The 68,401-nt window shown below is 50.6% G+C and overlaps 5 protein-coding genes and 1 long non-coding RNA gene across 12 annotated transcripts; 1 reads left to right on the forward strand and 5 right to left on the reverse strand.

Annotated features, from left to right (window-relative positions):
- Window positions 1–7,932: 7,932 nt before the first annotated feature.
- On the reverse strand, window positions 7,933–12,953 carry LOC112876047 (auxin response factor 22-like). The gene is made up of 4 exons (XM_025940083.1): window positions 12,633–12,953; window positions 11,382–12,509; window positions 8,560–9,443; window positions 7,933–8,418 (listed from the first exon to the last, which is right to left on the reverse strand). Exons 2-4 carry the CDS (start codon window positions 12,450–12,452, stop codon window positions 8,322–8,324), a joined length of 2,052 nt encoding a protein of 683 aa, XP_025795868.1. The 5' UTR covers window positions 12,453–12,509; window positions 12,633–12,953; the 3' UTR covers window positions 7,933–8,321.
- Window positions 12,954–18,916: 5,963 nt separating this feature from the next.
- LOC112874711 (protein ENHANCED DISEASE RESISTANCE 2-like) lies at window positions 18,917–28,748 on the reverse strand. Of its 3 annotated transcripts, none has more exons than XM_025938197.1 (22): window positions 28,345–28,748; window positions 27,179–27,253; window positions 27,036–27,089; window positions 26,867–26,932; window positions 26,724–26,782; window positions 25,317–25,351; window positions 25,081–25,170; window positions 24,965–25,011; window positions 24,784–24,884; window positions 22,996–23,091; window positions 22,851–22,915; window positions 22,704–22,775; window positions 22,461–22,607; window positions 22,046–22,362; window positions 21,273–21,336; window positions 21,001–21,176; window positions 20,629–20,730; window positions 20,505–20,555; window positions 20,266–20,409; window positions 20,075–20,170; window positions 19,536–19,637; window positions 18,917–19,382 (listed from the first exon to the last, which is right to left on the reverse strand). In XM_025938197.1, exons 1-22 carry the CDS (start codon window positions 28,588–28,590, stop codon window positions 19,287–19,289), a joined length of 2,301 nt encoding a protein of 766 aa, XP_025793982.1. In that variant the 5' UTR covers window positions 28,591–28,748; the 3' UTR covers window positions 18,917–19,286. The 3 variants fall into 3 exon arrangements, with proteins under 3 accessions (XP_025793982.1, XP_025793983.1, XP_025793984.1); XM_025938198.1 differs by having other exon boundaries at window positions 27,179–27,334; window positions 28,345–28,460; XM_025938199.1 differs by lacking the exons at window positions 26,724–26,782; window positions 26,867–26,932; window positions 27,036–27,089; window positions 27,179–27,253; window positions 28,345–28,748 and adding an exon at window positions 25,914–26,100.
- An 8,117-nt stretch (window positions 28,749–36,865) lies between these two features.
- LOC112877334 lies at window positions 36,866–40,363 on the forward strand. Of its 3 annotated transcripts, XR_003225470.1 has the most exons (7): window positions 36,866–37,030; window positions 37,108–37,167; window positions 37,247–37,289; window positions 37,387–37,432; window positions 37,536–37,598; window positions 38,534–38,630; window positions 39,419–40,363. It is a non-coding gene; the product is annotated as an uncharacterized LOC112877334 (long non-coding RNA). The 3 variants fall into 3 exon arrangements; XR_003225469.1 differs by having other exon boundaries at window positions 36,868–37,030; window positions 37,108–37,289; window positions 39,416–40,363; XR_003225468.1 differs by having other exon boundaries at window positions 36,871–37,030; window positions 37,108–37,289.
- A 1,010-nt stretch (window positions 40,364–41,373) lies between these two features.
- LOC112877114 (UDP-xylose transporter 1-like) lies at window positions 41,374–46,111 on the reverse strand. 3 transcript variants are annotated; one of them, XM_025941324.1, is made up of 9 exons: window positions 45,780–46,111; window positions 43,351–43,506; window positions 43,068–43,252; window positions 42,910–42,977; window positions 42,657–42,789; window positions 42,346–42,507; window positions 41,946–42,224; window positions 41,704–41,828; window positions 41,374–41,577 (listed from the first exon to the last, which is right to left on the reverse strand). In XM_025941324.1, exons 2-8 carry the CDS (start codon window positions 43,469–43,471, stop codon window positions 41,706–41,708), a joined length of 1,071 nt encoding a protein of 356 aa, XP_025797109.1. In that variant the 5' UTR covers window positions 43,472–43,506; window positions 45,780–46,111; the 3' UTR covers window positions 41,374–41,577; window positions 41,704–41,705. The 3 variants fall into 3 exon arrangements, with proteins under 3 accessions (XP_025797109.1, XP_025797108.1, XP_025797107.1); XM_025941323.1 differs by having other exon boundaries at window positions 41,374–41,828; window positions 43,351–43,509; window positions 45,780–46,108; XM_025941322.1 differs by having other exon boundaries at window positions 41,374–41,828; window positions 45,780–46,107.
- A 2,063-nt stretch (window positions 46,112–48,174) lies between these two features.
- On the reverse strand, window positions 48,175–51,287 carry LOC112877117 (mitochondrial import inner membrane translocase subunit PAM16 like 2-like). The gene is made up of 4 exons (XM_025941326.1): window positions 51,131–51,287; window positions 50,245–50,332; window positions 48,656–48,786; window positions 48,175–48,567 (listed from the first exon to the last, which is right to left on the reverse strand). The coding sequence occupies exons 1-4, from the start codon at window positions 51,131–51,133 to the stop codon at window positions 48,439–48,441; spliced, it is 351 nt and encodes a 116-aa protein (XP_025797111.1). The 5' UTR covers window positions 51,134–51,287; the 3' UTR covers window positions 48,175–48,438.
- Window positions 51,288–51,837: 550 nt separating this feature from the next.
- Window positions 51,838–55,935, reverse strand: LOC112877116 (probable cytokinin riboside 5'-monophosphate phosphoribohydrolase LOGL10). The gene is made up of 7 exons (XM_025941325.1): window positions 55,526–55,935; window positions 54,511–54,608; window positions 54,343–54,373; window positions 53,183–53,282; window positions 52,644–52,714; window positions 52,401–52,544; window positions 51,838–52,296 (listed from the first exon to the last, which is right to left on the reverse strand). The coding sequence occupies exons 1-7, from the start codon at window positions 55,631–55,633 to the stop codon at window positions 52,228–52,230; spliced, it is 621 nt and encodes a 206-aa protein (XP_025797110.1). The 5' UTR covers window positions 55,634–55,935; the 3' UTR covers window positions 51,838–52,227.
- Between the last annotated feature and the right edge of the window lie 12,466 nt (window positions 55,936–68,401).

The following is a 68,401-nucleotide window of genomic DNA, read 5'->3' on the forward strand; positions in this document are numbered from 1 at the left end:
CAGGTTCAGTAGTCAGGGCCAGCAGAGATCGATCAAGAACGTGATCGATCTTAGAGGACGCCGACGCCGAAGCATTCACCGCCAGTAGAAACCCGCGAGGCCGGCCGTGCGCGCAATGCAAAACCCCGCAGGAAACCGTTGGCGGATCCAGGAGCGCGCGCGCGCGCGTCGTCTCCTCCGCCCCGATCGCGCCCGTGCAGGACGCCGCCGAGGAGGAGTAACTCGCAATCGCAAGGGAACAAAAGGGGCGGTGCGGGCCTGATGCTGCAGGCGCGTAGAGTTTTCGGACAGGAGGCAAAAGATCGACCGGCCGGTCCTGCCAGGTGCGTGCGTGGCGCCCGGCCGCGGACGTCGTCGATGGATCGGTCGTCGCGGACACCCGCACGCCGCGGTCGGTGGGCGTGGTCCATGCATGCCCCGTGCGCGCCCGTACGTACGTGACAAAACGGTGGTGCGTGGTGGCTGGCCCTTGGAGCTGGATGTGTGAGCGTGACGCGCGTTCCTTGAACCTGAAATTTTGGCTGCGCCCACAGTGCTGTAGCTAGCTGGGGACCTCTTGGATCCTTGTTCTCCGGCTCCGGTTTGGCCTCGACCTCTCGCCGGTTTTGGTTACCCAGAGCAATGCAATCTAGCTAGGGACCCCCTGCAGCATGCCTTTCGTCTTGGACTGGAGCCTGGAGGTTGTGTTTGATCTCCGTCCAGGTCCATCGACCTGGCTCCCCTTTGCTTGGCCACCCCACTGCACTCGCCTTTGATTGCTCCACACGCCTGCCTGCCAACGCGGCCGGCGCGGCGAACAAAAGAATCGCAAGGCCCATCCGATCGATCCAAGGGCAAGCAAGTAGTGTATACGCGTGCAGGCGTGCGTACGCCTTGCCTGGTGAGGTGCTCCACATTGGATGGAGCCTTGGAAGGCAAGAATGGCCGAACGGGGTGCCAGGGCTCTCGCATGCTAAAGCATGGGCCATCGTCTGTTCCTCTGCACACACTTCTGTATAGATTTACAGTTGCACATAGACTCCATTATGTCGGTGTAACTAACATGGGGCCAACAACTGACTTGGCCACGCGGAATAACCAACTAGCTAATCACCTTCTTTTAATAATTTGTATAATCAAGTAGGCAGTAGACTCTACTCGTACTCGACTAGAGGGTATACAGATTGGTGATAGGTAAACACTTTAGCAGAAAGACAGACAGGATGCTGAAACAGATCGAGCTGGCCGGGGACTGACGGAGATGACAACTGCCTGTCATCTTTGATCCAGCCCTGCAGTGCGCCGGCATGCACCTAGCGGTAGAACAAGTACTAGCTCGTAAAAAATTATACCTAGAACTGTAGGAGGTTACTAGGTTAGCTAGCATGTCTGAAGGCAATAGCCGATCGTGTAAAGAATGCGTACTCCTGTGCAGTTGTGTAACAGAGCGGCGGACAGTATGATGCGCGAGGAACATGCGGCTGAAATGCCGGCGGAGACGACGAGTAACGAACAGTGTGCGCGCGCGCTGAGAGCGAGCCATCATGGCCTGCGCGCGTCTGCCGATTCGTCGTCATGTATCTCTGAATCTCTCGCTCCGACAGATTCGAGAAGGAAGGAGTTCGATCGATGTACATGGTCTTATCTGCAAGCATGAGCTTGCCTGAGCTGTTGTGAAAATCTTAGCGAGACTACTCGAGCACGAGCAGGCAGCGCAGTCATAAAAAGTTTCCGAATTCATAGATCGGGGAATATGGTACGTTGCTGGTAGTTTGATACGTTGTTTAGAGTGATTTTAACACTATTAAAATAAAAATATAGCCGCGTTCTCAACATGTTCCCCGACGATGAACGTGGTACGTACCACATTTTCGGTGACTGTGGCGGGGAGACGAGAAGAGCGTCGTCGGCTGTCGCCATCGGTGCGCAAGCAGAGACGTGGCACACGCCTGTAGAGGAGAGGATCGGAGAAGGTTTCGGCCGCCATGCGGCCGTTCGGTGCAACAGCGCCAGGCCACCGGACGACGGACCTCTGGCCGCGGCGAGCTAGCGGCGCTCCTGCTGGTCAGCAGGCCTCAATAAACTCGCACTGCTCGCAGCGCAGGGCAGCTAGTGGACAAGTCAACGGGGGTGCGGACGCGACGGCGACACCGGGGCAGCGAGCTCCAACCTTTTATTTACCTGCGGCAAGCTAGCTAGCACCCTTCCAGATGCCGAACGGGACGGGCTTGGGTGCGCGTCACGCAGTGCAACAGGCACCGTACCGTACCGTGCTGTAATAGTTCTTCTTGGCCTTCTCAGGCTGTCTCCAGCGGTACACTGTAAATGGATCTGTTCCCTATTATAGAGTACACTGTAGCGACTCTATTGTTCCAGCGGTATCCTCCATAGCATGCGGTAAAATGGAGGACGCGCGCTCCGTCCCGCACAGAGGGAGGCCACGAGCGCGTCCTCCATCCCGGTCGCGGTCCAGGATCTCCACCAGCCGCTTCCGCGCGGGCGCGGGAGGAAACAGCCGGGGAGGGGCGACGCGCTGCGGGGCGGGGCGCGAGGCGCGGAGGCGCGCGGGCCGGGGGGGCGCGGGAGGGGCGGCGGGCACGGGCGGAGGGGCAGAGGGCGGCGGAGGCGCGGAGGGTGCGGAGGGCGGCGGGGCGCGGAGGGCGGCGGGGCGCGGCGGGGCGCGGAGGGCGGCGGAGGCGCGGACGGGCGGGAGGAGGCGCGGCGGGCGGGCGGGAGGGCAGACGGGCGGCGGGCGCGGGAGGGACGGCCGCGGGAGGGACGGCCGCGGGCGGGACGGCGTGCGGGCGGAGGAGGAGCGGCGACGCGGAGGAGCGGCCGGAGGAGGAGGAGGAGGGGCGGGGCGGAGGAGGGGGGGCGGAGGAGGAGGGGGGCGGAGGAGGCGGCGGGGCAGGAGCACGGGTGGAGGAGGAGGGGGGCGGAGGAGGCGGCGGGGCAGGAACACGGGAGGCGGGGCGGAGGAGGTGGGGGGCGGAGGAGGCGGCGGGGCAGGAGCACGGGCGGCGGGGCGGAGGAGGAGGGGCGGAGGAGGAGGGGGGCGGGGCGGAGGAGGAGGGGGGCGGAGGAGGCGGCGGGGCAGGAGCACGGGCGGCGGGGCGGAGGAGGAGGGGCGGAGGAGGAGGGGGCGGGGCGGAGGAGGGGGGGCGGAGGAGGCGGCGGGGCAGGAGCACGGGCGGCGGGGCGGAGGAGGAGGGGGGCGGGGCGGAGGAGGAGGGGGGGCGGAGGAGGCGGCGGGGCAGGAGCACGGGCGGCGGAGCGGAGGAGGAGGGGCGGAGGAGGAGGGGCGGGGCGGAGGAGGAGGGGGGCGGAGGAGGCGGCGGGGCAGGAGCACGGGCGGCGGGGTGGAGGAGGAGGGGGGCGGAGGAGGCGGCGGGGCAGGAGCACGGGCGGAAGAGGAGGGGGGGCGGTGGAGGCGGCCGTTGGAAGAAAGTAAAGAAAAATAAGATTGTGGGGGTATAGAGGATGCAAATAGAGGATATCGTTGGAGCTAGGTTTGGTATAGGGAATGAAGTTGATATGGAGGATGGAAATAGAGGATGGAATTTGGAGGATACCGCTGAAGATAGCCTCACTCTCTGTGTTTTTTTTTTCTGGTGCGAGGCGACAGGTGGAGGGGTTGAAGCCCATGCGGGTTGAAACTCGAAACCCGTTTGGCGCAACAACCTCGTAGTAGGTGAATCCGCCGAAATTCCATTCTACATTGTTTAATATAAAATTTTAGTTTTATTAACTTTATTAAATAGTAGTGCCCAACAGTTGGGCCTCGTACAGCTCCCCCGGCGGCTCTGCCCAGTTTTCCCGCTGGCCGAGCCTGCCATCACGCGAGTTTTATTCAAAGAGGCCATCATGTTACTGGGCCGGCCGGAGGAAAAAAACGGTGCGGCCTGCTGCCCCGCAAGCTCCTCCAGTCCCCGACCTCACCTCGACACGTCAGCAGCCTGCGGCCCTGCACACCGCGTCACTGCTCGCCGGCGCGCGCGTTCTGTCCCGTCGTGATCATTGGCCGCCGGAAAAAAAAAAGGATGCTGCTGCATCTCGATTTGTCGTCGCTTACGACTGTGTGCTGCCCTGCGCTGTTCCACGAGCGATCCCATCACGGGCTGCCGGCCGGCGGCGCCAGAAGCGGAGACGACGGAGCAACAGAAGAGTGTCGTCCTCGATCGGTGTCGTCTCACGCGGCGGCGCTCGCTAGCGTCTGAGCGTTTCGGATGACCTCGCCCGATGCTTGCTGGCCTTTTTGTCGAGCGAACGATCCAACCGACGACGACGGACGAGCAAGTCGCCAAAGAGCTACGTACGACGTGGTCCTCGGGTTGTTCGTGCTGCACTGAGGGGAAAAAAGAAGAAGATTGAAGCATCTCGCAAAGCTATGCAAAAACTCGCACACAGCGAGACAAGGAGAAAGCTGTGCTACCAGTACGCTCGCTCCCGGTGGTACTGCTAGCTAGCTCGAATAGGAATGGCAATGTACGTGAGAGGAGCACCTGGTGGCAGTAGTGACTCGTGTGCGGTGTGGTATTCGTAGGCTTGTAGCTCGCGGGGAGACAACGCGCAGGCTGGCATGCATGCAAACCGGCCGCCTCTGTTTCGCGTACGGTTGTCGTACTCGTTCCAACGGCACACGGCTGTGGTGGCACTGGCCCACGGTAACGCGTTATCATGTTAGTTATCTCTTCACAATCTAATATAATTTTTATATATTTTTTAGCTAAAAATTATATTAGATAAGAGCTCGATCCTTTTTAGATCCGGCTCTTAGATTATCCAGCCTAAATTTTAAGACCCTTTGCTACCTCTACGTGCATTCTCCGGCCCCCGCAGTCATGCGTATGCATGCGTACATGTGCAAGGTCGTATAAGAATTTTGGCATGATCGTCAACACGGTAGAGTTTTCAGGAGCGTGTGACTGCGAGGTGAGTTGTTACTAAAGGACGCTCACTCCAGCTCAGATCCACCGTCCGGCACTCGCCAACCATCCTATTCCCGCGCTCCGCTTCGGTCCCTGACCCACCGGTTATCAAGCCGCCGCCGACTGCCATCGTCCCGCAACCCGCCAACACCGTCGGCCTTCCCTATCATCACCAACTCCCTTTCTAATCCCGGCGGACATCACATCCCCGATAGCCCCTTTCCTTCAATTTTGGCAGCCAATCACCGCTGCGAGCTCGTAGGAGAAAGAAGAATAGTGCGCACGGACCCACCTATCCCCACTCGCGTGCGCGCGATAAATAGACTCTGCCGAGTTTTCCCCTTCCCTTCGTGCGTCGTAGGGCAGCCCAACCGGCCACGCGCGTTTCGACGGCTTTTGGGGGCGATATGGGCCCAATGCGGCCCATACCACCAGCTGCTGTCACCCAGCTTGGTCGAAGCTAAAAAAAAAAACATCCCACCAAAACGTTATTGGCGTCGCATGTGCTGACGTTAGCAGGTGCAGAACTGCATCCATGAGGCACAAATGCCAAACCATGTTTGAAAATTTAAAATTTATTCTAAAATAAATATAAAATAAATATAGTTCTCATTTTCTAGTATAACTATATTTCTATATCTTTCTTACTTCACCCCTCCTCGTTTTAGATGCACTCTTTATTTTTTTACTTTTCCTTAATTACCGTGCTTAACTCTTAAAACTGCAAATATTTTGAAACCGCTGGAGTATATGCTAGGGATAGATCATTGCCAACCATTCAACTAACGGTGCATTTGTTTCTTAAGAGTCTAAAGTTTAGAGATGTCACATCAAAAAAAATCTTGTCATTTAGAAGTATTAAATAAAGTCTAATTACAAAACTAATTGCAGAACCACAGGGCTAATTCGCGAGATGAATCTAATGAGCTATATTAGTCCATAATTAGCGGATGATTACTGTAGCATTAATGTGGCAAATTATGGATTAATTAGGCTCATTAAATTTATCTCGCAGATTAGCACCCATCTGTGCAAAATAGATTTTATTTAATATTTCTAAATAGTAAGATTCTCTTTAACGTGGCGGATCTAAATTTTAGAGAGAAGAAAACGAACACACGGTAAACGCTGGAGCTCCTGCAAGGCGGTGAGGACTCAGGAGCCCATACGCCTAATCACGAGCAGGGCTGGCAATAGTCTCCTGACACTGTCAATCTGTCACACAGCAGGTCGCAGGCCTAGAGATCACGCACGACGCCTAACCGCTAGCGTACGTACGCGTAGCACGAGCACCACGACTCACCGCTGCATCGCTGCCCGTACGTACGATCACGATCAGTCGGGGCTACGGAAGCCTGCACGCACGCGTGTAGCTAATAGGCACGTGCGATTCACTTTCTGTTCAAGGAGTGGTCGTGGGCCAGCTTGACCCGGCGGCTGGCTGGCCCGTCCCGTCCCGTGTGAGGGTGCTTGGGGGTGTCAATTCCTCGCTCGTGCGAGTGCGAGCTGAGCCATAGCTGAAGAAGGCTCGTGCCGCTCGCTCTCTCCGCCGGCCATCTTCTCGATCTTTGATGGCTTCCGCCGCCAGATCTTCCGCCCGGTGCCGTTTCCGTATGAGAGAACGTCACCTTCCATCTGGTTCCTAACTTATCGGTTGTCAAGGCGTCTCTGCCGCCCCGCAAACCCGCCACTCTTGCCGGTCATCCCTACCAATCCCTCACCCCTCTTCTTAAGTCCGGCGAACACCACAATCCCCGGAAACCCCTTCCCTAGCCAGCGCCAACCACCATCGTGAGCTTAAAGTTGAAGAAGAACTGTGCGCGGATCTACCTGCAACGAGGGAACCTCCCTCCTCCGATAGCTCGCGCGCGTGAGGAATAGATTTCTCGGTCCCGTCCTCCCGTTGTTCTCCCGCAGACCGACGTCCTCGTCCGCACAGGAGTACTGCTGCTAGTCGAGGACCGGCACGAGCCCAAGCTTCGGCTTGGCCCGCTGCTTGTTTCGCCTCCCGCTTCCCCGACGGCGCGGTTTGGTTGTTGCAGTCAGAGACCGCGGGCCCATGGCTCGAACGCGGAGGCCTCGGCTGGTGGACTCGAGCGTGGGCTTCCGTCCGGACGGTTGCGTTCCGCGGAGGCCCCGTGGGGAATCTCGACACGTGCAGGGGCGCAGCCATTGCTACAATACCAGGCGCATCGAGCAGGAACCTATGACCGTAGACTCTGTAGCATCGTGCAGGGGCGCAACTCGGTAGCAAGATCCGAACGCCATTGCCAGAGCAGGACCAGCGCACGGCTCTGGCTCATGCTGCAAAACACGAGGAGGGGATCATTCTAGCCATAGATCACGCGTCGGATCTACGTCTGGACGCCATGATATGTCCATTTTTTTTTCGAACAAATACGCCAAGAAATGTCTGCGGCCACCAAGAAGCCTGCAGCAATGTTCTTTTCAAAAACAAAAACAAAAAGAAGCCTGCAGCAACGTGGAGGAACCCATGCGCCTACAAGCACTTGGAGCGACGCGGAGTCTGATGCCGTTGCAGAGCCATAGGTCACGCAGTCACGAATGCAGAGTCGACCGTGCAGCCTGATCTAACGAGGGCACCGTGCAGGTGCAGCTACTACGGCTGCAACGCCGCGTGCCCGTACGATCGATTCAGGCTGTGTGCCGTAGTAGTAGGACTCCGCAGTTTACGACACGTGAAGGATCCGCTCCTCCAGACGACAAGCGCGTGGTACAAGTACAATGCACCGGCGCATCCTCTGCCACCGCCAGGCGTGCTTGAGAATTCAGACCAGCTCCTCCGTTCATGTACCACACTTGTGCGACACCTGCGTTGGTTTTCCAGGAGAAAGTCGGGAGGAAAGCTCAAAACCATGTGAGTCCATGCATCCAGTGTTGGCTAACTACGTATTGCTTCAATCAATGGCTAGGATCCTGCAACTGGAATTCACCTGTACATTGGATGGTTGCAGGATTCAGATAACCACCGACCAACGGTTTCGTGGCATTCATGCTGATGAAATGAAAACATAGCAGCTGCAAGAGTTTGACATAGAAAAGGCCGTGCGCCGTCAAACCGCATCGACAAATACAAGCATCTCAAGTCTCACAACTAAATCGACAACTGGATTTCGTGATTCGAGAACCACCATGACGCTGCAGCTAGCTCCCATGGCACTAGCCCTTCCTTAACACAACTCAAACTTTATTCCAAGCTAATCCATCGAAGAGGTTAGTCATCGACTTCGACTCGAGCACATCACGACCGATCACGACAGAGTTCTAACGACCAAGTCACGACAGATGAAAGCCCTTACACGGAGAGTCTCCACGAGACCCGACAAACATCGCGATTGCGCTTCACAGCAGACAACACCCTTCCACAAGCTTCAGATTGGCTTATTCATGCAATCAAGCCCGCTCCACCATGTATTCGATGATAGGTTTCTGCAGCCTCCCCACGCCGCCCTCTGTTATGGTGAGCCTCCGTGCTACTTTCATGAAGTCGCTGTCATGCAAAAAGAATGACTTAGATACATCGTGCATGCCCGTTTTATGTAACACAAAGATATCATATACTAGTAGAGACTATAGACTAGACATGGCTAAAATGGTGAATAAAAGCTGAAGATATTAATGGCTGGTTCACCTGAATGGTTCTTCACCGGTATGCTTGACAGCACCAGCAGCGTCGCGGTAACGGAGGTGGCTCATTATTTCTGCTTTCTCGATCCCGAACATGTCAGCTAACTGACCATACAGCTCTTCATAAGATCCAAAGACAGACAAATCGATGGTCCGACCAACATCCTCTGATTCCATAAATACCTTGCAATGCCCGACTTCTAACCCAAGGTCTAAAGCCTCGCGACCTTGGGATGGGAAACCGATACAGATAGATGAACCAGAACCGTCAGATACATTTTCTGTCTTCTGTACATTGCCATCAGATGAACTGTTTCCAGTAACCTCAGGGGAGAATGTTTCCCTTGAACCTCCAGAATTCATCTGCTGCTCGGTAAGGATAGGCTTTCCAAACAGCATTATATGGGGTTTCTTTCTGTCATCAGATTTCTCTGTGCCCTGTGGTGTGCCAATTGTCAACAAGCAAGAGACACTCTCTTTGACTGGTGCACTGGTGATCACAAAACCCTTGGATATGCGCGATTGCGGAGTGATCGCATCAAGTCGGTTAAAACCACCGCCTTGGAACAGACCGAGGTGCAGCTTGTTAAGCTGGTGGTCCGTTAGGGGTAAACCAAATTGACCATGCCTGGCTACCTGTATGCCTGCAGGAGCGTTGTCCGGGAAACAGCAAATGGGGCTGTTGCTTGGACCAAGTGGGTTGCCGTGGAAAATTGGATTCAACAGCTGACTGTCAAACGGAAAGTCAGGATGTTGGGGCACCCGCAACTTCTTTCTAGGTGGAGAAAATGGTCCCAGGTGAATCGGTGGAATGCTTGATACAAGCTCCACTAGCCATGGGTTGACACATTTCACATTCTGCAGCAAGTCTGGTTCATCCCATGTCACCTGCAACAAATTTGCAACTCTGTGAATGAGCAAAAGACACAGTGCAGAAACTGAAAATAAATGCTGGTACTTGCAGAGCTTATATGGACAAAACAAACACCAAACAATAAATAGTTACAACAATTTCACAAGTAAACTCTTTTACAGTTGAAAAGTAAATTCTTTCTACATATGTTATAATTGATGACATCAGAGACAATAGGAATAAGCTGGTGAGCTTCCAATGTCTCACTTAACACTTCTAGCAGACACTTCATTTCGTATTCCTACATTGCATGTAAATCTATTTATCAAGGCAATTCCAAGAAAACAAAACAGACTACGGTAAAAAGAGACAGAGAACAAGCATGTAGCATTTTCAAGTTAAACTAATGCTAGATCAATGTTATTGCTAGTACATCAACATCTCTTTCTCAAGGTACAAATGTACAGTGCTAGGCTGCAATTAAGGATCAACTAGCAATCTTTTAAGGCACTGATCATATAGCCAAATGTAAGGTATGACCATTAACTCGGAAAAAGGACCAATTGATTCAGGAGCCCAGGACTGAGATTCTACTAATGTATAAATGGATGCTTGTTGGAAGTACGTGATTGTATATTAGTTCACTCCCCACATTTTGATTTCAGCTAGACACATGTAAATCAGATCATGATTGCAAGAGAGGATCCATAAACGTATAAAACAAAACCTCCAAAGTCTCCTAATTCCTCTGGAATCCGGATGCTAACAACATGACGCTTATCAGCTTTTAAAGTGTGCGGAGACAGACACAGAAAGCTTAGTAGCTAAAAGATGCTGCAAACTGAATCTGTCATCTATGATGATAGGATACATGAGGAGATGAGAAATAAAGAAGGTAGAAGATAATGGCACCGATCTCAGTTCTCACTTCTCAATGGCCAGAAGAGACTGTTGAAAAATACTAACAATTTGAAGACAATACGTTCCAGATGAGAACCAACTGGATCAAACAGATGGTATAGTTCATCATAGGTAAAGCGGGTTTTACGTTTTTCGAAAGGGTGGCAAAAGCCTTGCCGTATATATTATTAGAAGTAGACGAAGAAATATGACCAAGTTTATAGGGAAAACCAGGCCCAAAAACCATACAATTAATGTGGATGGCAACACACTACACCACAACAGATAGCCCAACTCCTGCAACTCAACACTAGAAAAACACTACAGAGCACCCCTAGCCACTGAAACAAAAAGCTAGAGCAAACCAAAAAAGGCTGAGAAGCAACAAAACCAAAAAGGGGCTACAGACTGCAAACTAATACTAGGGTACTAGAAACAAATTAGAACTAGGGTTTTATGATTAGAACTGTGCCCAACTTGTTCCCATCCTAGTCTAACACAACTGGACAAGTAGCTTTTGCCCGCCTATGTATCTCTCCCATGCCTCAGACTTCCAGTTTCATGATTAAACTTTTGTCCAGTAATCTAAAGGCCTATGTATCACCGATACGCGATACGGTTTCGGCGATACGGCGATACGTGGGTTTGAAAAATGACACAGTGGTAGTATAGAGAGAGTATCGGAGTATCGGATACGCAAGTATCAGATACGGGTACGGCTGGGTTAGTGAAGTATCGGTGATTCATAGCTAAAGGCTTTTGGATGCTTCATGTGGCATGTGGGCTACATACGTGTGAGCACCATACCCTGTGTACTGGTCATATTTCAGATGCACCTAGTGCCAATCAGAGCGCCTCAGGCAAAGATTACCTTTGAGCGAGCTAAGCATATTCCATATTTACACTGTCTTAATAGTTCCACAAGAGCCATTAATTTTCACAGGGCATGAAACATTCATAGATACCAGAACAAAACACTAGTAACCCAATCAAGAAGTAAGTTGAAAAGTAGTACGCATCATTTAATAATGCAGTATGGCATAGATGTACGTGCAATAAAAGTTAAGTGGAACCTGAAGAAGCCTCCACGGTGAATTCGACCATCGGATTGGATCAGCAACCTGAACAGAAGCTATTGTCCCCATAAACCAGCTGATCCTTGACGAATCTTCTGTCTCAAATGCCATCTTGAACCTCATCCCTGGGCACCACTGATTCCTCATCGCGTTCTGCACTGATGCAGCCTTCACAACAAACTCCGGTGTGCTAGACCTCGGGTAGTACACCACCTCAAATGGTTGTCCGCTCGCCGCCAGGCCTGCGGCCTCAACGACATCTGCGATCTTCACCTTCCCCTTGCCTCTCATGTACCCACCAGGCCCCTTCATCATCTTACTCTCCTCATCCTTCAAGAACGCCGAGAAGGCCCCGTACCCCGGGGCGTTCCAGCCGGACATGCACTCCATCCCGCCGCAGGACACCCGCTTGGCACGGCGAATCCCGACGCAGAGCTCGCCATGCTCGGTGCGCAGGAACACGATGGAGTCCCCCGCGACGAGCTTCTTCTGGTTGACGAAGGTGCTCCAGCCCGTGGTGAGCAAATGCCGGCGCGGCGTGCCCCGGTAAATGTGACGGAACTTCCAGACCTCCCCGTGCACGTCCTTGGCGAGCACCGTCTGCACGGGCGGGTCGGCCCGGTAGTCGAGCTTGGGGAAGATGGTCTCGGCGCAGTAGCGCGGCACCGAGAAGCCGCCGCCGTTGTTGGCGTCGGACTGCGTGAGCGTCTTGGCGAAGGAGGACAGCTTCTCCCGGGCGTCCGCGGGGTCGCCGCCGAGCTCGTCGGGGTCCCCGAAGTACGGCTCGCCGGGCGGGACCGGCACGAGGCGGATCTTGGCGAACACCTCGTCGGTCTCCGGATCGGCCAGGAAGCGCACCCCGGCGACGCAGCAGAGCACGAGCGGCGGGAGCCCGCGCGCCCCGGCGGCGGCGGCGAGCTCCGCGGCGCCGCCGCCGTGCGCGTGCTCCGCGTGGCCCTGCGGGAAGTAGTAGACCCGGGAGCGCGCGGGCGGCATCTGCACCATGCCGCCGGCGCACGCGTGCCACAGCTGCGGGTCAAGGCACCTCTCGTCGCCCGCCTCCTTCATGGCCGCCGCCTCCCCCCTCCACGGCCGCCAAATGCGATCACTGTCCGCCAGAGCAACCTGCCACGTCCCCCATTAATCGCACGGAGCGACCCAAGCCAGTACGAAACCACCCCACACAACCCGCGGAAACGAAAAGCAAGCAACTGGAGCGGAGCGGCCGAAAGCAACAGCGCGGGATACCTCGTCCGCCGCCCGCGCGCATGGCTTCCAACTGGCAGGTCGTGGGGAGGCGCCGGGGCCGGCCGCAACCGCTGCTCCTCCGGGAGAGAGACTTTGGCGCCGGGCAAAGCGGGGGAGAAAATCTACATCAGGGCCCGCACCCGCCCCAAGCTTCGGTTGCCGGAGGCCTCCCCAGCAGACGAAGCGAAAATCTTCCCGGCGGCGAGGCGAGGTGGGAGGGAGGCGGCGGTGGCGTGCGCGCGGCGCTGCTACAGCGGCACACAACAGTGGGTTGGAATTATGGCGAGGCGGCCTCGGGCGCCCCTCTCCTTGTTGGTGATGAGTGCCGCCCCGCCCCGCCCCGCCTCGCTGCGGTGCCGCGGCAGTAGCACAGGCGCAGGCGCCCCGCCCAGTGGAGGCGCGGGCCCACCGGATCCGCCGCGCCCGCGCGAACAGCGAACAGCCGCGCGGCACGAGGCGGGGAACACCTACGCCCTCCGCCCCGGAGGAAGGGCATGACACGTGGGGCCGAGAGCACACAGGGGCCCGCCTGCCGGCGAGCGGATTTTCTGCTGTCGGTGGGGTGCGGTGGTAATAATGATGGGTAGTGAGTATACTGACCGAGACTCCGTTCCGTTTTTGCCGGCCGTGCGATCGTGTCTCCGTTTGAACTCATCCCAAGCAGGCTGCTGGTTCACCAGTCCACCTGGTTTATCTCAACCGATCCACAAACTATTCGGTAACTGTTGCTTCTAACTAGCTTTGCAACTGTTTCTTGGGCCAGTGGAAAATCTTACGATTTTTTTTTGAAACGAAATTTCTACGATTTTTTTATATCCAAACAGAAGAACATTAGCATAGTTTATCCTATGATCTGAAACTAGATGTATGAAATCTGATACTTTTAAGACCGCTGCGATGAAGAGCACACAGCACACACCTACACCCGGGGCGTGTGGTATGTGTGGAGAGCTCACGCATTTGCGATCTCCGGAACAAGCAACCCATGACCCGGAACGGACCGGACCGGATCATGTGGCATGTCCGTCGGCCTCCCAACTTCCCCGCCCTGATCTCCAGCGACCACGCCGAGCCGCTTCCAGCGCGGGCGAACGAACGGAAGTGCCGACTTGCCGATAGCAAGGGGATGGGATGGGCCAGGGCGGTCTGGCTCGGATTTGCGACCGCGATCACACGCGATCGATCGCGAACTCGAGATGATTTGGTTTCGAGGCCCAACCGTGCGAGTGTGAGATGGTCGCTAGCTTAGCAAGTTTTTTTTTTCTTTTCCTCCGATGCTCTGTGGACAAGGCAACGAGACGCAGCAGTGGTGGAGCTGGAGGACCAGCAAGCACACGAACTCCACTGTTGCGCGTGCCCCGCTGGTCCCGGCCCGGCCGCTAGCTCCAGATCGACCGGCGCAGCAGCAAAAAGGGCTCGCCTTGGATCAGCACGTGAAGATGTTCCTGCGGCGGCAAAGATTTGTCGTAGAAAACGACGGCGGCCTGCGTAGTGAAACTGCTGGTAGCAGTAGCAGACTAGCAGCCGCGCGCGCCCGGCCGGACAAGAAGATCGGTCGCGTCGTCGCCGCCGTCGGATCCAGCACCCACCGGCGGAGGCGCCGTGCACGGGGGCCGCGCGCCGCGCGCGCACCCAGGGCGCTCGTGCGTGGGTGCGTGCCGACGGCCGTGTCCCCCGGCGGCAGCTACGTGCGTGCCCGGCCCGGTTCGCCACGAAGGCTTTCCGTCCTCCTCACTCCTGAGCGAGCGATCGCCAAACCTGGCTAGGCACGCCCGTCTCCGGGGACGGATCGGGAACCGGAAACGGAAGTGCAGCGACCTCTCGCCGTCGTTGTCGCGTCTTCTTTGGTTCCGTGGGTTCGCAAGCAACCACCGGGCGCCTCTACGTTTTTCTGTCGTCTTGCACGCTGCGATCCTCTCTCTCGTGCACGAGCATACATCGACGGTTAAGTCACCATCCGGCAAAAGAAAAAAAAACACTTTGGTAAAGTATACTAAGAGCTTATGGATAGAACTTTGACTTGGGATTTTCTCTAGCAGTAGCACCAGAGTAAATCGTCTAGGCAGTTTATGCCTACAGTAAAGGGGAAGAATGATTTGGACCAGTCGAAATTGAATGGCTTTCCCGATGTGCCACCGGGCCTCCCTCATTCATCCCCATCCCCATCCCAGCCGTTGGATCCCTCAACCAACGCACCACCGTACAGTATCACCACCCAGAAGGAAAAGGCCTCCCCCGCCCCGCCCTTTGACCCGTGAACAGTGCCCGGGCGGCCCCACACCGGGCGCTGTGACGTCAGCGGCCACCACCGAGGGCCGAGGCCCGTCCAAGCGCACGTGGCCCCCGCGCGCGGCAGCCGGCAGGCAACAGCGACCCCTCATTCACGGGCACGCCGACGTCACCCCCGTGCTGTTGCTATCCGCCGTTGCGCGAGGCGCGGCCGCCCCTCGCTCGCTGCCCGCGCCACGCCGGCCGGGACGGGGACGCGAGTGCCCGGCCCTGTGCCCCCGTCGCGGCGCGCTGGCTGGAGCTAGACATCTAGGCCTGGTGGTGTCCCGGGGCCTGGGCCCGCCGGTCGGACGCGCGTGCTGGTGCGGGGTGGGCGGGGGCTGGACCGGTGTGGGACGGGCCGGGGCGTGTCGGGTCCGTCCGGCCCGGCTGGACCACGCGCGCGCGTACGACGCCGTCGCTGTAGCGCCGTCGGCGAGGACGTACGTTTCCCTGTCGCGCGCGCTACAGCAGCGGCGGCGACGCTACGGCGGCCTGCGCTGTTGGTTGGTCTCATGTCATGTGCGATCGCCGCCTATCAGGTAGCAGGACTGCGCTGCGAGTAAAAACCCAGCGCTGCTCTGAAAAATAAAGTACCATGCGTTTTCATAAGGAAAAAAAAGCAATATTTTAATCTGCGGGATAAAGTGCACTCGTGCTCGTCGGTGTCAGTCTGGCACGTACTCAACGACGTCGCGTTGCACGGTTGCACCCCAACAGCCCCAAAGGTTCAGGTACGTTGCTTGCCAGGACAGCTCCAGCGTTTGTGTACTCCGTCCACTGTTGGCGGCAGGCCTTTCCGTCCGTCCGTCCGGGCCGGAGCCTGTTTGACTGTACGACGCCGAGGACGGGACAGCGGCACGCGTGTACTTGCGGCGCCCCGGGCTGTAACCGGCGAGGCTGTGCCCTCCTCAACCTCTACGCGTACGCGCGCCGTGCCGTCGCCGTCGTGTCGCGGTGGCGCGGCCCGCCGGCGTACGTGTACGGCGTACCCCGTCGCTGTCTCCGCCGCTGCCGCGCGCGCGGCGCGACGTGACAGGCGGATCCCCCGGATGTCTGTTTCGCTCGCCTGCCTGCCTGCCGGCGGTGGGCGGTTTCCAGTTTTGGCCTGCGTCGCTGCGGCCCCGCCGTGCATTGAAAAGAAAGGCGTTGAGGCTGGGAGAGAGAGAGAGAGAGAGAGAGAGAGAGAGAGGGCACAGGACGACATGAACAGGAAGGTCATCCGCTTCGCTGTTTCGGAGGCTGGATTATGAGGCGCGCGTGGCCACATGCTCGTGTTTGCTTGTAGGAGTAATCGCACCCCGGGAATTAACTGGCTGCCTGTATGCAAAACGGGCCGTTCTTACTGACGGTAAAAATCCATCTGTAACGAGTAGTAGAAGGGTGAGGGAGGAGGACAGGGTTTCAAAGATTTGCCTCGGGATCGGCGGATTTGACCGGGACCAGGTCCCGACTCCCGAGCGGGACGAGGTGGCAGGGCCATCCCTTCCTTGGGCGCGGACCAGCTAGCCCGTGACGTCACCCGGGAGCTGACCCGGCCTGCGGCGGAGCATCGCCCTCGGAACTGCCGTCTCGAATTCAGAGGCCTGCCTCTGCCGCACGGCCATCCCGGTCTTCTTCCCCTCGTCTACCAAACACGGAGGTTAATGGTACAGCTCAGGGTCAGTGATCAGACTATCAGAGTAATGATCCACCTGACAGAGTTAAGACACCGCCCCCATAAAAATTACTACAAGTGCCCAAAAAAAACCATGGAGCACGAATCCTTTTGCATCCTGGAGCCTGCTGCTACTCACACTCGACACAGTTCAGTGTTCGTGCGTGCCAAGATGACGGTGCCTCGGCGTTGCGTGTAGCCGATCCACCAGGCAGGGACACCACAGCGCGCAGCCTGGCCTGGAGCGGCGTCGCCGGCGGCCGCCGCCGTTCCCCATCGGTCGCCTCGCACGTGAAGCTAGCTAGCGGGCCGGCAGCGCGCCCGTGCATCGCGCGCCCATCCGCTCGGGTCAACGGCAAAGTAGAGCCATGCATCCTGTCTGCGTCTGGCACCATCGTCGTCCATCCATCCCGCGCGCGCACGCTACCGTCCCTTTCGATTCCGGACACGAACCTTCTCCGCCACCTCGCGTCGACCGGGCCGGGATAGATCACCCAGCGACCCACACGTCGCCTCCATTGATCTGCATGCTCGCTATAAAAGCGCGGGGCCGCCGGCCGGCCGGCCTGCCGGCGGGTTCGCCAACACGCCGAGCTGCCGCGGCGGCGGTTCGGCCGTCACGTCGGCGGCTACAGGCGCCGCGCCGCGGCGTGACATGCATGCCGCACCGTCCCCTAGCTAGGACACACTAGGGCGAGAGTCGTCATACCACCTAGCGAGCCACAGTGCTCCGGATCGCGACGACACGGCGGCGGACACGATCGGTGGCGTACGCCGCCGTGTTATCCCGGATTCCCGCTGCGCCGCTGCGTGTCCTTCCTGAAGACCCAAGGCATCCGTGACAGCTGCTAGACCTTCACTTCTCTGCCTCCCTGATCGCTGCTGATCCTTCAGGTTCAAGGGAGCTGGCCAGCGGGAACAGAAAGGTTGTCACGGACTCGTGATCTCGCCGCAGCTTTGGTTGGAGGTGCCTTTCAGTTCTTGACGAGGGTATCAGGCCGCAGCAGCCCGAGTCACAAATATAATCATGCATGCCGCCCAATACATACTGATGGGTCAGATCAACTCGGTGTCAGATCTGAACATCTGATGATCTGATCGATCGATCCCACTCGGGTCACGACTAATGACACGTGCGGAATCACAGCGCACTTATTACAAATTCGAAAGAATTAGTTAAATGGGCTTGTAAAATCGTTTGCGATAGCTTAGCGGTGCGCGCTCCCGTCGTGGACGCCACCCGCCCGGGCTCGAACCCGGGGTCTCAACGCTGACGGTCTGAATTTCAATTCTGGGACATACAGAACGTTCTTCACAGATAATGCAATAGCTGTTTTTATACGCTGTGCTCTGAAAAATGTGCCAAGAAATCAAACTTGTACGTTTCATGTGTTCCATAGAAAGAACTTCACTTCTTAACACCATACTGTACTGTCTACTCCTGATGCGCTAGCTTTCAAGAGAAATCCCTATTTGAAGCAAGGAAAAAATCGTGATGTTCTGGATCCTTTGAATCGGTCCGCCACTCGATGCGATCGGTGCAAAGGTGAAGGACACGGATCACTAGATCAGCGGCAGCGCGCCCTGGCAACGTGCACTCGTGCAGCCACTTCAAACAGGCGCAGCCGATCCAGGGACACCGCAGGCTAGCGTGCGTCGCCGTTCCCGATCGGTCGGCTGTTCGGCGAGACCAACCCCGCCCTCGCGGCTCGCTTTGCGTCGGCCTGCACCTGCAGGGCCAGGCCGGGCGCACGTGAAGGGGGCCGCGCCGCACGCGCCCGTGCATCGCGCGACCGACCAGCAGGCCGCGCCGTGGGGATCCGTTCGAGTCAACGGCACATAGGGATCCTGTCCATTTTTATTTTCACAGAAACGGGGATCCCGTCCAGTGGTGATGGCATCGCCCGTGCCAGTCTCGCACACGCTTTACTCCAACCCCTGAAACAAGATTGCCCGATCGAAAAGATTCAGAAGCGCGGCGGGGGCGCAGCAAAAGCGAGGCCCGGCCGTTCAGCCGTCGGCGTCGGCCGCTACAGGCACCGCGCAGCGTCACCGGCAACGGACATGCAATGATGCAACATCCCAGAAAAGCTGGTGCTGCCACCACAGAACACAGTGCTCCCGATCGCTATGATCCACCGTTTGATCCTGCTGTCCCGGTGTCTTTTCAGAGGGGGGAGGACCCTAGAGATTAGATAGATGCCCGCTCCACTTCTGCTTTTCTGATGCTTCCGGTGCACGGGATGAGAATTCAGAGCACCCATGATCACTACGATTTTGATTGGGGGTCCCTTTCGGTTCTTGACGAATGTGGGAAGTCCTCAAAAACAATCATTCCGGCCATTACTCGCTTGGTCAATGGCTAGTTAATGGCTTGCTTTGCTGTTAGATCTGATGATCTGATCTCACCCTGGTCAGAACTCAGAAGGGACGGCATGATACCAGGATTAGGCCATACCCTTTTTCTATGTTTTTTTCTTTCTAAATGATGAGAAGCCAAAGAATGGAGGGCATTTTTATCCTCGATTGCTATCATCATTACATCGCAATACCTGAGGGAGTCGGCAAGAGGAGAATGTACAACGGCTGCAGTGGATCCCCGACTTTTGCGGGGACAATACAAGGAGGAGCATCTGGGGCTGCCGATCGTGTCGGCAGCAAGGAATGGCTTCAACCTTTTGGTCTGTGCTGTACTGGCTTCAAAAAGAATGAGGTCAGTTTGACGCCTTCTAGCATTCGTCTATCGACACTGCCTTGGAGGCGTCCAGGTAATTCAGTCGGCAGGTACCTAGGAGGAACTCTGGGAGCTCTTCATATGTGTTACCCTGCATGAGGCAAACCATGAAACCAAGCGTATAGGTGACAAGTTAGAAAGAAGCATAACTCTTCTGTGACCTTTACGGACATGCTCATGCTCAAGCTCAAGCAAATGTTTATACTAATGGATGTTGTGAACAAGTTAGAAGCAAGTTGGTTACCTGTACCAAGAAAGCCATTTCGATCACCAGATTATTCAAGTAGCCAAGCACAAGGCTCACCACACCTCGTGCCACTGTCGATGAACCTATATCAACTCCAAGCTGAAAATTATGCACAAAGATGTTCAGAGCTGAATATCCCTTCTAGTATCTCGGAAAACATATATTTATGCAGTAACATGCGATGCTGTCAGAAAAGCAAATATAAGACACAACAATATGTAACAAATCAAAAGCAACCTCTTAAATCTTTGCTATACATATCGTACATTGTTGTAATTGAAATTAACAATTAGCTTGAGCAGATGTTCAGTCAGATTCTGCTTCTCAGATATAACATGAAAGAATAACAAAGAAATAGAAGACATAATAGTGATAAAAGAAATTGAAGCTGTCATTGGCTTGACACTGCATACTATGCAGGTAAATAAGCTGCTCCCTGATCCAGTAGTAACCAAAAATACACTGTTTGCTGCGTTTGGATGGGTAACCATAGAATGCAACAAGAAAAGCTAACATATGACATGCTTCTAGCTTACCTCCAAATAGTTGCTTCCACGGAAATAATTGATTTCTAGTGCCTGTCCAACTAAGCAAGCTTTCTTGCCCACACTCTGCTTAACAATCCAAGATCCCTACATGGAAAGGCACTCCAAACATAAGAAAGTCGACAGTTTACTGAGTACGGCTTAAAATAAGTCAAATAAGGCTCAAAGTGCAAAACAAGTACCTTTGAGATGTAAGGGATGAGCTTGAACCTCGAATTTCTGAATGCATCATCTCCATTTACAAATCTTTCAAGTAGAGGGACCTTTTCTAATGGTGTATCCATCATATAATACAAAGCTAAACTGTATGTGGTTGAACCAGGAACCTGTATCCATCAGGTTATAAGCAAGGATTTAAATCATTGTACAACATGTGATATATCAAGTATCATCCCATCTATACACCCAAAAAATATCTCACCTGTATGTTTACAATGAAGAAGAATTTGGTGCCCCCTTGTGCTGCACATTTCTACAATAAAAGCTATTGGTAAATATTTCATTCTTTCTGGTGAAATCGAACTACTGCCTTTAGCTTAAGATACCTGGACTAGTCCTCCAGGGCGACCAGCTAGATCATCCTCACGCTTATCAGACTTTATCCAATCAGCGCCTACCATTTGCATCAGGGTACTATTTGCCTTGATCTGAGAAAGTTACAGGTAAGTTGGAACTGCATTGTTATGGTTATTTCACCCAATCGTTTATGATTTATACTGAATTATGTGTTCCCCTACGTTCGCTTTCCGAAAAAAAGTAGTAGTTGTAACATGGCAAGCGATGATTATGTTGAAAGCCGAATGGTTCCCCGTTCCCCACCCAAAACAACCAAAGAGCCTATGAAGGCTCTTTGTGCCTAAGATATTTGAATTTGAGTTTTTCTTTAGGAAGTCATATTTGCAGCATATCTAAGCTACCTTTAGACGATCGTGCAAATATGTCTCTCCCCGGATTAAGAATGTTGTAGGGTCTGTCATTGCCCAAGTAGAAGGCACAGTACAGCTTGAATCTTTGGGAAGAGTGTATCCATAGCAACATGGCCCATTATCAGCATCTGCAGCTCCCTGAAGGTCAACATATCCTCTTTTTTGGACTAGGATAGAGGAAAAGGAGGAAAGGGAAGATCAAAATTAGAATATAAGAAGAGTATATTAAAAACGTTGGCAAATGAACAATAACTGTAACACACCTGCAAGATCATGCAACCTTTTTACAAAAACAGCAGCTGTGGACAATTTAGCATGCCGTTGATCCTGCAAAAGGAATGCCAAAACATTAGATATCACATCAAAAAATATTCCCTCCATTCCAAATCATAGTTCACTTTAGCTTTGTTAAGTCAAACTTGTTTAACTTTGACCAAGTTTATAGAAAAATATAACATCTACTAAAAGCCCTATCAAGACATTTCATGGTGGATTTAATAAAACTAATTTGATGTTGTAGATATTGATGCTTTTTTCTATAAACTTTGTCAAAGTTAGAGAAGTTTGACTTAGGACAAAGATAAAGTGCACTATAATTTGGAACAGATGGAATGGTGAGAAGTTACTATAGCCTTGTCGAATTATGTCAACGTAATGCCATTCTTTGTAATTAAATATTTTTATTGTTGAAAATGTAGCTATAGTATATGCTAAGAGGGCTGCAAACACATTGAATGTTTTTTTTCCTTGAATGCGCAAGAGAGCTGCGCCTTCGGAGGAAAAAAAACATTTAGTGTGGTTGAAATCATAGCAAACATTTTCTGGGCCACTCAGATTATTAACCTCAGATTTAAATGCCACTGAATTTCAAGGGGGAAGAAACTTAATCAGTTGACAATAAACAACCACACAGCCATACATCCATACTATGACCAGAAGATAATAGTTCAGAAGATGGGATGTAGGAGAACTGAGTTTTTGAATAAGAACAGTCTATTGCTTGGCAATTTTCTATGCAAACACACAATGAACTCACCACAGCATGTGTGCTCTCATCAGAAGGAAACACAATTTCTCTCTGATCATATTCTGATTCATCTGGCACATCAAAGAACTCATCCGCTGCATCGTTAAGTTGAACAAAGGAACCAGTACTGCTTAAGTGCCTGTTAGAACCACCCAGTGATCCTTCAGTAGGGCCCTCAAGTCTTCTGTTCTCATTTTCTTGATGCATTTCCAAATTTATCCTTTCAGTTTCACCTTGTGGCAGTCCCATGTCTCTGGTCAACTCACCGGATGAGAACTCCATGCAAGCACAATTTCCATTTTTTGCTCGGAAGAATTCTCGCAGTGCTGAAAATATGCAAGTTCGCAGAATATTATCAAATTTGCAAAAAGAGAAGTTTCGAAATTGCATCAGGCAAGATGTATTCATGTAATCCAAGACATACCTGCTATTCTGCCTAGCATACGGATAGTGATATATTTAGCGGATGATGTAAACAGATAAGACTTCCAGAATTTCCAGTCGATGGCAAGCATGTGCTTCACAACTGATTGTCTTCCTTGATTGATTGGTGATATTACATAACCTCCACCTAAATATTCAAAAAGACATACCAGTTAAATATAAGCAAATACAGTACCAAGTCTAGTTCTCACGGAGATTCAACTGAAAGTACAGCATACATTACTTTTGAGACATGCACGGATGTAGCCTCTCTCAGGACGACATTTGTAGTGGAAAACAGAGTGGTATAGAATTACTGGGAATTCAAGAGAAGTGTCAGATCTAGATAACTGCAAGTGGAATATTATCATTTTCTGTCAGACAATAGTACCGTAAGTTCCATCATCTTCTCGCCTCCAATATCTTCTAAGTAATAGATCCCTCTTTCTCATTCCCCTGAAAACTAAATATACTGCTATTAGAACATAACAAATAATGCATTAAAAGACAGCAAGATAATCAATCCAGCACCAGACCATGGTAACCAGTCAGCTCTTAATTTCTTGTGGATTATGTCTGTGTGTCCATCTAGATGCTCAACAACGTTTCCTTCATGCAAACAGAAGTCCCACCTGAAAAAGGATCTCGGTGGTAATTGGCTGGAAAATACACACATTTAACTCATGCTTATGCATATCAACATCATGTAGTCTTGATTTATTATTGGAGAACAGTATAACTGGTAATTAACTGAACACATTAGAAATAAAAAAAAACACAATCTGGTTCTTGAGAATCTTCCCTATTGCTTAAGACGTCTATTGATTGTTTGAGTTTAACACTAATAAGTTCAGGTTTGAAACAGATGCTAGTTTCAGAAGTAGTTTAAGCTGCCTATTGCTTGCTTGTTGGTATCGCTTTTAGAGAGATATCTAACTGGGGCAAACTATGTAAAAGGAGAAAACATATTGACTCCCTCTCCCTAGGTGCATGTCATATAAGCTACATGTAATTTTCGTTTTGGAGAAACAAAAGTTTCCAGTAATTTGGACCAGAAGAAGTACAATAAGATTATTTGGAAAGAACTAACTCCAAGTTTCGAGCAAATTTCTTTAATTGCTAACTATATGCCAATCTTTCTTATTCCAATATGCCAGAAATTTGAAGTAACTAGTTGGTGTCAAGAAGCCGTATTACTGTGGTCATTGAGCAATACAAAAAATTAATTTGAAGATACGGGTGCGAATCTGCAAAGTTTCTCCCAGGACACTCACCATTTGCAACTCAGGTGTTGCCACTGGAAATGGAGGTTAAGTAGGGCAATTTTCTCAAAAGACACATGTTGCCATCTTTTGGATGACAAACTTATCCTCTTCTTATAACATGTCCAGAGTGGTCTTGGGCCTAAAGTCTCAAAAGGAAAGTGTTTTAAAAAGCAACATAGGCAGTAGCTGACGCCCAAGGCAGCAACTACTACTAGTAGCTTTGAACAGGGAGATTAGGCAGTGAAGGGCTCTGGCCATGAATCCATGGCCAGTAGCAGCCTTGGTCCCAAGCCCCTCCCAGACGTCGCTTGCCACATGCCGGGTTCACCTTGGTTTTGTCTATCTGGGTGGTGGCTGAGGAAAGTTTGGAAGAGCACAGAGAGAGCCAGAGAAGAGAAGCCAGTTGATGGAGGCAAGGAGAAGGCTGGCTTAGGACTTCCACTAGCTAAATGGGATGGGTGCAACATGTCAGGAATATTGTGCAATGTTGAGGTGATGGTAGTGAGTAGGGGAGCAAATTGGTGATCCTTAGGTGCACCTCCAACCCTCTTTAGTTCAAATATTTGTGCTAATTTTCTAAAATTGGATCTCATTTTGGAGAAGTAGCACAAAAGTTTGAACTAAAGAGGGTTGGAGGTGCACCTAAGGGTCACCAATTTGCACCCCTAGTAGCGAGGGCCGCACACTGTGGGCATGCATAAACAAGGTGTCATCAGGATTTTTGAAGAATAAAACTAACATAATTCAATACTGAACTTCTGCGGATAGATGCATTAAGCAAGCTTCAAGTTGAAGGGGTGAAAGTTTCTTTTCTTCTTCCACAAGGCAGAAAAATCCAGAGGAGTCACAAGCTTAATTACTAATACATACATCTAACACTCACAAATGCAACTTCCAGCTCCTGTTGTTATGAGCATATGGGCACCCACAAATGCACACTCAGAAAAATCCTCTATGTTGTACTCTAGGATATTAAAAGTTATAGCTCAAATGTGACAAAATATACCGCGAATATTTTTAGAAAATAAAAAGTTTTGAGCATGGGAACAGCTGTCTTACTCAGATCTTGATTGACCAAGGGACATTAGAGTCTGGAAGACAGCCTCAGAATTCGCATCAACAATACCAACTGCCATTATAGCCGGATGATCATCCCAATACTGAGTAAGCAAGCAAGGTATTGTGAATTTAACAATCCATCTGCACGCACGCACAGTACATTGCAGAGAATAAGAAATACCTTCCCGCGAGAGCCACCATCATTCGCCTCGGTAAACAAACGTAAACCTAAATGCATGTAAAAATGAATTTTAGTAGAAATCTCATCGCTGGAAAGAGAGAAAATTTTATCATTACCATTTTTACAGCCAAATATTGACCATGGAGAAGGTGCGATCACATCAGATGCCATTGGATCATTATGAGCAGATGAAAATAGGGTCCAATCTGATAAAATTTTCATGCAAAGAGAAAATAAAAATAGTGTGGTACTAAACAGCACAAAGAGATCTGTAACTTTAACTTCTATGAACATGTCAATGGCTAATTATTTTACTACAACTACTCATTCAATTGAAACCTATATAAGTTACCTATTGAGTGCATGCGGCTTTTGCGGCGGCTTAACCTGCAATAACATAGTGGCCAATTAGACAATAGAGAAGCTAGAAACCATTACATAAATATGAATACAAGTAGTTAATTAAAATGTCATTTCTAGCCAAAAAAATAGTTATAACAGTGCATAGAGCAAATAACTGCAATGGCTAGCAGCCTACAGGTACGAGTCAACTCAGTCAGATAAAGGCACATGCTTCCATGAAGTGTAATATTAATAGGGTTGGGTGTTTGTTTAACACTCAGCCCCACATGAGGCAGAGTATCAGACCATGCATCCTTACCCACTTGGGCTTTGTCCTTGCTTCACCGAGATCTAAAGTTGTCACAACAAGTGTTGTTATGGGCATCGCCATGGTCTCCAAGATGCAACTAGTTCTTATTCCAAAACATCACATTTTTTGTGACCTGAGGGAATACTATGTTTCATATGTAGCGCTACATCTCCACTACTTAACTAGAGTTATGTGTGGCACTCCAACTAGGTCGGGGTGTGACACCCACTGCCCTTAAGGTAATGTTTCCCATGGTAATAAATATGAATGGGTAACTTGTGCAGACTCCAGAACCACCTCTTGGTGCAACATCCACGGCACGGGTACACACATATGCAGCATTGCTGATGCTTCGGTACCATTTATAACACCCCCAGGTCCAAAGTTCGCTCAACGACCAGCCCTGGAACAAGCTACAGACGCAAAGCAACTCATTTGGGCTCACCCTTTTGTAACATGAAAGAAAAATACACGGTATATGCAACTACTACTTGCTATAGATAGAATTTGAGTGTGAGACTAACACACCTCTACTCAACTTGAGCCACAATGGCCCCTCCAACTGGACCAGGGTTTTACAAGAAGAAAATCAAGGAAAATCAAACCACAGGTCAGCAGTGTGTCCCTATTAATCAGCATATACGTCTTCTCCAAATATCACTTTAAACAAAAGATGTCATGGCAAACAATGATTTGTTCAGCACTAATAGCATATCCCTAACTTGCAAAAAAAAAGGGACAGCAGCATGGCATATCACCACATATGGTAGTTTTCAGGCATTAACAAGAAATCAGAACATATAGGAGACATGGATTATGTTATAAATAATCCTGACTCCTAAGATCAATGTATCAATATATGACATTTCAACTACCTGATAACATCCCTACTTTAATCTGCAAAGATTTTAAATTGCAAACTACGAAAAAATTTAGTGATCAACCTGAAGCAATATAAATTAACTTAACTATGTGATTGTTACTCACTGCCACTGTTACAGCAATCAGTCACCTAAGCAACCCCACAGCTCAACTAGAATTTTTTAAAACACTGCTCCCAGTTCATATGGTAAATAAATTACAAAACAAAGTGTGATCTGCAGGTACCTGAAAGCCTGCCATCTTCTATGTGAGCAAGCAACAATGTGCTCATCTTTTCTCGGGGACTGCTCACAGTACGGAAATCATGTGAGTGCTTTATTGAACATAATGATAGCACAGTCGAACAATAAATTAAGCAAAATGCCAACCTTTAAAGCAGACTCCATTAAGCACCTGATCCACCTAGCTGCTTCTTCTGAACTTCTCGCACCCAACTAGAAAACATCGGCCAACAGATACAAGAAGAAATCTTACTATCACAGACCAATAAGAGCAATATGGACTGTCAGATTAAGGTAGTTGAACATTACTCCATACCTTAAGTTGATCATAATGGTTGGAAGCATTATAAAGTGTGAATATGTAAAAATCCTGTCAAAAATGATGACGAAAATGTTAAGATATTGTTTGCATAAACCTTATGTAAAATCGTAAAGTAATAGAAAGATAATAGGTCCTACACTCCTATGTACACTTTCTCTGCCATTGTCCGTCACACGTATACAGGAGTCAATTATTGCACTTCTAACAGGATCCTGCACCAGAAAGGGGGAAAAGGAGCAAAAAGCATGGTGTCATGTTTCAAAAGTACATAGAAGTGGAGGCACCGAAGTTTCCTGCAAGAATTGAATGCAGCAGATAGATAAATTCAGTTGTTTTTCAGTTGGATTGAAGTTCTGGTTAGCACATATACAATTGCCCATTTTGTCCCAGTAATCAAGTTTATATTGCCAAGTCAGCATGCTGTACTAAATCAATAATCCCTTGCCTTCTTCCTTGATAGGTACACATTGAGTAACAAACTGACAATCATAGCAGGGTGCAGTGATCACATATGTGGAGGGCCAAAAAAGTAGTGCAGATACCATATCCTATAGAAGGGACAACACGCGTGCTCCCTATATGGAAGCCACTCAACAGCTCAGCCAATGCAGAGGTCAGGTCACCCAATGGTTCCTTTCAACTTCAAATGTTAGGGACCAGCAGTTTGATTCAACGAAACAGCACCCCTAATTTCAGCACACTGAGTATTGAACACTGAACAGCAGATTTTTGTCCAAAATCCTAACCCATAGAGGAACCACTACACTTGCTGTCTCAGCAACCATTGTCCCATTACATAAAAGAGCCTTGGAGAAAACTTGGCGTACAAACAGCGCAAACTGTGTAGTTCCACTATTCTACACTTCTAGTGCCGTCCCCGGACAGGGCATCGAATTATAGCTTACCACTTTCGGTGTACCCTTAATCCTAAGCATAATGCGAACTGAGGAACAAACAGCAGCATGCATGCAGGGAATCAACTAATCCACTACTAGAAATCAATCACGCGCAGTTCGCCTACATAATCCGCATGCATTAATCTCAACCTAATGGCTGCGTAACGAACAGAAATCAACTTCTCGTTCGAAGTAGCATCCCAATTCCGGTTCGAGCACCAGAACAAGATCGTCAGGAGGGTGGTGGAGAGCGTCAGAAGCGATCGAGCGACGCGCTCGCCCATCGGAACAAAACGCCCTAGGATCCCACCACAAAATGCCAGACAAATCCAACATAGTCGCCAAAAACAAAGAGGAGAAGGAAAAAAAACACAGCTACACCGAGGCGGGAGGCGGGCGGGCGTTACCTGGCGCTTGGAGGATGGCGCGGACTTGAAGCAGCGGAGCGCGGCGTCCTCGAGCACGAAGTAGCGCTTGCGCGAGTACTGCAGCCCGAAGCGGTTGGATCGGATCAGGTAGAGCCACCCCTCCATCCGCATCCCCTCCTCCCCGCTCGCCGCCTCCGCGGCAGGCGCCGCCCCCTCCGCGGCAGGCTCGGCCGCGGCGGCCGCCGCCGCGTCCTCCACGACCGCCACCTCCGCGCCGCCGCCCATTCGCCCCCGCCGAATCCGATCCCCTCGCCCCCCCAACCCCCTCCCGGCAGCGAGCAACGCCCCTCCGCCCTCGCCTCGCTTGGGATGGCTGCTTGGCTTGTGGCCGCGGGGCACCTCCTCCCTGCGCTGCGCTGCGCTTTTGTTTTGTTCTCCGCAGTCGAATTGAATTGGGCGCAGGCAGGGTGGCCAGAGGGAGTAGTCGGGGGGAGGTCCGTCGGGCCGCGTGGGTCCCGCCGGCGGTGGGACCCCGGCGCGTTTTTCTTTTCCTTGTTTCCCTCTGATGGATGAGCTGTCACTTCCGCTGGCTTGGCTGGTGGTTGGGATTTGTTTTCCGCTCTCTCTCTAGACTCGGTGATCGTGTACGTACCGGGGCGTTTATTCTTCCGCCCCGTACCTGCCTCGGAATTTCTGGAGAAAAAGAGAGGTGTCGTGACAACGGGTACCTGTCGGATCTTTGTGTGAATGCGCCTCTGCAGATCGTTGATTTGGTGAAGGCGTTATGTGGGGTACCTGGTGGTCACTGGGTCAGAATTCAGATGATTGCTTGGCTCACCTCAGTACCTCATGGAAAATTGCCAAGTACGTGAAGAATTTTCCCCCAACCATTTGGGTTTGGAAGGGTTTATTCGGTGTAGCAGAAGAGCCGTTTGCTTCATCTTCTGTCATCTCTGCGTGTTTTGAATAGTCATCGTTTTTTTCAATATTGTAAACTTACCTATTTTGTGTGATGAGGAGTAGATGGTAGGAACGAAGTTGACATGACGGTGACGACAAGTAAGAACTAGCGTATAAAATCTCCGCAGATCTTTTCACAAATACCGCATATAACTGAGAAATGAATTCCTTTGCGATACATGGAATTCGAGTGCATTTTTGAAAATATGTAAGCTCAATCATACCCCCTCCGTTTTATATTGTAGGTCGTTTTAGCAAATTTAGATGCATAATTTTTATTATGGATCTACACACAATGTATACCTAGATGCATTACAAAATCTATGCATAATACACTTTCTATGTGACACGATCGAGTTGTATAGCACATCCAAGTATTTCACTTTTAGCCCAGACAAGAAAATGAACCACAACTCTTACTAGATCTGAGATGCACTCCCACACTGACCAGACACCCGAACTTCAACAATACTATGGGTGTTTGGATCCGGGAACTGATTTTTAGCCCACGTCATATTGGATGTTTAAATACCAAATAGAGGGATTAAATATGAGCTAACTATAAAACTAATTGCATAAGCTGGTGCTAATTTACGAGATGAATCTATTAAACCTAATTAATCCATCATGAGTACAACATGGTCAAATCATGGACTAATTAGGTATTATGGATTCATCATGTGAATTAGTTGGTATTATAAATTATATTTAATATTTTTAATTGGTATCTAAATATTCGATACGGCAAGATTAAAATTTAGTTACGATGAACATAGAAGACTCTGCTAGGAAAGATCTCGCGCGCGGGGATTACACCGCCGAATTCCAAACGGAGGCTCCAACGGTTGCAAAGCTCCGTCCTCCGCCGATCCGATCCGCCCCCCGACATGCCTTGCCGTACACGGCTTCCGCCCTTCCGCGGCCTCGCTAAAATGTTCCTCCGCTTCCTTCTCTGTCCTAGCTTCCCCGGTTAGACCATCACGCACGTTGCCCAGATCATGAATCGGACCACCCGGACCGCCGCTAATCAAGATTAGATTAGGTTAATTAGATTGTATCGGCACGCCGCAGCAGATTGTGCTTGCGCGTCCGCTGAGAGCAAAATGAATTAACTACGGTGCGGCGGACCTAGCCTAGCTAGCGCATCAGCGTCTTAAGCAAGGAAGAAAAAGGCCCAGCTGAGCTGGATCGTCGGAGCAGCTCCTAATCGTCCGGGTCATGAGACGGCTTGACCCGGCACATGGGCGCGCCGAGCCGGCGGAGGCGTGTGCTCGCGCGAGTCACGGGCCGATGACGCATCGCTGAGAGCGAGAGCTCGATCACCCTGCCGAGAGAAATGGTCTGCGTGCTCCGAATGGTTCTCCAGCTCGGCGCGCGTACCGTCCACGACGGAGGAGGATTGCGAAAGCGCCTCGCACGTGGCACGCACGTGCAGGCAGCTCGGGCGTACTCTATCCATACACCCTTCCTCGTGCATGAGATAAGTGTGGTGTGGGTAGTAGATCTCAGAGTTCGAGCGGCGCGTGCTTGCATGCGTACTTGGCAGCTGCGTGCATCCAGAAATGCGATTCCTCTGGGGTTTTTTTCTCTCTACATGACTTTCTACATTGGCTGCAGCTTCTTCCCCTGTTTAGCATGGAGGGGACCCTTCTCTTGGCTCGCGAGGTTGCAGCCTTGTAGGATTTGGTTGCTGACCCAATTTGCCCCGTCACAGTTTTGAAATCTTGCGTTCAGCCTTGTAGGTGACAATTCTTGGTAACTGTGCGTGCGTGCTCAGCAGACAGCCGCAGCCGGCAGGTGGGGGTGTCCGGTTCGTGAGGGTTAAACTTCAACGCTATCGTATAAAGAGAATCTAGTAGTATTAAATAAACTTTAATTATAAAATTAATTGCAGAACTTCTGAACTAATTCACGAGATAAATTTAATAAAATATATCAATTTATGATTAGTGGATGGTTACTGTAGTATTACTGGAGTAAATTATAGATTGATTAGACTGATTAAATTCGTCTCACGAATTAGCAAACACCTATAAAAAATTTTATAAAAAATTTTATTAATATTTTTAAATAGTAAATTATTATTTAATGTGACGGAGCTAAAACTTTAGTCCCTAGCAAAGACGTACGTCTCACTCTCGCCGGAGGAAGCGACGTACTACTGGGATTCTCCCCCGAAGAACCAGCTTTTCGCTCCTCGTCAGCACCAACTTTTGTGCAGGAAGTGACGTAAATAAAATCGAAGTGCCTTCACTGGAACGGAGGCACGGAGCGCCCAGTCAACCGTGATTTCGGGGCCCCAGTTGTTATACGTGGATTCCATTTCCATCCCAGAACCTACCGAGAGATTTTTCACGTTACGGCCAATTCTCTAGCCATTTAAATTTGTTACGTATGCCGTTCAAAAAAAATGGTTACGTATGAAAATACGGAGTAGACTCTTTAACTCGGCCGTGGTGTGCGATGCTGATCCTTTGCTTAGAGCATCTCCAATTTTTTTAAAAAATTTTACTATCTAAATTATTATTTGGAGAGCCTTCTGCATAAAATCTGTTTTCTGTATGTTTTCCCTCTCGAACAGCTTTTCTATATCTTGTGTACACTCTAGAAAGTTATTTTCGTTATCTATTTTTAGCTAGTGAGAAAAGCGGAATGGAGGATGGTTACATTTGAATAACCACTTATAGAAGCTGTTGGAGGGTATTTTTCCATAAAAATCTCTATTCCTAACAATGATGAAAGATACAGAGAAAAGATATAGAGAGTCTCTTGGAGTTGCTCTTACGTAGAGAAGGGGGAGAATCAGGATCGAAATCGGAAAGGGCAGTGCAAGAATAGAATCTCACCCGCGATATAGAGGATGGTTTCATATAAGGGGTGAGTCCGAATTGGAGTTGTTGGGGGCAACTGGAGTCGGGGAATCAAAACTAGACGATCCAAAAATATGAACGTATCGGATCAACCAATCGAAGATCCTGACTGCAGTCGAGTATCAAAATTAGAACCAGAGAAGATAGGATCGGAACGGATTGCATAAGGTGAGGAGTAGACAAACCTACTGTTTGTTCTTCACGGGAGTAGAGGTGTAGATTTAAAGTAGTTTTGGTAAAAGGATGGACATGCAACAACTGCACAAACTTCATAACCCTTTATGTGAAAACTACTTTGCTACCAGATCTTGGTCCAACAGAAACATAATAAATACCAATTAATATATGTAGTATTTTCTCTCCTCTCTTTCATCGTCCTTAATGCTCTTCTCTTGTTAGTAGTTAGGGAACAACATTATTTGCATGCATATCTGTTATGTTATTTTAATTGCCAGATCCTCTTCTTTTCAGGAAGGCCACATCCTCTATCGGAGATTAAACATTGTTTCGTAATCTCTCTGTTTTTATTTACATATCACATTAGGTTTGTCCTAAGTCAAACTTCTCCAATTTTTAACCAAATTTATATAAAAATATAACAACATCTATAATAATAAATTTGTTTCATTGAATCCACCATGAAATATATTTTTATCGTGCATATATTTTGTAGTATATATGTTGTTATTTTTCTATAAACTTGGTTAAAGTTGAATAAATTTGACTTAGTACAAACCTAATATGATACGTAAAAAAAATAGAGGGAGTAGTATGTGATTTTCCTTAAATTATGCATGTGCACATGCCCTGCCTCTAATTTCAATATGATCCAAGAGGCTCAAACAACACCCTCGTGCATTCATGTATGCTCATGTCAAATGTCTTTTTAGTGCTTATACTGTGGTCCATTTGTACTTAACGAAGGGTTGCATTGAACCATCATGCATGTCTACTCATGAAGCAACACATGCTTCCATTAATTGCCATGTTCTCTCAATGTGTCCTTTCACTAACATGTGCCTTTTCACAAATAAGCAAACTTTCACGAACAAACATCCTTTCACTAATAGACATCTGCTTGACTGCTTATGAATATGCATATACCAAGCCATTTCTAATGGGAGATAAGGGTGTACGTATCTAAACTCAGTAATTCTAAATATTCTAATCTAGCCACCATTAAACTAGCAATTTAATTATTGGACTCATCAATAAATTACATGGGCCAAGAATAACAAAATATTGTTGCAAAACATACCTTAGTCAAAGCGTGCCGTGGGCAATGTTTGCCTACCAAGAAAACACCCCTAAATCAATGGTGGTCTACACTAAGTTTTTTAACGAAATTGCAGCGTTGACCACATGAGATGTTTTACTAAAAAAATATTATGATAATTTTGGTCTCCGCTTGTGTAAAAATCATGTGGTACAAATCCTGCCCTGGATACAGTCATAGGTTGAAAAGGCCTCACATGATGCTCTCCACTCTCCTAATGGCAAAATGGCAAACATATCTGCTGTTTCTAATTGGATTATTATAGTAGTCGTAGTATGGTAGAAGCTTAAGTTGACATTATTCTCTATAGAATTCCTGAAAACTAGCACTGGAATTATCCATTTATTACTGGACTAACATAGACAACTGGAGATAGGTAGGTGTGCTTGGCAGTTTGCACTTTTGAATTTTATAGCAATGTTCACTTGGAAGCACATAGACGCACTATTAACAAAAAAAAAAGAGAGAAAAAACTATGTGTGGGCCACCCACCATGCATGATATAGGATTTGTTTGACCATTTGACCGACAAGTGGAGCCAAGTCAGGGCACTGGTCCCACAATCATGGGCATGTATTTTAAGAGCGAGTTGTTGTTGTTAAGGGTACATGTATGGTTGTTCAACTTATTAAAGATTCCCTAACAATGATGATGGAGGCGCGAAAGAAGCCACCGTTTTTATATTTGCCCACTCAGGAATCTTTTTTAATTTAGAAAATAACGCGTGAGCAGGTGTCATTTGAATGGCGTTGATGGACGACCACCATGTTTGGCAAACTGCCGGGTTTCATGAAGAGAAGATGGGAATTACTGCTTGCATTATCTTTTTTGCGAGGGGATTATTACTGCTTGCATTTGTTGCTCATTGGCTTGCACACGCAAGATTGCAGCCACGCTTCTAGGAGCTGTCACGAGAAACTGGAGAATGATGTGCATGGAGAGGAAACAAATATTCAAAATTAAAGGTGTATACATGCATCCGGAGGATTTTAATTAATTAGTTATTTGAAGCAGTTGTTTAAAGATCAGTGTTGTTCTTCACCCTCAATGCTCGTGTTTGGGCTCTGTAGGTTATCTAGTTAACAGACTGAGGACCACACGAACCTGGTTGGCTTGGTTCTTTACATTGAGTCTTCAAATCAGCATCGACGCTTACATTTACAACTACGTTTTGCCAATCTCAGAACCTGTTAGTCCAATCTATCATAGACGTCGAGTGTATGTAGATCATAAGTGTGTGTGTGTGTGTATGTAGTCTCTACTGCATCTAGAAGAGAAAAATCTCGGTCATTGAAGCTACGAGCAGAATATTAATGCCTCTATTTAATTAATTTGACTCGTGAAGAAGGCTAGATCCAGTCAACTAAGGGTAGTCTTCACAGCTATAGCTGGAGGGCCAATTCATTGGTCATTTGGAGGAAAACATTTTTCTTTGACGTGACGGTGTTGCTTAAAGAAACATGCTCATGTAGCGTGTCCTCTTTGCTGGGAGTATTTGGGAACTTTCTCCTTCCATTTCGGAGCAGGTGGCCGGGTTGGAGTGTCACCTCGAGCTCTTGTAGTTGTACCACTCCTAGCTCGCCACTTCGTATATTTTATATAGCTAGTAAGAGACTAGAAGAAGAAGGAATCTCGCTGGTTTGTTTTTGGCAAAGGGAAAACTATCAGGGGGCAAGACCGTACCCTGACCTCCACGCGTACGCGAAACCCTTTTGTTGCTGCGGCGGCCTTTCGTCGAAGTGGAGCAGCTAAGCCGTGCCGTCCCTGCCCCACGTGTGGGAAAGTAGGAAACGTACGCCGCACCGACAACACCTACACGATAGATGTACCCGCCTACCCGGGGCCATGTAGGAAAACACGAGCTCGAAGTCCGGAGTCCGGACGAGCCCTACTGCCAACCGATCGGTCGGCACCAGCCAGTCGCGGCCAAAACCGATCGCCCCCCGTCCGGGGAGACGCAATCATTTTCCACCGATCTGTCGCCGCCCGCCACGCTACGTACGTGCACGGTGCGCCGTGTAGCTAGGCGACGCACACGCCCTTCGTGGCCTCGTGTGGCTGGACTCAGTGTAATGTGAGGGCGGCTCCAGCCGACCCGAGGCCTCCGCTTGCTTGCTTCAACCACCAACCTTCCCTTCCCTTTCTCGCTCGAGCGCGGCGGCGGCCGTGGCGAACGGCGACGACAAGGTGGACCGGGCTGGGCTGGCGCTGTCGCCCGGCGTCAGCGCCCGCCGCGTACGCCCCGCGTGCCCCGCCCACAGGATGGGCTGGCGCTGGCGGGCAGAGAGACCTCTCCTTTGTTTGCACCTACCTGACCTGACGTCTCCCGCCTCGCCGGCCGACGCCGGAGCAAGAAGGGTCATCCTCACGCTCACTAGGAATCGATCGGCCCAGGCGCCCCGTTGTCCCTCGCGCGTCGCGTCACTGGCGGAGGCGGTGAGCGGCGCGGGTGCTCTCGATCCCCCGGCTCCCCGGCTCCGGAGACGCGCTGCGCCACTAGCTAGGAGGGATGGTAATGATACGATGCGCGCTTCACTTCATCGATGTCGACAGATTGAAGACATCGTGTGGCCAGCTGCCTGCCTATCCGTCAAACAAGCTTCAGCGACACTCCATGCTCCTTTTTCTCTAACTTTTCCTTTTCGGGAAAGGTTTATAGTAGCCACTAACTAAATGCCCTCATAGTGTGTGTGGGGGGGGGGGGGGGGTGGGGGGGGGTGGGGGGGGGATGGAAAATGACCTTGGCCCAGAGACCAGGCCGCTGGTCGGCTGGTTCCGTAAAGTTTTCAAAGCCAACGGACAGCCCAGGCCTGCTACTGAGACGCTGGGCCGGGCCTTCTTAAATGGGCCACCCTGTTGTTTGCCGTTTCATGAGTTTAACCCAGTGCCTCCGAGTTAATAATACCTGCAGCGGTACCTCCAAAAACAAAAAAGTTAATACCTGCAGCGTTCCAAGGTGTGACAGCCAAGAAACGTAACCTTACATTGGCGCTGTTTAGTTCGCGGGCCGTAAACGCAAAAAAACTATAAACGCAAAATTTTCGAAGGAATCTTACTAATTTGAAGTACTAAATGAAGTCTATTTATAAAACTTTTTGCATGAATGGACTGTAAATCGCGAGACGAATCCAATGAACCTACTTAATCCATATTTTGCAACAGTGATGCTACAGTAACCATCCGCTAATTATTGCTTAATCATGGATTAATTAGTATCATTAGATTCGTCTCGCGATTTACAACCCATCTGTGCAAAAAGTTTTATAAATAGACTTCATTTAGTACTTCAAATTGGCAAGATTCTTTTAAAAAAGTTTTTTTTCGTTTACGCGCAACCAACTATACAGGCCCATTATCCTTTTGGCGTATAAATCGAAACCGGCCGTACGTTTATCCAAGGGCACGACCGATTCGATCCACCGTGCACCGTTCATCCAACGAGGCTGACGCCCCCACCCTTTTGCACGCCTGTTTATTTTGTTTGCACTTCCACTCTCTAGGGTTTCTCCCTTTCCTCCATCCGCTCTCGCATCCACAGACTAATACGCTCGCATTCTCCACCATTGGCGCGCGCAGGTGGATCCCTGCGGTGGGGTATTGAAGCGCAGATCAGATCCAGGTGAGTCCCCCTCCCTCCGTGCTCGCATCATCGGATTCCATGGCGTTTTTATTTTTTTGCATTTGTTTCTTGTGGAGATCATCGACGCGAGGAACTGGAATCGGGTATCGGGGGTACTGGAAGCGCAGATCAGATAGGTGAGTTCATGCCCTCCGCACTCCAAATCTCTCTCCATCTCGTCTTTGATTTGAGTGCTTTTTTACACGGAGACACCAGCATCTCGCGGGCTTGGAATACGGTGGTGCCGGGTTTGAACCAGGTGAGCGACACCCTTTCCCCCTGCACCGCGCGAACCACACATCCGAAATCTCTCTCTCGCCACCCATCTCCGTTGATTTGGGAGCTTTTCTGTGCAGAGACGTCGGCAGCTCATGGGGATGAAAAGCGTAGGTTCAGAATCAAGTGAGCGTCCCCCACCCTCTCCCACCACCCTTTTTCACTGCGACTTGGTTTTCTAACCGAGGTTTGTGGCTTCGATCCCTTTTTGATGTGGTTTTGTTGACAGATTCCGACGTACAGAGTTTTGTTGATAGCGGAAGGATCCCTACTAGAGGAAAAAGCGCATAATGTGAGTTAAATTGATCTCCTGCCCCTCCCCTCTATTTTTTCAGCATGTGCTCTGTGATTTTTGCAGCTAGAATTTTTTTTGGCTACATTTTGTTTGTAGTTAGTTGGGGGATGGGGAGAGGTCCAATGACTGAACAGAGAGTGAGTTCTATTGAAATTAAGTTATAGTTTTGTACGGATGAATATTTTTTTCTGTATGTAGCTTACTGAATTTGTTGCTACTCACTTGTACATTTTAGTACTTCCGATAAATAAATTACTGCAAAAGACACTAACAAGGCTGATTTTTGTTAATCACTTTTCGCACATTGTTAGATGATGTGTGGTTCACTTTGTACTTTTGTGTTGTGGCTGATTTTACTGTACTGTACAAAAATGCAAGGAATTTACACAATAGCTCTACATGTGCAGATTTATTTACCTTTTTATTGCCTAGTTAGATGTCCATGTTCATGAAAATGGTGCTGAGGGGGCTGAGTTTGCAGTAGTCTTTACTTGATGCTTGCTATTTAGCCCTCAGCCACACTATCACTAAGTCTCTATTTTTAATGTTTAGTTATTCTTAAAAACGCATATCAATTACAATACCAGGAGTATAGAGGCAGCAACAAGGCCGCGTAACATCAGCCAGTATGTCCTAAAAATAAATCTATCCTCTGGCATTCTTATATGTTCATGCATTTTTATGCGGTGGGTTCTGAATTAGGCAATGACACTTTTTAGGTTCAGGCAACATGCATTTTCATTAGGCAACTTCATTGAATATTCTAACATCTAAAGTATTTTTTACTGTAATTGTAGTATGTGGTTCTGAATTAGGCGATAACACTTTTAGCACAAGGCAAATTCATATGTTTCATTAGGCAACTTAATTGAATCTTCTTTTACAGCTAAAGCATTCTCTGATTTTTTAAATTTTTGTTCAAATATGTGAAGGTTCGAAGAAACAGGGTGTGGAGTCGACTGTTTTCTAATATTTTTGATGCAGTGGGGAGTGGAAAACAGAGAGCCCTAAAGAGGGGTGCACAATAAGGTGAATCTATCTCTCTACCTTTTTTCTTCGATTTTTTCATCTTGCTCTTTTGTTTTGAGTTGTATAATTGAAGCTTGTAATTAGAGAGTGAGATCTTTCATGCACGAAGATTTTGTTTATGGGAGAATTACATGTTTTGTATACTACATAGGTGAGTGACGGGTGAATTTGTGATGTGAGAAGTTTGGATGTCGTGGCTCAGTTAGGATGTTACATTTCATCCACATGCAACAGTATAGGCTACTGCTTTCAGGAAATATGAGAACTAGGCTACTGCTTTCGGGAAATATGAGAACTGAACAGAGCATGAGTAGCAAAAGCAGTATACCACTTGAAACGGAGGGTAGACATAGGACTTCACATGATGCAAGTCAGCATCATATTCACCAATCTTATTTTTGTCACTGTTTTACACTTGTCAAGCCATGAAAGTACTACAACTGCTTTTTCTTTGCTTTGGTTTCGGCACATTATTGTCCATGGTTAGGGAAAGTATTATTCTCATTTAAGCAAAGCAATGTACTTAGGTAGGCAAATTATTATTATTAGTCAGGTAAAGTTTCCAGCATCAACCACTAAACCTACCTTTATGCCCATTGCTTCCTAAGAAAAAATTTCCGCCTCAAAAGTACCTGGATTTTTGAGGGAAAAAAGTTCAGAAAGGCACTCCCCACTTGATAATATTCTGCTCTATTGGAATTGTCTGCATTTGCCGTAATTTCTCTTCTCTGCTTCATGCCGATAGAGATAACATGAGGTCATCACCTCTTCTTTATTGCCTGTAGCAGTTGTTTTGCGTACCATCAGCAACGTCTGTCATCAGCTTGAGCAGGGAAGCAGCCCAGCAATCCAGCAAGGTTTCAGATGTTATTTTTATGCTATAGCGATGTAAATGCTGGTTACATTGTTTAATCATGGTTTGCTTGCTTTTGCCTGTGAATTGAGTAGTTGTTTAATTTATTAAGTACAATGAATTTTAGCTCATGTGCCTTTTGTTCATCTTATTTAACCTGTCAAGTAGAGTTTATTGGTATTTTCTGTAGACGCAGGCAGCTGCAACTTGACTTTATTTAGTGCAATTGAACAACAACGAATATCTTTCCATTCCATTGTTCATTAGACAATAACTTGGCTCTAAATTAGGCAATAATATAGGAGAAATTAGGCAATAATGTTTTCCTATATAGGCAGTAATGTTGGTTCCCATTAAAATTGTTTATATAGGCAATAATAACGGTTTCCAATAAGCAATAATATTATTCTATCTAGGCATAACAGTACACTTCATGACGCAATTTTGTTTGAATACCTCACAATTCATTTTTTTATTGGTTGCCTTCAGTAAATAGTTGACATAAAACTACCAACAGATGCTAAGGTAAGCAAATTCTTCAGCCTACTAGTTAAGAGTTTTTTTGGCCTCCATTACTTACGTAGTTGAATATTCTCTGATTTTTGTCATTTTTTATCATCACATTGCAGGTTACCAGAGTATTGAATATGAATGCTTATTGGAAGGCATTTTGAGTAATTAGAAGCAAATATTTTAGCAGTTGGGGAGTATATATTTGAGTACATTTTGCAGTTCTGATTCAGATAGTTCTGCAATGAAAAATTGTAGGCACCTAAATAGATAACTTTGCAGGTCTGAGAACTACGCTCTAAGACGCATGATGATGCATGACATTTATGTGTTCTTTTTTCCAGAGGGTTGATGCTGTGTGTTCTTGAAATGCCTGACTCTTTTTGTCTGTTGCGTGATATTTGTGCTCTAAGATGCCTGTTGATATTGTTTATTGTTTGCCGAAATCACATACCCTCTGATGAGTGATGCCTGATTAATGCTTTGTGTTAATTCTAAATTGCTCGGGTGAAAAAAAATCAAATCTCCTAGGTAGTGAACTGATTGATGTGTACGATGTGTTTATGCTTCTGGGCAATTTAGAGCACGCGGCGTGCCCAAGTAAGTGGGCCCGGGAGGTTTTGCTTTTGGGACACGCGATCAATGTTGGTTGGCACAAGAAGGAGGGTAAGGGTGTGTTCGTTTTCTACCCTCTAAATTTTAGATTCATCACATCAAAGAGAATTTTATCATTTAGAAGTATTAAATAAAGTCTAATTATAAAATTTTTTGCACAGATGGATGCTAATTCACGGGACAAATTTAATGAGCCTAATTAATCCATAATTTGCTACAGTGATACTACAGTAATCATCCGCTAATCATGCACTAATATACCTTATTAGATTCGTCTCGCGAATTAGCCCTGGGGTTCTGTAATTAGTTTTGTAATTAGACTTTATTTAATACTTCTAAATGATAAGATTCTCTTTGATGTGACCCCTCTAAACTTTAGACCTCAGGAAACGAACACACTAAGGGCCCGTTCGTTTCCAGCCCTCTAAATTTTAGACCCATCACATCAAAGAGAATCTTGCTATTTAAAAATATTAAATAAAATCTGTTTATAAAACTTTTTGCACAGCTGGGTGCTAATTCGCGAGACAAATTTAATAAGCCTAATTAATCCATAATTTGCAACAGTGATGCTACAGTAATCATCCGCTAATCATGGACTAATATACCTCATTAGATTCGTTTCGCGAATTAGCACTGGGGTTCTGCAATTAGTTTTATAATTAGACTTTATTTAATACTTATAAATAATAAGATTCTCTTTGATGTGACCCCTCTAAACTTTAGAACCCAGGAAACGAACACACCCTAAGTCCGGAAGCAACAAAAGAGGAAAGAGGCAGTTTATTTTTTTTTCCAAAAATAGTACGGCCGTATGGAAGTATGTTTTTACGGCAGTTAGCCGGGTCCTAAATCAAAAGGATTTTGCACATCTTGCACGATCACCAAGTCCAATCCACCATTTCAAGCTCGGGGACACGACGCGCCCACTCTCTCATCTAGGCTCTACCAAACTCGTCCATCATCACCCTATGAGGAGAAAATCGTAAAATGAGGACCGGAACTTCACTTGGCCGCCGCCGGCACATCTTTCACCGTGTTGCTCGTCGTCTACCACCACACTTGCTTCTAGAAAATAATAAGGCCGGTGCGTACCCTCACCGGCCGGTGAACGCGCTCTTCGCCGTCCTCGGCATGTAGTCGAAGCTATCCTCGCTCTTGTTCTCCGGCCGCGGCGAGCCCTTGGCGCCGAGGAGCGGCGCCGAGTCCTTCTCGATCATCTGCAGCATTACGTCCAAGCCACCGTGATCACCTCTAGGCTCTCCAAAAACCTCCGGATTTTTACAGTTTCACAGACGAAAATTTTACAATGTGATGCGCTCATCAACTAGAGTTACCTGGGCGGCGACCGGGAGCGAGATGGCGGCCTCGGTCTTCTTCCGGCTCTCGGCGACGGAGTAGTAGGAGTAGAGACCCATGCCGAAGATGGCGATGAGGATGCCGGCCACGTTGCGGGCACTGAAGGGGTCCCTGAGGATGATGTAGCCGAAGGAGAGCACCAGGCACGTCTTGAGGTGGCCCAGCACCTGGTACGTCACGGGGGACGTCGTGCCGATCACCAGGAACGTGCTGAAGTTGACGCACACCGCGATCGAGCACGACAGCACGATGAACGCCTGCATAGCGGCACGATTGGTCAGCTTATTGCAACTCGCAGCTCATGCCATGCCGGTCTCTTCAGTAGGCGAGAGCCGTGTTGGTCTCTGACGACAGCAATGAGCTACAGCTGCTACTTACCACGACCTCGACGGTGTAGTTGAAGGCGAAGACGTCGCGCTTTGTCAGGAGCTTGTCGACGAACGGGCCGGTGACGAGCAGCACGGCGGACTGGTACGGCGACGACTGGTACAGCAGCTGCGTCGAGGACACCTTCAGCCTCCTCTGGATTTGGTTGGTCAGCTTTGTTCAACACTAGGGTTAAGGACGACAAATCGACAATCTAGGGTGTGGATACGCAGGGTGGTGCATGAAAGACTGTAAGATCTACTAGCGGCCAGCTTGAGCTGCTTCTGAGCGAGTTCATGTGGGAACAGTAAGCACAAGGATACAATCTGTCCGACGCATGTCGCGGCGATGGTGAGCACGGCGATGATGGAGCCGAGGAGATTGAGCTGGAGGTCCGTGACCGACGCTATGCCGACTCCCAGGAGCAGGACCATGAGGGAGGCCTTGATGCTCTGGCTGAAAGGCTCAAGATTGTCAAGCATGAGAGCAGTTCATCTTTTCATCGACTCAAAATTTGCACAGGAACAGCGTACAAATTGTGCCAAAATGGATGGTGTCAAGGAATCTGAGGACGACCTGAACTTCTTGTTCAGAAAGATGGTTTCCAAGACGATGGTGAAGGGTATGATGGCCAACTTGGTCATCTGTTGCAAGAAACAATCAATGATAAATTCAGAGGCAAGAAGAGAGCACTTTGGTTTCAGCAAGTAGTAGTGTAGCCGGTGCATGCTTGCCTGGTAGAAGCCAACAGAGTTGAATCCGAGGCAGAGGTTGAGGAGGCCAATGGAGATGCCATTGAGCAACCCAAAGGAGATGACCGTCCGCGCGTCGATAGGCTTGGGCTCGAAGAAGCGCAGCCGCTGCGCAACATACAGCGTGAAGAAGGTCACCATCAAGTGCCAGCTCGTCAGCGTCGTCGCTGCGTTGTACCCGTCACACGAAGAAAACATTCAGAAACTTCAGGTGCAAGCACGAAAACAGCAATCGACAAAAAGTTCCGAAAGCAGGTGCGCTCACCGAAGAAGAAGCCGAGGGTGCTGATGAGGTACTTGTTGCAGATGACGATGGCGACGGACGAGGTGACCGAGAGGCTCAGCGCGCCGGCGACGCCCATCCGGGAGCCCGCGCCGTCCGACATCTCCTTCCCCTCCCCGCCGGCGGCCGGCGACTTCCCTGCTGGTGCGGAAGCAGCCATGAGCTAGCGGCTTACAGCGGGCGATCCCTAGATATGCTGTGAACCTCGATGCCTCTCCCCGTCAGGGTACGCGCGCGCACGTGTTGAGCTCGCTCGGCTGGGCGGGGAGCGTTGACCTTGCCGCGGCGGGCGGAGCGGCGGCGACCCCGAGGGCCGGCGAGCTCGGGCATTAATGCGGTCACGCGGACGTGTGTCAGTGTGGATCACAAAGAAAACGCAAGGTGGTGTGGTGCCCCGTTTGGACCGTGCGCGAATCGAATCGAAGTTAGGCGACTGTTCATCCCATTTTCTCAGTTTCTCACAGCCGGCGAGATGGTTCGTGCATCCCTTCAAGAATCGATCGTGGACCTGGTTGTTCTGAATGGCACATGAATGCTGCCGTGCAACAAAAAGGAGGGTGACCTGTGCCAAATCATTGGTGCTTCGGCTTAGGTGGTCGGCTTAGATTAGTTGCGAGAAGACAACCGGAAGAAGGCCAGCTTCAAGCAGTAGGTCCGTAGCCACCTCCAGTATTTTGCGGTAATCTGAGGCGAGTCTGCCTACGCATTAGGTGTCTGGTCAATGACTCGCGCTACTCGTCTGCCAGTCACATCAGCATGTAGTGGCACGCACCAATATGGGGTCCAGCGATGTTGCTTCTAGACTTTTGTTCATCCAGAGGGAGACGCCAGACGGCAATCCAGCCGTAGTACACTCACCAAGGTTGTTAGTCAGCTAGCACAAAGTCGACATGGTAACTGGTACAGTAACCCCGTAGCATCACAAATTAACTACTGAACATAGACGATGTTCTCACAACTTCAAAAGAAGCAGCAGCAGCAGCAGCAGGACGAGCAATTGATTAGTCCTTGCTGCAGTACCGGAAGCATTTCCAAAGAGATCTGGGGATGCTAATTAAGGCCGGGCATAGCCCTCTCTCCTGCCATGATCCTCGGCCATGTGACTGATTTGCTTGCTCCGAGAGGAGAAGAGACTTTTGCTTCAAAAAAAAAAAAGAAGAAGAAGAGAGGAGGCAGGTCAAAGAGAGCCCGGCGGAATCCGGGTGGATCTCCAGTGTTGAGAGTTGAGACTGGGCAGGGCGTGCGTGCACGAGGTGGAGCCCCCGGCGCCGGTCGATGCGCACGGTGTCAGAGAAGCTTCCATTGCCCCCAGATACCCGTGCAATGTGCAGGCTGCAGGGCAACTACTCCCTGGGCTACCCGACGGAAGTTGGAGGTAACAGAACAGCAGGCCAGCAGCAGCATTTGCAGGTTCCAGTAGGGAGGGACCATAACGCTTCCTGCAGCGCCTCCACGAAACTCATGCGTCCCTCCGTTCAGTCCTAAACGTTGCCTTCACAAAGAGTGCTGAGAACACGGGATATTTTCCCACCGCCGACGGCGACGTCTGCCCGGAATTAGGCGGCCGGCGGCGCACGGAGAAGGGACGAGGATGGCACGGGCCCCACAAAGGACCAGCAGGGACCTCCGGCCAATCACTACCGCACTGGTCACTGGTCAGGGTTCCCTACGTTTGGTTTGACTACCAACAAGGCACGCCTACCGGCCTATTTGTGAGCAGAATCCCTAGTCTCGTTAGCAGCATTTGGGAAGTTTTCAGAGAGAAAAGACCAGCTTCTGGCTTCTATTAGCATCGGTCCGGACTGCTTAGCTAATGAGATGATGCGCGCAGGATTAAGTTCGTTCAGCCTGGATCATTGTGGAAACAAAAAAAAATTGAGCGTTTGGTTACCAGCTCCCATAACCTGCTCTGGATATGTATGCACATGCACCTAGAAGATATACATACATCGCCCACAAACACACTACGCCCCAGTACCATACCGCAAAAATCATAATCTACTACCACTACCAGTAATAATGTGCTCTTTCTTTTTTTTGGGAAATTGATGAGCAATGCGTTACTGAAACGCGACGAGCTTGTACATGGCGGCCGCCATGACGAGACCAAGGGCGCTGGAACGGACAGACAGAGGTTAAAGCACGCGCCCGTAAACGAAGGCGCCGGGCGGACGCTACCGGCCGCAGGCCATGGCTGTCCAACCCGAGGTAGGACGATCGGACGCAGAATTTCTTGTCGAACAGCAGCTAATCTTGATTCCCAACGATGAAAATTAAACAAACAGACGAGCAAACCTGCCGAGAAACAAACGGAACGGCCAGAGCCGGAGCGCGTGATCCGGAAGACAGAGCTGCGCGGGAGAGGGGGGGGACGGGGAGGCGGGGAGGGAGAGGGATCGTAACGTACGCACCTGTCGCGGCCTTGGAGGATCCCTTTATTTGCTTGTGTATCTATCCGCGCGCGGTCCTTCTTCCCGGCAAGCCCTCGACCGATCGGATCTCCTGGCGAGGGAGGAGAAGGGAGGGCGGGCGAGAGGCGAATAGTCGTCGGCTCTTCTCGTCTCCTCCGCGGAGGGAGGGGGGCGCAGAGAGGGAACCGCGGGTTTTTGGTCGCGATTGATTTCCCCGTGTGTTTTGTGTGGAATTGGAGGGGTGGCTGGTGGAGGAGGAGGAGATGGGAAGAGGCGGAGGCGGGGAGGTCCTGGAGAGAATGGAGGGTAGGTGGCGAACTGCTCAAGCGCCCGCCGTCGCTCGCATGATCGCAGCGCCTCGCCGTGGTGCCCCACCCGCTTCTCCCTCCCTTCCCTGCCTCTCCCTCCGAGGCGTGGGCCCGGATCCTGGGGCACCGGTGCAGGGGCCCATTTGCCGCGGGGCCCATCTGCGTTTTGCTGGCGGCGGAGATTGATGATGAGCAGATACTGGTTTCGTTTCAAAACCGTTTTGTATAGCTAGTGCCCACGTCACTAAAAATCGATTGTGGCGCAAAACCACAACCGTCGGCGTAAACAAGCCGATGAATTAAGCCTGTCCGGTTTGGTTGGGTTGAGGTGAAACACTCATGACTTTGAATTAGAGCCTTAAAGGGCCAGAAACACAGTTGGACACGTTGAAGGGCCAAGAATCAGCTTGTTCCTACTTAGGCTGGTGCCAATGGGGGACGATACCGCCCCACTGTCGCCCCAGCCCAGGCGAGAGGCAGACGAGAGGAAGAGAGAAGGCGGTAGCACTACCGCCGGGCAAGAGCGGGCGCTATCGCCTCGCTCTCGCCCGCGTTGGCAGGCGGTAGGCAGGCGATAGGCGGACGGTAGCGAGGCGGTGCGCTGGCGTCGGGCGAGAGTGGTGGGGCGGGAGTGACGTGGCGCGTTTCTATTGGTCCACGTGGAGGTTGAAATAATTAAATTTGGAAAAGAAAAGCTAACGTGGAGAAGAGAGAAATGAGAGCTGACACTATAGCCTGTGCATTGGAGGGGTGGGGTGAGAGTAAGGCAAAAGTGAGGGTGAAAGGTGACGCGACAGGGCGATATCTCCTCCCGCCACTGGACTCAGCCTTAAAATACAGACCATTGGCGACAAAAAAAAAAGATGTTGAACATGGACACCGAGCTGCCACTCCAAAGAACCACGTGCAGAAGAGGAAGGTTTCTTAGAGCTTAGTTACAAGATCCAAATACTTTTCCTGAAAATTTAAAAAGATGAGCAGCATGTTATGCGTACTGACTACGAACAATACAAAAATCAGTCGGTGCAGCCGCCTCCATAGTCCATAGCATCTGCTCCTTCCTGGCGACTAGCAAAGTAGCGGTACGTCTTCAATCAGCTCATGCCATGCATTTTTCTGGCTTTATCTTCTTCTTTTTGCGGGTAATTCCTGGCTTTATCAGAGCCGGGTACTATATTTTAGTCGCTGCTGCTCCTTGCCGAGTCCGTGCGGAACGTGGCTGGTACAAAGCGTACCAATGATTTACTCCGTGCCTTGCTGGCTCGCAGGGAAAGCTAAGCTGCTGGAGGATTGGCTCACCACAACTGATGTTAGGTTGGAGGCCGTTGTTTCACCGGCGTCACGTCACGTACTACGCGGCTGGCAAAGCTCGCGCCGCAGCCCAATCGCGCCCCGACGAGCGCCCGGCACGACCACGACGGCGTCCGTTCCGACGACCACGTCCAAGGAAAAGTTTGAGTAGATGACTACATGAGCCTGTGCCAGCCTTCTCTGTTCGTCGATCGTCATTAGGATGAAAACGACTGCCGCTGAGCTTTCTGCACGGAGACATTGGAAAAAGAAGGGACGAGCGGGGGTGAACCGAGCTGAAGTGCAGACCTGTCAGAGCTCAGATCGAGCGCCCAACCTCGGAAGCCTGGGCAACCTGAATTTCTCATTGGTTTCGCCCATAATTAAGCGCAATGGTTCGGCAGCCTTAGGCCTAACAGCAAAGGTCAACCGTTGACTGATGCTAGGAGAGAAACATTTCCAGTAGCCAAACCTAGACTGCGACATCGGCCAATGCTAAGGTACAGGAAATATTTCCAACGCGAAAACTCTAACCTCCCTCCCAATATATTCCCGTCCAGATACGCCGTCGCAACCAGAGATGCACAACTAGGAATGCAAGTAGGTACCCAATGGTATTTTATAGATCAACTAAAAGTTTATTTCTTCTCCTAAATTAATTACACACAATGTTATTGTAGTTCATTTTATCAAATTTTTTTATCGACTCAATGACCCAAAACACTTGCATCCCTACTCGCAAGTCAAGATAAGGGGAATTTGTTCGGTTCACATCAACAGGATGGCATCAAGACTCAGGAAGATCAAAGCACAAGAATACACATGGTCTCGTGGAATAATCAGACCAAAAGAACAAGAGTTACAGGCACGCCCCACTGCGCCAGTGTCCCTTACGCCTTAACAGATCAGTCTTGTACAGGTTCGCGGTCGCTGCGCTTAACGGATCAGCCTCATCGGTTCCACATTGCGCACTAATGATACAACAGCAGCAACCTTTGCTGTTATGTACATTTTTCTTATTAGGGGAAAAAGAATCTCAACTGGACTTGAGGAGCGGGATCTCAAGTAGGAGGCTCATCTTGCTTGTTCTTCTGGTACACAGTTTCTAGGCACTCCTTGGCTCGGTGAACCTTTGATTGGAGGTAAAAGCTCCCAGATTTGGCGTTTCTTTCAAACAAGTTATCGTACCGCTGCATAGCAGATTGCAATCAGAGCTGTGTGTGCGAATAATAGCAAGTCTGCATGAGAGGAAAGTTGAAGATAAGCAAAGTAGCAGACCTGTACGATCTCTTCCCAGGTTGAATTCTCTGATACACCCAGTATCTGCCTCGCTTCCTGCTCGGTCATTGTTTTACTGGCTCTACGGATATTATTTATTGCCTCATGGGCCACACCAGTCTTATTTGCATCTGACAAAATATATGAGGAAACAAAAACAAGGAGATGCATAGTTAAGTCTCGCTCTTTTCTGGAATAATAATTCAGTGAATAGCAAAATAATTGTCCGGAAGGTAACATCCATTCAATAAAGACTCGCTGTAGAAGGAAAGCATTGGTGTGATTGTGATGCTAAGATGATGCTGAAGGCACCGTCCTGTGCTGTTATCATGTCCATGAGTCGATCTAGCTAATAAATGAGTACAGTGCCACTAGCTACCTTATGTTGAGTCTTCATGTACAAGACCTAAATGAAAGATTGCAATTTTTTTGTGAAATTTAGTGAATGATGTATTGATGTGTAGCAGGCAGCAATCATAGAACAATTTGCCTGTTTCAAGACCCCAGGTAGTGTTACACCTGATAGCACCTCACCCGGTCAACCCCCTCCCCACCCCCCCCCCCCCCCCCGGTCACTACAGGAAGCATGTGGGGTTTCATTCACTAATCAATATAAGCCAGATAATTACAATTTACAAGTCCTTATAAAAACATCTTTTATATCTTCTTTTTTTCCTTACAAATCACCTGACTCAGTGAAAGAATTTTCTGCGTATTATAAGCCATTGAACTTATGGAACATCTGTTCAGAGGGCATTCAGTAGACAACAAAGGAACGTATAGTTTCCTAAATCAGGTTCTCGATTCTGTACGTTCTTACAAGGCATCAAGAGAAATTCAAGGGTTGTTTTTAAACACTATTCCCTATGTTGCTATGAAATCTCTGTAAATACTTAAATTGTTGAGGATATATGTTGGCTAACATCATCTATCAACATAAACAAGAATCCATAGGATACGGTGCACGGTTTCTTTTAAGTCAATTAAACAAAGTTGTCGTGACAGTTCCTTTTCCATTGGATAGATATAGTTCAGATCCCTTACCCGATTGCTAGAACATAAGCGAAATCAATACACAAGTTTCACACCAAGGCAAGCCACACTGTATCACTATATCTAGGGCACTGAGCACAGCCAGCATAAGTGTTGGCAGTTCAAATGTGTTTGGTATACATAGGTTGCTTCAGGCTACACGCTGAAGCACAATCATCTTTGGCATATCAGTAGAAATCAGGAATCTTACAGTTTAAGGCATGAAAATCAAGGGTCAAACACTTACTGATGAACAAAATCATGATATAGAAATGGCTGCAAGCTAAGATAAACAGAGATCTGTCTTATCTTCATTGGACCAAAAATATTGGACAAGAATAAAACTAGGTATATTGATTGTCGGGGAAACAAATGATAATTTTGTGTTTTACTGCCTGAGTGATGATGAATCAGGTTTCATAAAAATGAATGGCCGATAAAGTTCTTAACTTACTGGAATCATGAAAAGTAACCCATATGCTTTTATCTAGAAAAGGAACAGGAGCTGGCAGAGACTATATGCGGGTCATGAAGAAGCTCATGGCAGCAGAACTTACTATCAAGTGCTTTACGATATGCCTGAAGCATAGCTCTTCCTATAATCGTAGAGCCCATGACAATCAGGTTTGCAATAAGCTTCCCAGCCTGAAAATGAAAAGAAAAAACATGTAAATGAGCAGCAAAATATGTGTATATCATGCGTTTATGTATGCATCTTCTTTCAGGGAGGGTACTACTCTGAATCTACCCAGCATTATGTGGAGATACCTAGCTTTGCTCAAAAACTATTATTGTTGCCATGACCTTTCAGAACCTAAAACTACACCATGAAACAAGGCAGGCCCTAGACCCACACTGGTAAGACAGTTGGTGGCTTTTAAGGCATTCGGGTGTTTAATTTCAGGAGCATCTGATAAATTTTCCCAAGCTTTTCATGTGACATTTTAGCCTGTTTAGATGGTGAATGCATCAGCCCTTATGTTCCCCTACTACCTAGTCAGTTGAGCAGTAATCTAAAGCATGTTTCCGACACATTGTCTAATCCAGAACTCCGAAACACTCCATCGCTATTTGATGGAAACCTTATAGACTAGAAACATGGCATGAAATTATACGTAGTAGCATAATAGCATATTCTTCTATCCTGACATGTACCAAAATGCGCGATCACAGCACCCGCGCACATCAGGCCCAGACGACCGCCAGAAATTCGAGCGGGCAGGCACCAATTCGCAACCTGACGGCTTCAAATCACGCGAAAGCCAGCGCTAACCCCAACGGGGGCAAAGAAACGACGGATCGCAGCTCTTCTTGACCCAACGAGGCGACCGCGCGCGAGATTGAAAACGAAACATGGGGGGTAGTTCTCTACAGCCCGTCGCATGCAGGGGCACCGCGCGAGGAGAAGATCGAGGTGCGCAGGGGAGGGAGGAGGGGACTGACCATGGTGGCTCCAACGGGGGATGCGATCCAAGCCGCGGCGCAGCTGCCGGAGAGACGCCGAGAGGGGGGGGGGGGAGGGGAGGTTCGCGATTGGTTCGTTTCGTGCTGGGCTGATTTGATCGGGAGGAGACAGAAGGTTCGAGAAGGGGCGAGAGGCCGTCGCTCGCTCAACCCGGCCCGGCCTAGTCCAGGTCCAGGTACTCTGGTGGCCTCAGCTTGGTAATTTTTTGTATGGGCCGCCGGTCCAGTTCATTGCAGCCCTTTCAGGTTTCCTCTCACGGGCCGCAACCTGGCGCCGCCGAAGTGACACCGCGCCAGCCCACACCTAAACAGGCTAAAATTTCACACCTGAGAATCGGAGGGCAAACAAAATCTATTCTGCTCTGCCGCAGTGCTGCAGCTGCCAGCCTATTTCTGCTCTGCTTGGTCCATTTCGCTCTGCATGACTGCATCAAAGGGCAAACAAAGCTACTCCACACAACACAGGCGCACAGCTGTGGCTACGTCCTCTGTAGTCTGTTCAAAATGTAACGTGTTTTAGTTTTGTCCTGATACAGGATTCTCAGGTTTCATGGCAAGTTCAAGTTGTAACTGTAGCTGCTATTTACAGCCAAGGTCTCGACGGAACACTATTCCCTTTCCAAGGGCAGGGTGCAAGTGTGCAACATTACAAAGGAAGAAAAAAGAAAGGTCTGCAAAAAAAGGAGTTCTGATCCAAAAGATCTGCACTGCATTGTATAACACACTTGCTGCGCTGCTGTAGTCAATCGAATCCAGCATCTTGAAACTAACATACATAGGCAGGCACTAGCTGCTAATACTACCAGACCATACAGCAGGGGCGGGGAGGAACCGGTCAAGTCCTTTGCACTGCTACAGCATCGCACCCCAGTGGAAGCAAACACAGGGCCACCATCATATACAAACGAACACTCCAAACCGATCTGCGTCGAGTTAAAAAGGGGAAAAGAATTAAAGTCCCAATCTGACGGCTAGCTAAGCAGCTGCTGCTTCTTCTTCTTCCTTCAGCGATCAAATGGTTCCAATCGCCTGCCCCGTTCTCGACGATTGCTTCAGGCGCCGCCGCCGTAGCCGCGTCAGTAGCCTAGGTGGCCCATCTCCCAGTTGAGCGTGGACGCCACCCTGTCGTGGTACGGCACGTACTCCTGCGCGATCGAAAACCCGACACGTCAGCATGCCTGCGAATTCATCAGCGAGAGGAAACAGGGCGGCGGCCGGGCGGCCGTGCGCGTCCGTCTTCGCCACGCACCTCGAGCTTGTCCATGAGCTCCTGCGCGGTGGGCGCGAGCACGATGATGCGGCGGGCGCTGGGGTTGATGAACCCCTCCTCCACGGCCTTGTCGATGAAGGTCAGCAGCGCGTTGTAGTAGCCGTCCACGTTCAGCAGCCCGACCTGCAAGGAGACGCGCGCGGCCCACCCGTCAGTCGGATCGAGCGAAAAATTCAGACGATCGGGGAGAACCTGCAGTCGCCTATCGTCCGTAGGAATTACCGGCTTGTCGTGGATGCCCAGCTGCGCCCACGTGATGACCTCGAGCAGCTCCTCCAGCGTCCCGTACCCTCCTGCACGCACGCGTTGATCGACGTCAGGTTCGGTTCGGTTCGGTACAGTCTGCAGGACGGGCGGTCACTCTCGGCTCGACACGCCGGCGCCCGGCGAACAGCCAGCGTACGCTCCCTGCTCCAATTATTGGGCTAGGCCACAGTGCGCGCCACGAGTGGCACGAGCCACTGTGCTAGCTGGGGTAGCAGTAGCCTCCGGTGACGCTCTACCCCACTGTGCTGCGTAGCTGTAAGCCTGTCTGAGCGCAGGTGGCATGTTTCTTTGTTTGGCGGTGCCACGTAGCCCTACCGGTGGATGTGCAATTGTGCACGTCGCCGCCTGATCCCCGTGACCGTGAGATCTACCGGCACTCGTAGCAGGCTAGCAGCAGCAGCAAAGTCAAAAATCGGTTGCTGCAAGCACAGCGTGGCTCTCACTCTCAGGCTCTGCGAGTGAGCGAGTTGCTCGGGACTGGGTGGGTGGCTCACCGGGCAGGGCGATGAATGCGTCGGACTGGCGCGCCATCTCCGCCTTCCTCTGGTGCATGTCGGCCACCGGGCGCACCTCCCCGACCGTCTCGCCGCTGATCTGCAGAGATGAAAAAGAGGAAACGATTTCACCTCCTGGTCAGATACGATTTTACCGTGAGTGCTGCAAGGGGAGTGGTGATCTCTGATCTGCATGCGAAAAGGAAAAAAAAAAGAGAAATCTTTGTTGCTGCCATGCTAATGATGCCTGCTGGCCTGGTCTACGTTCGGGGGAATGGGGGCGGTATGATTGTGCTCGGAGGGAGCAGAAAATGACCCTCTTGACCGTTTGGGAACGGTAAAAGGACGTAGCAGGAGCTGGGCAGTGGGCACCTACTAATAACTGCTACTAGGAAGAGGAGCACGCCAAGGCCACGGAGCACAGAGCACACATGACGTGCTCGAGTGAATGGCCACTGGACCAACGGGTAAATTGTAGTATCCTACAGCAAAGCTAGTAAAAAAGTTAGTACACCGTTCCTGAAGCTGGAATTCGATCGAGGTCACTGGCACATGTTCAAGCCACCGGACCTTTGGGGGATGGCCGGATAGATGGTGCCACGGCAGGACTTTTGGGGGAAAAGCAAATGGGCAATTGTTTATCCTCACGCCAAGACCTGGGATTCGTGCCGAAAAGCACGTAGGACTAGCAGCACGTACGACCGGCTCCCGATCGGCCGATTTGTTTTGTGCCCCAAGCGCCATGTCCCCCGGGACTCCAGCACGGGGCGCCCGGAGCCCAAACTCCCAAGCCCCATTTGATAACCACTTGCACGCTGCCCCTGAAGCACTAGAACGTGAGCGCGTGGTCATGATTTGGATGGGTTTGGGGCCGGCGCCGGCCAGGAGGCGCTGTGCGCGCTGCACTGCCACACCTTATCACTCACTGACAGGCCATCTCGATGGACAGTGGAAATTCAGAGGCACGCTTGTCAGAGTGGTTGTGGTAGTACATCCAAGTAGAACGTCTAGCAGTTTGGCATTTTTTTTGACGGGTTGTTTTTTTGAAGTAATTTTTTTACTGGTTGTACGTATCAGATTTGGCGATCAAGCAAGCAGGTGTGAGTGTGTGACATGGAAAGGGTAGTGGAGGGGAGGGCAGGTAGGCAGACAGGACGTACCTCCGGTGTCATGAGCGTCTTGGGAATGACACTGCGCGTGGACAGCAACATGAGAAAAAGGAACCGATCAGCACAGGAAACCGGCCAAGCCACACACACACACACGCCCACGCGGAGCAAAACATTCTTCTGGGGATGAGGGCTCCTCCATCCACGGCAAGTGCTTACCCGATGACGTGGCGGCCGCCGTCGTACACGGCCTGGGAGACGAGCCCCATCAGCCCGATGCTGCCGCCGCCGTACACCAGGTCGATGCTCCGCGCCACCTGCACACCAAGCACACGCCGTCGTCCGTCAGTTTACCGCGCGCGCGTGGGTTACAAACTTCTCGGGAAGTCATCATAAATAAAATGAAAAAACTTCATGCGCGAGTCGTGTCGCGTGGGCGGCTGCGACCGACCGTTCCCCGGCGCGGTCCGCGCAGGCGGACGGGACCGCGCGCTCGGGGTCGGGGTGGCTGCTCCGCACCTGGGCACTGCGCCACTGGCTCACTGCCTGCCTGGTGAGCTGGTGGCTCGTGGCTCATTTATTGTGGACCCGTGAATGCGGTAGGGCCGCCGGCTCGGAACGGCACGGCGCGGCGCGACGACTGCCGGTGCCGGTGCCAGGCCACGAGGCGAGCCCCGAGCGCGCCCGCGCCACTGCTGCCGACTCGCCACGCGCGGGGCGGGACGGCGCAGGGGACGACGCAGCAGGCACGGCGGCGCGGGGGGGGGGGGGGGGGGAACTCCCTCCCAAATTGGGAGGAGAAGGGAGGAGCAGCGGCAGGGCGGCGCCCCAGAGGCACAGGACCGTGCCGATCTCTGCGTTGTGTCGGGTCATGGGCAAAAGCTGGAGACGCGGCCTGCGCATGGCGTACGGGGGCGGCGGACGGACGGAAGCGGAAAGAAGAGGAGGAGGGATCTGCCGAAAGTGCAGGTGCAGCAGCCGGCTTCGCTCTTACTACTTGCAAGTGCAGAGTAGCTTGCTGGTGGTTGCTGCTGCAGCTGAATTTTGCATTGGAGCTACTGTGCAGGTGTGTGTGCACTGCAGTATATAAGAGGGGTCATGTTCGTGTACTAGCTAATCTACCTGAGAACGAAGGTGAGGCTATAGCTGCAACTTGCTAATGAAGTGCACCTAGCTAGTACTTGACTACTTGGGGGCACGGTGTGAGCTACACAGGGTGGGTTGAGTGAGTTACCAGCTCGTTGCCGAGCTCAATGGCGGCGTCATGGTAGCTCCGCTTCTTGCCCTGGCTGCTGCCGCAGAAGACGCAGATCCTCTTGAACCTCGACTGCCTCATCGTCATGGCTGCTACCTCCCTCTCTTATCACACTCCCTCTTCTTCCTCTTCTTCCTCCTCACTAGCTACTCGGTCTGCCTCGCTCCCGTCGCTGCTGCCGCGGCGAGGTGGCGCACGGGGTCACTGTGCCGCTGGCTATAGCTAGTGCAGGCGAGAAGCGCGCACTACAAGGGTGTGGTGTGGCCTCGCTCTCCTTGCTGCAGCCGATGCCCGGCGCCGAGTGCGCCACCACGGCTTATATAAAAGTGGGGGCGAGGAGAGAGCAAGCCCCGGGGGGTCGGGGTGGCAGTACGAGTGGAGAAAGAAATTAGAAATGCATGCACATGGAGGAAAGGAGGCGAGGGGAAAACGCTCCGGCGCCCACCCAAGGGCCAGGGCCAGGCCCGGCCCCGCGAGCGACGCTGCCGGCCGGCCGGCCGGCCGGCTTAGCTTTCCGGTGAAATGGACGGGCTGGCTGGCCGGGGGGTATTGACGGCTGACTCACCTTATCTGTTTTGCCGGTGTGAATAGCGTCCGTCAAGGCGAAAGGCGTGTGGGTCATCTACCTTTTGCTGCTGCTGATGCTGCTAGATAGGTCGTTTTTAGGAAAAGCAAATTAAAGCATGGGGTACAGCAGACCCGTCTGCTGATTAGCGCCTCTCTTTTCGTGGAGGTGCTGTGTGTTGACTAGTGTTTAATTTGCTCCAAGGTTTTGAGATGAGCAGTGCGTGTGTTCTTTTCCTTCTCTCATCGGATCCCAGTTCTACCACAACGCAAGATGCTGGAACCGAACGCGATAAGATGCTCCTTTTTTTGCCATGAATGGATGAAAGATTGTATGGATTTTCAAACAAAGACAATGCGAAATTAACAAAGACAATTTGTGTGGTTGTTAGCTTATGTACAATACCTATCAAGAGTTATCCAAGGGTCTATTTGGAGGAGCTAAAATTGAGTGCTAAACTTTAACATATATTAGCACTTATATATACATGCTAAAAATTTTAAACTCCTCATTAGCACTCCCGTTTGGATAGACTAGTGCTAAAGTTTAGCATTTCACCGATTAGCACTTGGATCTGAACAGATGAACAGATAGAACCTTATCCGCTTCCCATGGAGCGCAATTGGCGCCTCTCATTTATACTTTGGCATGTGCGAGCATGGATCCAAATAGACAACCATCTTGTCCGCACGCTCATAAGTTGGCCAAAATGACATGCTTGCGAGTGAATGCAGCGCCAGATTTTCGTTTCCATTTAGACGCCGTCGTTTTTGTTTTCTCGAACCCTCATTGGCACAGAAATTCCACGATGATGATTACGTGCAGCATGTGCGCGGAAACTTAGAGCAGAGCAGCAAATGGGCTGAGACGGACAGATCGTCGCAAGGTCCCCGAGCTGCTTTCAGTGCGGAAGCGACTCGCACGTTCCCGTCACGTCCCCTGCGCCCGATGGTCGTTAGCCTCCGCACAGTGCGCACGCCGCGTGCGCTGCTCCCAAATTTGGCTACTGCTGCCTCGGTGCCCCTCTCGTCCTTCCCCCCAAAATCACAGAAGGGGATAAAATTCAGGTAAGAAGTTTAAAGTTCTTTCTTCAAAAAAAAAGTTTAAAGTTGATGGTTACATGTTCAGAGTCCCAAGTTGCCTAAGTGCAAATTAAGATGAGTTTTTCTTTGCAAACCCAAGCTGACGCATTTGTGTTCCGATTCTCAATGATAGTACTACAAGTTAAGGTTTTGTCTTTGAATTTTCTATTATAACTCGCAAAAGGAAAATCTAGTATAAAGAGGTGTCAATAAGCATGCAAAAAACATGGATGTTCAAAGCAGTGAGTTGGCTGTCTCAGCTTCGAAGACCACTTTTAAGTTGACACAAAAAGTACTATTCTGTCCTAACCTAGACTACTTGTTTGCTGTTGCTTCTGCCTCTCGATCTAAACCCAAACGGAACGGGCTTAGCCCACGCCATCATGAACAAAGCCCGAGATTGTTGGAACGGCCGGTGCAAACATGAATGCCGTCAGCCTCCGGCATGACAGCCATCCCATGCTCTGGTGAGCGAGCCATCTCCCCACGCGGGAGGATCGAAGGAGAAGGAGCCGCCGCGCGCGCGAGACAGCCTCGGGACATCCGGCATCGGCGCCGGGCGAACGCGGCACGCACGCCCACGACCGCGAAACGCGCGCCCCCGCGTGCGAGCCCATCTGCCTGCCCGCGCCGGCGCGGCACGCGGGCCGACGCGCTCGCCCAACCCCTGGCCATGCCGTACGTCGCGCGAGCAGGGGCCTGGCCGCCTGGGAGCCTGGAGAGAGCGAGCTACGAGTAGTAGGCAGGTAGCAACCCCAACCGCACGCGTGCGCGGCCACGGCCGGCACGGCGGGATGGGCGCGCGCCGCGCGGCGGCCGGGAGGACTAATGGGGCTCCGTGCGGGACTGCCGCCGGTCGCGTTCGAGTCCGCGCCACGCCCAGGCGCGCCGGCCAGTACGGGTACGGCGGGGGGAGGTACGCCCTCTGCGGCAGTTTCGGACGCGCGTGGCGCGCGGCTCGCGGGCCGGTCGGCGGCCGGCCCGGCGTCCGTGTGTGCGGCGCCGTCCTGGATGTACCGCCTCGCCGCGCCACCGGGGCGGCCGGCATCTATCCTATCCACCTCTCTCCCACACAGTACATGGGTGCCTGATCGAGGCAGCCAGGCGGCCGTGGACAGACGCCGAGATGCGTGTGCGGTCGGAGTGGGGCTGATTGGTGACGTGTTGGTGCTGTACGTGCCCCTGCACATCGTCACTGCCACTTCAGTTGGATCTAACCCCCCGCTAGCTTACTGTTTACCTCTGCACATGTGGACATTTTCACATCTCCGGAGCCCGTTCTGTTAGACCCGCGGCACGCTTCCTCCGGCCGGAGCGCCGTGCCGCACGCTTGCCGCTGCCGGTGGCAGCAAGCAACCCGGCCCTGCTCGGCTCGACCGGCCGCCTGGCACGGTGACCCCCAGGCCGGGCATCTACCCCCTCGGGTTCGGCGGCCTCACCCGTACGCTGCCGGGCGAGAGCATCAGTATTCAGTACAGCAGAGCAGAGTGCCATTTCTTCTACAAGCCCGGTTTAGTTTCCTTAGGCTATGTTTGGATCCAAGGGCAAATGGCAAAATGGCAAATGGTAAAATTTTTCTCCTGTCACATCAGATGTTTGGACGCTAATTAGAAGTATTAAATATAGTTTAATTAAAAAACTAATTACATAGATGAGGACTAAATGACGAGACGAATCTATTAAGCCTAATTAATCCATAATTAGCAAAATTACGGTAGCATTTGCCCTTTTGCACTTTGGGGTGTTTGGATCCAAAAGTGCAAAAAAAGTGCAAAAGAGCAAAATTTTTGCTCTTTCTCTTTCTCTTGGATCCAAACAGGCCCTTAGTTTATTTCGAGTCAAAAAAAGGGGGAGCAAATCAGTCTGATCACATCATCAGAAAAAAAAAGCGGAACTGAACTCTGCGCGGTCCTTATTGCGACCGATCGATCATCCATCACACGACCTTTTATTTAACAAGAAAAAACAGAGAGCTTTGCCCATCACATGATCTAATTATCCAATCAGTGGGAGTAATTAAAATAGATAACCACGGCCGGGCACGGCAGGATCAGATACACCGGAAACAAAAGGCAGGACCCCCCCGCCTTTAGCAGCTCCGCCTCCGCTCGCTTTAACAGTCGAGATATCCTCCTGAATTTCTTCTGATCGATCGCCCCCGCCAAATCCTAACAGCCCCGCCCGGCCCCCTCTGCCGCGCCTGCGCCAGGCTCACGCGTCGTCGCAGGTGCTCTGATCCACCACTCCAACAACAAAGGCGCCCGCCTCCTCTCCGAATTCCGAGACAGGCAGGCAGGCAGGCAAACAGACATGCTCCTGCAATGCTCCAGGCACCACCTGCGGAAAGCCGAGCCTTTTCGCTCTCGGTTCCCGGCGAGCGGCGGCAATTTTAAACGACGGCCTAGCGTTCGCGCAGGCGCAGGGCCGAGGCGCGGGCGATGATGGGCTAGCTGACGGGCCCTCGGGGTCAGGACGTCGCGGCACGCCCTGACACCCCCGGATTTGACCGCGGTTTGACCGGCCGGCTCCGCTTCACCGCGTGCGGTGCCTACGGCTTCGACAGAGCATGCAGCACCCACCCGTAAACAGCAAGTTATCTTGAGCCTTGCTGCCATCGCCACGCACTGCCGACGAGCTCGGCATCGCATCGCATGCCGCAAGGCGCCAAGAGTCCCCCCGGCTGATAGCTTCGCGTCTAATCCTGCCCCGCGCATGCGGTTACCCAATAACCACTCGACGCCTGTTCGCTACGCTACCGGTCGATGACGGCGAGGGTTGAGGGGTGACACGAGGAGACAGACAGGCAGCCATCGATCTAGGGTAAAAGGGAAGCGGCCCGGGGGGCGAGCAGAACATGTGAGGTGACGGGGAAACCGTCGACCGCCCAATGATCGTGGAGGGGCAGCGGTCGCCGGCCGGCCGGGCACGCACACTCAGGCACCCCCTATCCATCCATGGCCACTGGCCCATGCATGCGCGCCCACGCACACCCAACGGGTGTGAGCGAGCAGGAACAGGAGGAAGAAGGAGGCGGCACGCGATGATGGTGGACTGGGACTGAGACTGGGACTGGTGGTGCACTAGCCGCCTAGTCTTATTCTATGCGCCGGTCATCTTGCTGCCCCCCTCGTGCCCCGCGGCCAGGGGACACGCCTTTTCGGTAATGCTGCGTGCAGGGTCGCCCCCACTCCACTCCACTCGCGGCACCCCCTGACCCCTGCCCCTGCGTCCTCGTCGTCGCCTCGCCATGGGCGCGCGCCTGACCGAGCATGCGGCAGCACGGCCGGCGCCCACACCCGCCGCGCTCCGATCCATGCGGCGGCCATGGAACGGAGGGCGCGGCTCGCACGTTGCACCGGGCGGCAATTATGCGCACGTTCCTGGACCTCCCTGCCACGCACGCGACGCCTGCTCTCGCTCGCGCGCGGCCTCCGAGACCGAACAGGGATTGTTTAGCACGCTACGATCGATGTGACAGGCAGCGGCGAGATGGGATTAGAACCACTAATTAGCTCGGTTACCAGGAGTTTTGCATGCTGCTGCTTCCCCTAGGAGAAATTTCTCTTCCCCTAGAAGCAATGGAAAACTCGCAGCACAGACAGTACTGTGGTCTGTAGGATGGCAATTGGGCTCAACTTTTTTGCAGCTATGATGAGACACCCTGCGCAAGGATGCCTCTGAATTGGTGCGCCCCCTGGGGTGGAGTCACACAGCACGACACACAGGGACACCGGCTAGCTAGGTGCTGCTACTACCTGACTGAAAGAATAATCAGCTGCTAGCCCTTCTTCTTGCCTTCTTGGGGAGTACAACGCTTGGGCCTTGGGACGCCGGCCGATGGAGCTCTGAGCTCCTCCCGTTCCCAACATCCGCACCTGCCGGGAATGATTCGGCCCCCTAGTGTGCTCGCCACTAGAATATTGCGAAAATCATAGGGCTCAAGAATCTCCATGCACCGCCCCCATTCCCTTCCCTTTCTATCCCGTTCTCCCTGTGAAAACTTTTTTTCACCCTTTTTGTCTTACTTTCTCTGAGATGATGATGATTTACTTGTTTTTCCCTCTGATGGTGCACTGCCGGTTTCGATTGAGGGTCACAGAATGTTAGGATATTACTCATGCCATGATATTGAGGCTACACACACTGCAAGGTCTCGAAGAATCCTAGAGTGTTTTTTTAGTGGATCGTTGTTATTTTGAAGGAAAAAGTTCAATTTACTCCATTCAAGTATAGTGAAAGTCTGAATAACCCCTAAACTATAACTTAATTCAATTTATCCCCTAAACTATGCCATTTAGTTCATTTTACCCCATAATATAATTTATCTTTTTTTGTTTCTTCATACACAAGTTGAATTTTAATTTCAAATTTTGAAGGGTGGTAGTGGACATCACAATTCATACTAAAAAAATTATTATAATTTCGTCGTCATTTTTCATATAATTTTGAACTCCAATAATTAATTTATCATTAAATATCCTAACCTATCAAAATAATGATAAAAAATTATGATATATTTTTTCTAACATGTTTTATGATGTTTAATATCATCTTGTAAAATTTCAACTTAGAAATCCACCGATGCATGGAGAAATAAAAAAGACAAATTGTCTTAGGGGGTAATTTGAACCAAAGGTCATAGTTTGGGGGGGGGGTGTAAAATGCACCAAACTATGGTTTAGAGGGTTATCTGGACTTGGGATATAGTTGAGAGGAGTAATTTAGAATTTTTCCTTTTTTTAACCAAGAGTATCCTTTTATTAAGTGGTTTCTAAAATATAAAAAGATCTCACAAAAATCAGGAGCATCCGACTATCAATTCAGTGGACTCTAATCACTATGTGATTATAATAATAGCCATTATATCTATTCTGTTTTCTAAAAATTTACCCAGCACTACCATTATACAAATTACCTACCTTTATGACAATAAATTATAATATTAATAAATGAACCTCTAAATTTATGTTAGTTGCTACTTCAGATAAACATTATAATATATGTATGCATTAATATTTTAATTATTACTTTTTTAGAAACAAAGAATACTACTATACTCATAATTCTTTGAGACGGATTTCAACATTTTGAATGTTGTAGCACAGGCTCAAACACCAGTTTACTCCATTTTATTAACTAAAAGTGAACTCTAGGACTAGGATGAATATTCTAATAAGATACCGAAAGAGAGGTACCTGTCAGAGCCGGGGCCACGGGGCTGTGTACATCAAGGAGTCCGTATTGGACTAGGGGATAGGACGTGTCCTGTATCTCATTTATGTTGTATTCTACCCGCATGCGGAGTAGGACTAGTCGATACAGAAGGAAACTACTCGAGTTGTACTTGAGTACGATTTCTATGCTAGTATCAGACTAGGATTCATGTAACCCTGTCCCCCCGGATATATAAGGGCAGACAGGGACCCCCTCAAAACATAAGATCACCAGATCAACACCAAGGCAATACAAACCATCATACAGGACGTAGGGCATTACGCATATTGCGGCCTGAACCTGTCTAAATCTTGTGTTGTCTGCACCTTCGAGTTCCTGATCTCGGCGCATCCCAACCTAAAACCTACCACCTTGGGTATACCCCTTGGTGGGCAGCCGGATAAAACCCGACAGCTGGCGCGCCAGGTAGGGGTGCGCATCAGAGATCCGCTGGAGAACTCGATGGCGATTTTCAAGTTCCCCAGTCCGTGCTCCCTGGGGGCACGACCTTTGTTTTTGGCTCGTGGGTCTGCGTTGCCAACGGCGCAGGCGGTTTCCGTCGGCACACCGTCGACGACACCTTCAAGCTAAAGACACTCGCCGCAAGGCTCGACGACTTTGTCGATAATCTCGACGAGTTGCCGTTTTCTGACTCTGCCAGGGAGACCGAGGCAGCGTCTGTTTCTACTGTTCCTTTTTCCACGTTGGAAAAGGACTTGGACTCTTTGCTCCAGGCTGGAGGTTCCGGGGCCACCGCATGCCGGGAGGCCGAGGATCACCTGGCCGCTTGCGGGCTGATGATTACCACCACCTCCGAAGGACGAATTGTTCATTGGAGGGGGATGAACTTGTCCGACTCACTCGGACATGAAGATCGATTGGTAGCCCATCTTGAGCCTTTGCCTTTTCAGGAGGGCAGGGCGTTGGCTGCCATATCCGAGGGCTCGACTGAGCTAGTCGAAACCCCTTCCGAAGAACTCGCAATTCGCCAAGTCTTGATGGCGGAAGAAGGGGACGACGACGCCCTCATCCCCATTGGCGCACTTGACGGCATATCAGAAGATGAAGACACCGCAGAAGCCGAGAACGAGAACGACGCCGAGCGCGACGCGCGACGTGCAAGGAACAGAGCTCGTGCGGTTCTCAGAAGGCGCGCCAACGAGCGCATACGTTCTGCACAGCGTGAACTCGACGCCGAATTCGCCGCGGCAGATGAACGTGGCTTCAGGACTCCTGTGGCCAACATCGCTCGGGTAACAGCATTACTCGAGCGAAGCAATGACCCCAACGTCCGACAAGCACTCATCTACGCCCAACGGGCGTGGGTCCAGTTGGACCGGCAGGCTCCGGCATCGCTCGTCAGGGACGAGCACGTCGGAGACAGCCGAAGCCAGGCCCCAAGTCGAACAACGGGTCATCGCCCGCGACCCCAACGCAGCAACAACAATGATGGCATGGGTGGAAGCCAGATCACCGGTGGGAGGCGACAGCCACCTCCGGCAAACAACCCGAGGCAGCCCAACCCTCCACGTCACCAACCTGATCTTCGCCAGAAGATCAATGAGGGGCGCGATGCCCGGTCAGTCCTCGACTCGAGGCGACGGGAGCGCGAGGTAGTCGAGCGAGACGATGCTGACTGTAGTGATCGTTTCCCCGCGTTCACTGCGAGATTCAACAACTACAAGTACCCGGAGGGTTTCAAGCCAATTGGCATTACCAAGTATGACGGCAAGCAGGCCCCCCAACAATGGCTCCGCTGTTATTCTACTGCCATTGAGGTGGCTGGCGGCTCCAATACTACCAAGGTCGTCTACTTTCCGATGGCTTTGGAACCTGCACCGTTGACTTGGCTGGAAAGTCTCCCCAACGATTCCATCGACTCCTGGGAAGGCCTCAAGAAGGTCTTCATCGACAACTTCCAGGGGCCATATCTCGAGCAGGAACCCGGCACGACCTCGCCCAGTGCAAGCAAGAGCGCAATGAACTCCTCCGATCTTACACCCGCCGTTTCTTCGATGTGCGGGCCACCATCGCCAACATCTCAGAAGAGGACATTATCGACTGCTTCTACAACGGCCTCACTGACCCAGGTATATATCGTGATTTTGGGCGTAACAGGCCAAAGAGGGTTGCAGGTTTACGCGACATGATGCACGACTGGTCTGAACAAGAAGAAAAGATGCGCGAGAGGTTTCCAAGATGTACCAACCTCAACCAGAAGCGCAACAACGACAACCGGGATGACAAGGGCCAGCGGGATTTTTTCGGGTTCTTCCCGAAAACGCAAGCCAGACGATCTCGTCGCGGCTGTGGACCGTCGTTCACGAGGCAAGAAGTCGACCACGCAGGAGCAGTTTGAAAAACTCCTGCAGAAGAAGTGCCCGTGGTGTGTCAACTCCAAACACGCAGCGATCGACTGTTTTCAGCTCAAGCGCACCTTCGGCTCTCCTGGGAACGGCAAGAAGAACAAGTCGACGGGCAAAGAGCCCGAAGACGAGGAACAGGAAGACAAATCTGAGACGCCTAAGTTCCAGGATGCCTCCAAGACCGTCAATGTTATCTTTGGTGGTGACGAAGATTTTTGCTCCAAGCGGGAACAGAAGTTGCTGCTACGAGAGATCCTATCAGTTGAACCAGCGGTACCACGACCGCTCCGATGGTCGGAGGTCCCCATATCGTTTTCCTGTGATGATCAATGGACTAGCTTTTCCGAGCCTGGGAAGTTCCCACTGGTGCTGGATCCCGTGGTCGCAGAAGTCAAGCTTACTCGGGTTCTTATCGATGGCGGGAGTGGACTCAATCTTATCTTCGCCAGCACACTAAAGAAGATGGGTTTGGACCTCACCAACAAGCTTACTCCGAGCAAAGCCCCTTTTTACGGTATTGTTCCTGGCAATGCCGCGCACCCGCTTGGGACAGTTGTTCTTCCAGTCACTTTCGGGACGCGGGAGAACTATCGTACCGAGTTCATCAAGTTCAAGGTGGCCAGCTTCGAATCTTCCTACCACGCCATACTGGGGAGGCCGGCGCTCGCCAAGTTCATGGCAGTGCCACATTATGTCTACTTGCTTCTCAAGATGCCAGGACGTAACGGTGTGCTCACGCTCCGAGGCGACTTGAAGAAGTCCTATGATTGTAACCAAGAGGCTATCCAGTATGCGTCGACTTCCCGCGTGCCAGATGCTTCCGCAGAAGTACTCGCGGCCGCACAGCAACTCTCTCAAGCTGAGCTAGACATCCCGACGAAGAAGGCGAGTCAATCGAGCGTCAAGTCGACGGGCGAGGTGGCTCTCAAGACGATCCAGCTCCAAGAAGGCGATTCATCTAAGACAGCCATCATCGGCGCGGGCTTGGGTGACAAATAGGAACTCGCGCTCGTCAGTTTCCTGCGGGCTAACCGAGACATATTCGCATGGAAGCCATCGGATATGCCAGGGGTGCCCAAGGAGCTGATCGAGCATAGTCTTAATGTGTACCCACAGGCTGTACCAAAGAAGCAACGACTTCGTCGTTTTGCTCCCGATAAACGGGAGGCTATCAAACGGGAAATAGCTAAGCTCCTCGCGGCTGGATTCATTAAAGAAGTAATCCACCCAGAGTGGGTAGCTAACCCTGTCCTTGTATTAAAAAAGAACAAAGAATGGAGAATGTGTGTTGACTATACCGATCTTAACAAGCATTGCCCAAAGGATCACTTTGGGCTCCCTCGCATCGATCAGGTAGTCGACTCGACCGCAGGTTGCGTATTGTTATGTTTCCTTGATTGTTACTCAGGTTACCACCAGATTGCTCTCAAGGAAGAAGACCAGATCAAGACCGCGTTCATCACCCCGTTTGGGACTTATGCCTACAAGACGATGTCTTTCGGGTTGAAGAACGCTGGCGCCACCTATCAGCGGGCAATCCAGATGTGCTTCACTGATCAGTTACACCGGAACGTGGAGGCCTACGTGGACGATGTGGTCGTGAAAACTCAAAGTCCCGAGGGCCTCATCACGGATCTGGAGGAAACTTTCGCCAGCCTAAGGAAGTACCGATGGAAGCTTAATCCGACCAAGTGCGTTTTTGGTGTTCCGTCAGGAAAACTGCTCGGGTTCATAGTCAGTAACCGGGGCATCGAGGCCAACCCTGAAAAGATTACCGCCATTACTGATATGGAGGCACCTGCCACAATCAAAGATGTACAGAAACTTACAGGTTGCATGGCAGCTCTCAACAGATTCATCTCCCGGCTCGGGGAGAGAGGATTACCTTTTTTCAAACTCTTAAAGCGTCAGGACAAGTTTCACTGGACAGAGAAAGCCGAGCGGGCTCTGCAGGATCTCAAGTAACACCTACAGTCGCCCCCGATCCTCACAGCACCACTGCCGGGTGAGACCCTTTTACTTTACATTGCGGCAACTACCCACGTTATTAGCAGTGCTATTGTTGTCGAGCGCTCCGAGGAAGGCCATGCTTTTGGCGTGCAGCGGCCCGTGTACTTCGTCAGTGAAGTACTCTCAGAGTCTAAGGTGCGCTACCCGGCGGTCCAAAAGCTTCTCTATGGCATATTGATTACTTCGAGGAAATTACGCCACTACTTTGAAGAGTACCAGATCGTCGTGATCACAGACTACCCGTTGGCGGATATCCTACACAACCAAGATGCCACGGGTCGTGTTTCAAAATGGGCAGTGGAACTGGGGGCTTTGTCGATCGACTTCAAGCCACGCACTGCAATCAAGTCCCAAGCTCTAGTCGACTTCATGGCTGAGTGGAGGGAAAATCAAATCTCAAATCCAGTTGACAAGCCAGAGCATTGGACCATGTACTTCGACGGTTCTCTTAAGCTCGATGGCGGCGGCGCTGGAGTTTTATTCGTTTCCCCAAGAGGCGAACAACTCAAATACGTCCTTCAAATTCTCTGGGAGGTATCCAACAATGAAGCCGAGTATGAAGCGTTGCTTCACGGGCTCCGTTTGGCGATATCACTAGGGATCAAGCGGCTATTTGTATATGGCGATTCACTCTTGGTTGTTCAGCAAGTCAACAAAGAGTGGGACTGCAACAAGGAGACCATGGAAGCCTATGTACAAGAAATACGCAAGCTAGAAAACAAATTTTCTGGCCTAGAAATTCACCATGTGCTGAGGGAACACAATGTTGCTGCCGATGCCTTATCCAAGCTGGGATCAACTCGAGCTCAGGTCCCGGCAGGGGTATTCGTTCAAGAGCTGACGCATCCGTCCATCAGCCCTTCACCACCGGTTTCCACCGCCACTGGCTCCGTACAGCCAGAACGGGAGGTACTGCTGGTCGGTGAGGACTGGAGAGGACCTTTTATCGACTTCATCCGAGATCTCGTCTTACCGACCGAGATGGACCCCAAAAGCGCTGCTGCCGCCCGCCTCATGCGACGGAGCAAGGGGTTTGTCCTAGTCGAAGACAAACTTTATCGGCGCGGTGCACGATCCGGAGTACTCATGAAGTGCGTTACAACAGAAGACAGTCTGGACATATTGCGAGAAATACACGAGGGCGTGTGTGGTAACCATGCTGCCTCAAGGTCACTGGTTGGCAAAGCATACAGAGCCGGTTTCTGGTGGCCTACCGCCGTGTCCGACGCCGAAGATCTGGTACGTCGATGTCAGAACTGCCAGTTCTTCGGTAAGCAACCTCATGTCCCGGCCCACACCCTCATCACCATACCGCCTTCCTGGCCGTTTGCTTGCTGGAGCCTCGACATGATTGGGCCCTTCACAACGGCGCCAGGAGGTTTTACTCATGTTCTGGTGGCTATCGATAAGTTCACCAAGTGGATCGAGTTCAAGCCGATCGCCAAGCTTACTCCAGACAGGGTGGTCGACTTCATCTCCGACATCTTACATCGTTTCGGTTTCCCCAACACTATTATCACTGACTTGGGTTCCAATTTCACGGCCAACCAATTCTGGGAATTCTGTGAAAACTCATCCATCGAGGTCAAATATGTTTCAGTGGCTCACCCAAGGGCAA

This window comes from Panicum hallii, chromosome 9 (assembly GCF_002211085.1).
Source record: "Panicum hallii strain FIL2 chromosome 9, PHallii_v3.1, whole genome shotgun sequence".
Lineage (NCBI taxonomy): Eukaryota > Viridiplantae > Streptophyta > Magnoliopsida > Poales > Poaceae > Panicum > Panicum hallii.

What these genes read in the sequence shown, in the direction of transcription:
- LOC112876047 (XM_025940083.1), bottom strand. Translation starts at nt 12,452, where the DNA reads ATGAAGGAGGCGGGCGACGAGAGGTGCCTTGACCCGCAGCTGTGGCAC. An exon ending in CACCGTGGAGGCTTCTTCAG is followed by an intron (nt 9,444 to 11,381) that starts GTTCCACTTAAC and finishes AATTTGTTGCAG; the next exon opens with GTGACATGGGATGAACCAGA. An exon ending in ACCGGTGAAGAACCATTCAG is followed by an intron (nt 8,419 to 8,559) that starts GTGAACCAGCCA and finishes TTTGCATGACAG; the next exon opens with CGACTTCATGAAAGTAGCAC.
- LOC112874711 (XM_025938197.1), bottom strand. Translation starts at nt 28,590, where the DNA reads ATGGGCGGCGGCGCGGAGGTGGCGGTCGTGGAGGACGCGGCGGCGGCC. An exon ending in TAATGGAGTCTGCTTTAAAG is followed by an intron (nt 26,783 to 26,866) that starts GTTGGCATTTTG and finishes TACTGTGAGCAG; the next exon opens with TCCCCGAGAAAAGATGAGCA. An exon ending in AAGCCGCATGCACTCAATAG is followed by an intron (nt 25,171 to 25,316) that starts GTAACTTATATA and finishes AAATTTTATCAG; the next exon opens with ATTGGACCCTATTTTCATCT.
- LOC112877114 (XM_025941324.1), bottom strand. Translation starts at nt 43,471, where the DNA reads ATGTCGGACGGCGCGGGCTCCCGGATGGGCGTCGCCGGCGCGCTGAGC. An exon ending in CACCCTCGGCTTCTTCTTCG is followed by an intron (nt 43,253 to 43,350) that starts GTGAGCGCACCT and finishes GGTACAACGCAG; the next exon opens with CGACGACGCTGACGAGCTGG. An exon ending in ACTACACCGTCGAGGTCGTG is followed by an intron (nt 42,225 to 42,345) that starts GTAAGTAGCAGC and finishes GCCGCTATGCAG; the next exon opens with GCGTTCATCGTGCTGTCGTG.
- LOC112877117 (XM_025941326.1), bottom strand. An exon ending in ATATCGTAAAGCACTTGATA is followed by an intron (nt 48,787 to 50,244) that starts GTAAGTTCTGCT and finishes ATATTTTGTCAG; the next exon opens with ATGCAAATAAGACTGGTGTG. An exon ending in CCTGGGAAGAGATCGTACAG is followed by an intron (nt 48,568 to 48,655) that starts GTCTGCTACTTT and finishes TCTGCTATGCAG; the next exon opens with CGGTACGATAACTTGTTTGA.
- LOC112877116 (XM_025941325.1), bottom strand. Translation starts at nt 55,633, where the DNA reads ATGACGATGAGGCAGTCGAGGTTCAAGAGGATCTGCGTCTTCTGCGGC. An exon ending in TTGAGCTCGGCAACGAGCTG is followed by an intron (nt 54,609 to 55,525) that starts GTAACTCACTCA and finishes CTTGGTGTGCAG; the next exon opens with GTGGCGCGGAGCATCGACCT. An exon ending in CGCATTCATCGCCCTGCCCG is followed by an intron (nt 52,715 to 53,182) that starts GTGAGCCACCCA and finishes GCGTGCGTGCAG; the next exon opens with GAGGGTACGGGACGCTGGAG.